Source organism: Gadus morhua, chromosome 22 (assembly GCF_902167405.1).
Source record: "Gadus morhua chromosome 22, gadMor3.0, whole genome shotgun sequence".
NCBI lineage: Eukaryota > Metazoa > Chordata > Actinopteri > Gadiformes > Gadidae > Gadus > Gadus morhua.
In genome coordinates this window covers 14,967,446-15,028,393 of record NC_044069.1, presented here as the reverse complement: position 1 = coordinate 15,028,393, position 60,948 = coordinate 14,967,446, and the positions used below count along the sequence as shown (strand labels likewise).

Below are 60,948 nucleotides of genomic sequence, written 5' to 3'. Positions count from 1 at the left end.
AGTCAGATCCGCCGCCTCCAATAACAACTTCCCTTCTCAGTCAGACCCATCAATCCATTAAGACCTGTAAATCCAGGTTAAACTACTTTCTACTCATTGACGTTTGGATCTACTTTATGGGTAGAGGTGTGCGTGTGTGTGTGTGTGTGTGTGTGTGTGTGTGTGTGTGTGTGTGTGTGTGTGTGTGTGTGTGTGTGTGTGGGTGTGTGTGTGTGTGTGTGTGTGTGTGTGTGTGTGTATGTGTGTGTGTGTGTGTGTGTGTGGGTGGGTGTGTATAAACTTGTTGTTACCCTGTTTTTACTGATATATTCTCTTATTCATTGTATCTGGTATGTTTTGTTCTTTCACTGTGTTTTTAAATGTGCTCTACAAATAAACTTTACTTGACAGGTGCATAATATGACAAGCACAATTCAAAAGTTCTGCTTTGAACATGGGCAAAGGATGTTGTGAAGTGTCAGGGTGTAACAACCACAACAACACAAAAAGTGTCATTTCCTTCATAAATTAGAATTGTGTAGATACCGCCTAAATTGCAAATAAACGTTTGTAGATGCACATTCAGATAGATGTTATTCCAGAACAAACGTACAAATCAAATGTTGGCCTAAATTAAACGGAATTGACATTACAAACCCTCATGGGTGCCAGTGTCATACGTGGTTGGATTGTTAATTTGGCTCCATTGAAACCACCAATGCGAAACGCAAAACAATATGATCCCAACGCATGATCATAAACAATATGCTCTATTAAGTGTTGATGATGGCTTTTAGAAATGTCGTCACGGTAGTGTAATGTCATCTGGTCATCATCCATATTCGAGATGGATTTTTCCGACGTCACCGTGACGCTGGAAAGCAGGCGCCTCCCCAACAACATTTCCCCACAGCCGACGAAAACTCTGCCACATTGAAGAAGAAATAGGCGACCTGGCATCACATTTTCTCTCACTCCACTTTCTCCGGGGATTGTCACGGGATTTCAATGTTGAACCTGCTCTTTGTAAGTGGAAACTGAAGCTAAAACAAACGTATATAACTTGTGTGTGATGTTAACTGGTGACTGTTTCTTCTGTAAAAAAAAAAGCCCCACTATAGATATACGACATGTAAAAGTTAACGAGCTAACAGCTAACTAATGAAGCGCAACACAAGGCAACGCATAGAGGCTAAGGAGATGGCTAACAACAAGCTAACATGCTAACGTAGCCATGTTCACATGTAGGAAAAAACCTGCATATGACGCATTGTCATATATATTTTAAAGAGGCACATTAATGTAGGGGTGCTTCTTATCCATAATGTGTGTGGGTTCTCCAATCGATGAACCTAATAAAGAGTGTTGTTAGCGGAGCTAGCGGGCTATCGGTTCACCACGTTAGGGGGCTGTCATTTCCTGGAAGAATTATAGTAGTGGCATTAATCGGCATGGTATCATTGATGCATCGATTTCCACTTTATAACCTTGGGACATGTGTGTCGGGCTGTGTTCCGTGTTGGAATGTATTCAATGTTTTAAAACAACTGATGTCTTAACGATGAAGCGCCGTTGACAACAGCAGTGGCAACACCTAGCTAGCCGAGCCTATTGGCTAGCGTTAGCCCAGGGGCTCACTCGTTGTAGAGCACAGCCGTGTATAATGCATTCGGCTGATAATGCATTTAGGTGGGAAGAAACTCAAATGTAATCCATGTCTACGAGGAAATGCATACGATGCACATTATGTTGGATTATATGTGTGTTAACGTTTTGTCGACAGCTGTCCGCCTTCCGCCCTTTGTGTGAATCCTTTGACCCAACGCGTGGCTGACACATTTAGTTCAAAGCATTATGCTATATCACAGTCACGATCACGATAAGACGGCGTTTTCCTCCCTGTACACCCAAGTATGTAACACGCACTCTGAAGTTCCCACTGACCATGGGATGAATGGAAGCTAACATGTTGAAAACGCCATTGCCTTTGTTGTTGGCATCTGCTATATTCTTTCTCCAACTGATTCAGTCGGTCTTAAAGTCAACCCTGCAAAGTTTTCTCTGTAATTTAGTCTCTTGGTTTCCAAAAACAGAATACCCGTGCATTTAGTCTTGTGGGCTCAATTGAAATTGAGGAAATGCACTATGGGAGGAAGTTGACCAGAACAGCTGCGGCTGTGGAGTCCACGGTGCGTTCCCATGCCTCTGTTTGGTTTAATGACCCTCCAATGATGGTTTCAATTTGATCATTTTATAGTAGCGGTATTTGTAATTTATATGGTTGCCACTCCCACTGTGGTATCAGAATGAGACAACAAGTAACCGGTTAGGTAGTGTTGCATTCCAACGGATGAGCTACGTTTGGAGCCTTGGACATATTTGCTTTGGCGCTAGGCCGATCAATCAAAGTATTGATGGATCTGTATAAGCATGTGGTTGTCGTTCTTAAATAACATCCTCCATGATTTTAAACATGATACAATGAGCAGTGGCTTCAAACTTTTGTGTACTCCTTTTTGCAATCATCTTCATAGGTGCATAATGCAGCCTAGTCAATAGATTTAGTGTGGGTTAACTTGTATCTGGAAGTAGGTCATCCATGCCGGTGACCTGCTTCTTCATTGAAGCTGTTTAATACGCAATCTTTGGGCCTACTTTAGAAATTGCTATTCTCCAGTCTCCACAAAACTAACTCAACACAGCCTAAAGCCTTTAGCTAGGGAAGACAGACGCAACGAAAAACCTATAATTGTATCCGATTTGAATAAGTTGTTGCTTATGCATGCTTTGTGAATCTGGTGAAGGCCATTATTTGCATCTGATTGTTTGTTTATGGTTATAAACTCAATCATATTTTTTTTGCTCTGACTGTTATTATTGCTTTACTCACCCAGAAAAATAATCAATATTAAACGTCACAAAATATCTGTGTGTCATTGGTCATCAGATACAAACGCTAGCGTCACCGTTTCCAAAACATTGGTTAAACCACAGCATATTTGACTGTAAGGAAAGCACCGTGCACATGCAGGGTTTGTTTATCTCCCCTGCCTCTGGGTCCCTTGACAAAGCTGTTTGGCGAAGTGTACAGAGTCCTCTGCACATGCTAGTTAAGTTCTGAAGACCAACACAAGCAATAGGCAGCTCAGTGAACTGTTATTGACAACTACCAATGTCTACAGCACTGAAGCAGAAGTATTTGCCTCTTGCTGGAGGGATGCTGCAGATGTTAGCACATTGTCATTGTAGGTCCCTCTAAAGGTGGTAATCTGTATAAAATAAAGTAGAATTGATCTCTTAACCAGGAGACCTAATGTTGCAACAGTAGACCTAAATTAATCTGGCTGGGCATTTGACCTTTTTAAGTTCAACAAGTGACCAGTTTCGCTCTTTATGAACGCAATAAATAACAGCAAAGAACAAGTTCTCATCCTTGGTTACGGTAACTGTGAAAAATGAGCCTGGTTCATGGCAACATGATTACAAAGAGGTTTGGTTGGTGGGGGTGAGCTCCGTTGTAGTTCTCTGCCAGTTAGCCCATGCAAGCCACGGGGTTCCCCTGAGTGTTTTTAAAGGTAGGGCCATAGGGCTTGTTTCTCGGCAACTAAAGACGCATTCTATTTTCATTATGTGTTTTGTGCCTCTGGGTATCTGCTCATGGGGCCAATGGAGAACAACTTTGCTCGACCTAAGACTGCTAAACAGAAACATTAAGGACTATATCTAAATTCTGGAAATATAATTAGTTTTTTAAAAGATACAATTATAAATATTCAGTCATTTTTATATAAAACTGGTTTATAGATTGTGTGCATTGATTTCAAGATGGGCAAAGTCAGATATATGGCCATTGGAACTTGACATGTCCCCACTTTTCTGGGCCTTCACATGCTGGTTATGGTTCCTATAGTTCAGGTGTGGGCCATTTTTATTTCACAGAGGGCATTACTGACATAGAAAAGTAAGCAAAGGGCCCCATATTGCACAATTCAATTGAAACCTGAAACCCATAGTGCTTAATTATGTAAAATTACAGGAACTTTGTAGACCTGTCGAATTACTGTGTTGGATACGTCACCAGTAGGCAAGGCAACTTTATTTATTTAGCACTTTTCATATACGAGGCAGACTCAAAGTGCTTCAAATAGAAACATTGTCTTACTATAAAATAATGGATAAGTTAAAGAAAATGTATCTATTATTTCTCTACAATGCAAAAAAATGCATTGTATAGTAATACAATCAAAATGTATGCGTAGAAAATAAAGGCAAAGTAAAAAAAGCATTTTAGAAATTGCAATGTATTTAAGATTTAGCAGAAAGCTAAAGCAAACATAAAAGTCTTTAGTCTTGTTTTGAAAGTGGTCAGAGTTGGGGCAAGTCTTAAATCCTCAGAGTTGTAAGCAAAGTATTAGCATTTTATTCATGTCCCTACCATCATTTTGATATTATTCTTGTTAGATGTTGTGGCAAGCAAGCAAGGGAAAAACGCTTTTTAACAATTATTGTTTGGGGGGGAAAGGGACATATGCACTACGATTTATTATTTATTTCAGTGATGGGCTTTGTTAGAAATAACATTAATTATGAACTAAATAATATTCATAGCTCTGTAGTATGTCGTAATAATCATATGGTTTAATAAATTATAAGATTTAAGACATTTATAAGACGGGAGGTTAAAACACCTTTTGATTTCACAACTTGGAACTCACCCAACTTAACGATAGATGGATCCTTTAATAATCCTTTACAGGAAATTACAGTGTCACGATGACTGCTACTGTCTGCTTTACCAACAGTTACTCGGCTACAAACTAATTGACACCATGTCAAATTAGTCGGTGTGGGAGCATTTGGTCAAAAAGGACAGTATGGGCACTCGGTAGGCATAAGTTAAAAAAATGTCATGTTGTCTGCGATGCTCCATCAACTTTCATGTTTAAGCCCGATGGGCTTTTAGCACGAACGATCAGACCTTGCACCATGGCACACATCACAGCGTCATCCATTGGGACTCATTAAATTAAACCTAAAATCAAACCTCCGACTTGTTGTCTATCTACTATGCGACGCTGCCCGGCGTGGCCCTCCATGGCTCGTCTGGTGTGTCACCTGCTTTACATTAAAGCACTGCTGTAGAAGTCAAACTCGGTGGATCAGGTAGCAATGTTGTTTCCTTTTTATGGCAATCCATCACCCACAACAGCGCTTCTGTGTGACTTCTCTCTTTGGGGAATGGCGGTAGTCCTGGCCTGCATTTCATCAAAGCTTTGCACAAGTGTTCAAACCACGTATTTGTACTTTCATACCATGAAGAACATGTGTCCTTTGAAACTTTAAGGCTTCACTGAAGATCCGCCATAACCGAGTTTTGACTTGGACTGATGAGAGATCCGAAAGCCACTGACGTCCACGCAGCCATCCTACGAGATATCGTAGTTTTCCTTTTTGCTTTATTAAAATAACACTTTTTTTTACGAATTGCACCGCTTTAGAAATTAAAAAGGGAAAAAACGTTCAGTGGATTATTGAGGCGATTATGCAGCAGTCGGCCCCACCGGCTCCGTTTAAGGCAGGGAAAGATATACACTGTGACTGTCTTTTGTTGTTGATGATTTTTTCAATACGCTGTAACCGGTCTTACCGCTGGCTTTTCAGTATAACATCCCCTAATGGGAAAATGTTATTGAGCAGTACAGACTCAATGTCATCATCCGACACAGTAGTGCATTTTATAGATTTATTTTGGTTTTGCTTTCCTTTGAGGCCTTTGTGGCCCGGATTACGGCGGTCCGTGGGCCGGTTCCGTTCCTGTGGCCCTATGTTGCCCAGGTCTGTTTTGGAAGCTTCTTCTTTGAGGGGTTCCTGTTAGAAGATTGGGAAAGGTGTTTTTTTTCCCCAGTTTAATTTATTAATTAGCATTTTAGTACATTGTGTGAAATGACTGAACCACAAAATTGCACTAGGTGGCGGGGAAGCCTAAGGCCCCGTCCACACGAAGCCGATTTCATGGCGAAACCGCAAAGGTCTTGTACGGTTCGGCCTTCCGTCCACACGAAGCCGGCGAATCCGCTGACCGAAACCGCAAACTTCTAAAACAACCCTCGGAGGTGGTTTCAAATCTATCCGGCTTCGTTTTGGTTTCGTGTGGACGCCTGAAACCGACTGAAACCGCAAACCATGACGTCATCGCCCCACCCCTCGACCTCCTAGCCAATGGCTCTTAAGCCCGCGGAGTCTCAGAAATCACAACAAAAAAGATGATGGAGGACTACAAGCTTGTAATCGTTCTGCAGCATATCATGTCCCTTGTTGGGTTGCTAAGCCATTATTTATTGAGAATCTAGTTCGCCATCGTAGAAGAGCTGTTTGTTTGTGTTGTTAGTGGTTCGGGGGGCAGCCTTTATTCGCATGCTCGCCTCTTCTTCTTCTGGATTTGTGTACCAGAAGCAGCGCCTCTTATGGGCCTGGAATGTTTACTACAGCGTTTCTACAGATCTATCCGGTTTCGCTTGGCTTCGTCTTTACGGAGATACTTCGAAACCGGATAGATCGAAACCGTGACGGTTTCGCCCGTTTCGGCTTCGTGTGGACGGGGCCTAAGCCTCTCTCCGACGCCGCATTCAACAAATGCCCGTGCAGAGGGCTACACGTCCACATGCACCTTGCCTCTGGTGCCTTATTTCAGTAACTGTTATGAAATGGAAATGAGTACCAAATTGACGATCATATAAGAACAGAACATGGGTAAAAGCCAGCCACTTCCAATCACATTAAGCACGCCCGACTGATATACCTAGAAGCTGTCAAACAACATTTAAGAATTCATTACTCAAAAAGGTGGTTTTACTTCAACTTTCTGGAAATGGAATCTCTAACAGATGCAATGACATTGTTTGATATTTTCAGTTAGGGTTAGGAAAAGTGTAAATGGTCCATTTGTTTAAAGAAATGTTGATTACTTTTTTAGGCCAAACCGCTCAGCTCCATTAGAAGTTAAGCTGCTTCTGGTTTTTCTTATTGTTTACTAACAAAGCTACCATGTCTCGGATGTCATGTCACTACCTCAAAGTTAAATATACCTTCTATGAATACACATTATTCTTAGAATGCATTTGAATGTAGTAGACAATCTTAGTTGTTTTGGAGAATATGTAACCATGAGACCATGCACCCATTTTTATACAGTGAATTGGTCAATGAGTCACCATTTGGCACAGACTTTGTTGATGGTATATGCCACCATTCTGCAATTGAATAGCAAGCGCATGAGTTCGGCATCACTTGTAGTGCCTTTGGGATCGGCGTGTCTGCTAGATGCTGCTACAATGCTTGTCAGGTGGAACCATAGCAACTAGTAGTAATCAGATATCTCATTGTCACAACTGTTAACAGCAGACCGTAGAAGTTGTAGCCATAGGTAGGAAGTTAAAATCACAGGTTATTCAGCATCCATCCTCTTAACTGACAATTTAAGCTGGTCAACTTATTTAATTTTTTAATATCTTTTATGTTCGTTAAACATTCATGTATCTGGCACTGACAAACTCCTTCAGTACATAATGTCAAACTTGAAGGGTATGCTTGAGTTAAACAAGCTATAATATGTGTGTGCATGGGCGGTTGTAGCTCATAACCCAGACTCCTGAAATGTCACCTCCTGGTGTTTCTTCAGCTTGACTCTGTCAATATTATTACACGAGCGCCATGGCTTTCCCCCCTGATCATCTCATAAGGGACAATCACAGGCCCTGCAGGAAAACGTGTTGCTTCCCCAGAGATGTTCGTAGGTATGGCAACAGTTATTCCCCTGATGTTGTCAGATGGCAGAATCTCTGTCTCTGAAATGTCAGCGCGATTGATGCCTCTCAGCAGGTACTGGAGCAGACATTGTTCTGTTTACGGTCTCTACAGGAGCTGGCCGTCAGCCATCTATTATTGTTGGTTGCAGATATCGCTGCCATATATATTTCATATGGCTTTTTTGTACAGATATCATTGCTGAGATAGCCAAGCACAGCTAACCATATTACTCATAAGACGCTGAATTTGCGCATGGATAATGTCCAGTGTCTTGCAGACAAACTTGCTTAAAAGTCATCCACGAATAATCAGTTTACCCACAGGAACAACTTCAGAATATAGCGAGCAACAAAAGCAGTCAAATCGATGTTGTGAACGTTTTTATGAGTTATCTTTCACTCGATGTTCGTCTAATGGTGAAATGGGCAGGAGCTACGTTTAGATGGAGTCTACGTGGGCTCTGTTTGTAGATTAATATCGGATCTCTAGAATCTGCCCGTATGTGCATTTAGAGATTCTCTTTGAGCCAAATTTTCCCCCATTATCTCTGTTAAGAGCCACGACCTTCCATGGTTCTGACGCACACCATCCACATCGATGTTGACCATATACCTGGTCACCAAGACTTGGCTCTGCGCTCCATAAGAGGAGTTAACGTCATGGATATGATTTTGATCCAGATATCTAAGATAAGATAATAATGTTAAACAGAAGATAATACGGATTGGATACTGTAACTATATATTGTCGCACAAATCACAGACGCATACAAACTTTTAATGGTGAGCCGTTGGCAATGAAATATTACTTGGATTTCTTAAATATTTTAAATATAATGTTTACTCTTTTATAAATGTTGATCTACATATCCTCATAACTGTATGGCTTTAAGTTAACATTACTCTCCACACACCTATTCCCACCCCACCGGCGATCGGACCGTTTATTGGCAAAATAGAATGACGTTGATTGGACAATATGAAAATGGCAAATATCACCGAACTGTAGTTCTGATTAGGGTGAAGATTAGAGTGATACCCTATGGATCTCAACTCTATCTAATTATTAAAATCAAGTGTATACACTATACATAGTGTTCTCCATCCGAGGAGTTGGAAGAACGACCTGGAATAAGAGTTTGGTCACTGTGTAGGGCCTTTTGTACTCATCAAGCATTCCAATATGTTTTGTGAGATGAGCACAACTGGACACCTGCCAATCAAGATGGGACTGCAAAGAAATGCATCTATATCCGATTCAAAGAGGTCACTGAAGGGGCATTCTGGGGGCATAAGTGGCTGCATCGGTCTAAGTTCATCTGGAGATGTTTGTTGAGACAAGGAAGTAGTGTTTGTGGCTTGGCAATACAAATTGGAACAACAGTGCTTTACTTGGTTATGCAAATAAGGAATCTAAATCAGGACAATATTTAACTTCTCTGAGAATTCAATGACCTTCTCCCAAAGGCAATTGACAGACTCCAGTTGTCGATATCGATCCTTTGGGCTCACATTGACATTTACTAGGGAGAAATGAGTGAACTAAATGATGCCATTACAGAGTAAAGAGATGAGCAATAGGATCCTTTATTGACAGAATGCCGATCGGATTACATTCTAAGTCTGTATTATACAGATCTTTTTAGTTATTTATTTTTGTCCGCAAAAGGCACATTTTGGTCATTGGCTGATTGCTGCGTTGCATCTCCACTCAGTGATCCATTACAACCGGTGAGAATGTAATTCAAAAATGTGAATCATCCAACTCCTCCGGAATAGCTTGTGACACAACAATTATCTTGAGTCATCCTGCCTCTGCTGGATTTGATATGCAAATTCATGATTTTTTTTTTTTTATTTGATCAAATCACATTCTTTATCATTTCGAACGAAATCTGGCTTGAACCATTTGCCCATCACTAGTGTTATGGCGTCTGGTGTCTGCTGGAGCATTTTCTTTTTCAGGATTCTTTTATAACCTACTTGTTCCCACAGAATAGTTAGTTTGTGGTGGGGGGGACACAAAAGTCACTAGGGAAGTCCCTGGCATACCCTCAGATAATTCTGGAAGGACGTTAATATGGTGCAGTTTTTTCTGAATAATTAGGTGGAAAGACTTGTAAAGAAAGTTATGTTTCTAAACACAATTACACAATCTATTTATATGGTCGGTATCAAAACCAAAATTTGAAACATAATTGCATAGCCAAGTCTTTTATGTAGAAACACTGTCTTAAGGATTCTTCGCTCTGTTATTTACTTGAAGGACTTTTTTTTCAAATTCTAATCAAATATCAATGAGATATCTAACCTGTTTGGCTTGAACACTTTGACTCATTGAACAGAGTTTCTCGATTCTTACATCTGCCTTGCCTTTCTCCAGATATGGGCTTTCCTCCTCGTTCTCTCTTTTAAGCAACACAAGCCCGAATTCTCAGTCCTTTCCAGAAGATGACTGGCCCTTGTCACCCCTGGCCTCCCTGTAAGCGCTGCTCGAGGCATTTGATCGTCACACTCTTTATCTGTGCTCACACTGCACTGCAAAGCGGTGTGATAAGTGGGCTTTGCCATGTGCGTGTGCTGTCAAACTGCTGGGCGAAACACCTCAGGGATTGCTGTTTTTATCGCCGCCCTCTCCAGGCCCTCTTCGTGTTGATGAAAGCCAAACCTAAATAACCCAATGATCCCCTGTAGGCATGGTAGCCCTTAGTATGTGTTTTGTGTTGGAGAACAGTGAGGAGGTGAACCGGTTTCTGAGCATGTTGAGGACGCATGTCATTGCAGGCTTTACTTGCAAACACGGAAAACTCATGACGCATCCTGTTTTGTTGGATATATCTTGCACATATATCGGGTGTTTTATGTCTGGCACATAATAACTTTGCTATGTGTGCTGGAACAAGTAGGATGCGTTTATCGGCTGGATACTTTTTTACCATGATCCAAGGGAAGCCATCATTATGATAATACTATCGTTTGCTAACGATAAAACTCTTGTTTATTGGGAGCTGTGGAATGCTGACTGACAGGCCTCAGGAATTTAGTAAATGTGGATGTGCATATATTTGCTGTGGTATAAACTACAAGTCTAAGTTGAGAGCTAGAGAATTGGGCTGGTTTAACCACTAAACATATGTTTATCCCAGTTTTAGAAACGTATGTTAAAATATGATGCTAGTGTGTCAGCTTATTAGACCATGCTATATACGTTTTTTTTGCATGCCAATACTTTTTATAGATATTTATTTCATCCATATGAAATGTTTTGTTATGCCCCCATTGCGTTGCATAAACTTCATTCAATTAGCATTTGTAATTATTCTCTCTTGTAAAAGCAAATGGCCAGCGGCTTGTTAATGGATCATTTTGCTCAAACTCGAGGCTGAAAGTCCAGTTTGCCCATTCCCTTCTCCTTATTTCTAGCGGAGAGATCCATAGTTGATCTATTGCTTTTTTTGCGCTTCTACCTACACAGACTGGCTGTTTTTGTACGTCTTCAAGGACTTGGACAAATATACACGTCGAAACCAACGCTTTTATTATTTCACGGCAACGACCACATGGCTGAGTCAGACAGTCTGCCTACGGTTCCACCGTGTTGCAGGTAAACACAGACGGGAACTCTGTGAATTGCATCCAATTATGTGGGCTGCATGTTATATTTTTTTAGTGGAGCTCATTACAATCCCTCTTTTGTGTGTATGTATAGCAGAGTAACTTTGGTTCAAGTGGACTATCTCTCAGGCCATGCACATGGTTTCCCTAGCATGCTTGACAAATCTATTCTTTCCACCTTCTTTGAAAAGGGGATGAAGTCACACCTGTTCTCTGACTGTCTCACAATGAGCAGGACGCTTCTGAGAACTCCTTCAGCAGTTCCAGGAGCCGTTCCCAGTATCGCCTGCCTGCTTGGAATTTAGTAAACAAAGTGTAAAGGCACCTCCTCTGACTCAGAGAATCACATTCATCCCGAGGCGTGTGTGTGTATATGAGAAACAGCCTGGCTGAATGGGCATCTGCCTTGCGGCTCCCCGTTTGGGCTCCAGCCTGCTGTTCTAAACACTGGTCATGTCTGAACATGCCTTGGCTTGAAAGTGTCATTTTGTGGATGCATTGTGGATTGTATCCCAGGACTCGCTTTATTTTCTAAGGAGTAAACGCTCAGCGGCAGGGCCTTCTGAATTTGTAAGGGCATGTGTGACATGCTGTTCGCCGACAGCATTAGTCAGGGGCTTGTTGTGATCGCGCAAGCTCCTGGGTGTCTAGCCTGTTACATTCGGTAACCTTTTTGAGCATGTGAATATGTGCAACAAAACCTATCTGCTTTGTCCTATCTTCTGTGACGCTGCTGCTCCCGAGTCCTGTGTGGAAACCGTCAAGGGTCTAGGATTGAAAGGAGGGGGTTCCACGCTGCTTTGTGTCTTAGAACAATGACCACTCTTACAGGAGATCCAACCACCCGGCCCTGTAACAGCATTGACGTCACAGTGGGAAACCAGCTGGGCATTGGCGCAGGTATGCAGTGGCTTTATCTGAACTACTCTGCTCCCATGTCGTTTTTTTATTAGGGCCCTTTTCATAAGGGACTCTTTTTCAAAATAATGACCTTACCCCTGTTTAGAAACGCAAACGGTCATGTGTTGTTCACAAGTCACTGAGGCAGCATAGAAAAACAAAAAAAGAATAAAAAGATTGCAAATAGCTTCAAAAGTAGCATGTCCCCAATCTCTGAAAGGAATTCAAAGTGCCATATGGTTTTCATCGCCCTTTTCAGAAATCCATCCTTAGGTGTCAAACTTTGAAAAGCAACCCACGTTTTTGACATTGTTTCTGTGCTGCTTATGATGTGCGTTTTGGCAAGGTGTCTGGTGTTTCTTTGCTGTTTGTTTCTCTTTTAAATGGTGTTGCGTTTGTACATGTGGACAGGCTTCTCATTTCCTGTCCCTTACGGCAGTTTTCAAACTTAATTATTATCTGTTGGCTATTTAGTAGGGATTTACAGATTGTGAAGTTCTGGGCCGATACCGATGTTTAAAATAGGGATGCACCGAATTGAAAATTCTTGGCCACAACCAAATATATTGAAAGAGTTGGCCGAAAGCCGAAACCCAATACTGAATGTGGCTTTTGATGTTTTTCATTAATTTTGCTTAATTTTTCACCATTGCAAAAATCAAAAAATGATGTCCTTTATAAACTTTGCTTTTCAATAAAAAAAATCTGCAATTTAAAAAGATTTATTTAATGCTGATCGTTTTCTAACATCCCAGAAGACCTTATAGCAAGAATATAAGAAAAACATAACTTTAAATAAATGAGTAAAACAAAATATTTTTATTTACGCGCATTTCACATAAATGCCTGTCACTTGGGAGGCGAACCCCGCACGCAGAAACTCAAGACTGACACGCTACCTCCACTCTCACGGAGACACAATGCACAACGGTACCCATTGTCTGCATAAGGTCCAACAAGGACGATTAAATAGCGAATACCCTCTGAAAACCTGTATCACTCATCAAGAATATTCTCAGGCAATGGAAAGGGATCGGCTCCAAAAGAGCCGCTGTCGGAGAGACCCCTGTAAGTTAAGGGCTCTGAGGTCTACGGGAACTAGGGCCCGACCGATTTATCGGCCTGCCGATTTTAATCGGCCGATTATAGCCTTTTTGAAAAGCATCGGCCAAAAAGACGCCGATTACAACCGATTTTTTTTTAATTTTTTTTTTTTTATAAATGTTATTGCGCTTAGTATCCTGCAGATTGCGCTCCTACTCGCCTTGCTAACTAACAACTTTAGCTGGTGTAAAAAAGAGGAGATTGAATTTTACCGTACAACATAAAAGCACGCTCGCTCAGGCAGCTGCGCGCTCACCTCACCAATGTACACAAGACGCGTTGTTTGAGCATGTTGTGCCTGTTTTTCTTTAGGTCCCAGGCCATGTTAATTTGTTATACTGTAGACTCTAACGGTGAGACCATACTGCTCAGCACGCACGTGTTAGTCACTGCTCACGAGCGCAGCACATTGGGAGTTATTTATTTATTTTACATTTTACATTGCACTCATTTTTGACTTTAAATGTATTCTAAAACACCCAAAGGTTCTGCATTCAATTCACATATTCGTCAAAAGTGTTTAAAGTATATTTAAGGTATCAAAAACTGTTTTATCTGCTTTTTTTTTTGTTTTTTGTAATCGTAATTTTTCTCCGAAAATAATCGGCATCGGCACTCAAAAATCAATATCGGTCGGGCCCTAACGGAAACACCCAGTAATGGTGACGCCATTGTCAAAGGATGGGCTAAGAAGCTGCGCACGCCGATGTAACCCGATAGACTTGGCTGAAAACCTGTTCCCGACCAGGTTTAGTTGAGAGCATAAGTCACCATGGTGATACAGCGACCCTAAAAGAGATCGACTTTCGTGTCGCAGCTAACCTAGGCTTTGAGCGCAACATACCTCGCTAACCCACTAATCGAGGTTCGTAGTACAGGGCACGCATGTTGTCCGGGGTGTTTTGATTTCAGGTGATGGATCAAGCTTGATGTGCTGAAAGTCTTCGTAGATGTTCCCCCTCTAGAAAGTTCAGCAGAACAATGTCTGCAAACGGCCTTATTGGCTTCGTTTTCCAAAACTTTAAAATGCTTCCACACTGCCGACATGTTTGCTGAATTAAGTGTGCGCAGATTTTTTTCCTCTCTACTTGGTATTTAGTTAACAGGTGCACTCGGCTCTTTTTTCATCTCTGTGTATTGTCATTAAGTTGTTTACAAACTTGCGTGCGGCTCTTTTTAAATCTCTTTTGATGAGGCGCACCCGGCTCATTCCACACTGGTTGCTCCTTCAGCCGAAACCGTAAATTATGTTTTGGTCCATTTCCGGCCGAACATCTTCAGTGGCCGAATTTTCGGTGCATCCCTAGTTTAACATAACAATTTGGCCAATAGCCGATACCGATGTTTTTTTGTTATTAATTCCACCTTTTGTGCCAGGGAAACAAACCCTAACCCCCCACGCACGCACGCACGCACACAGACACGCACCCCGTATACACGCACACACAATGACACAGGGAGTTTTATGATTTGTGTGAAATCAATCTGTTGATTTCAACAACTGCGCCATCAAAATTATTTCAACGTGGGCTTAGGCAGATGGGCCTACATGCGCCGAAAAACAGATCTCTATTTATTTTACTGAACACAGACTGCATGACGGTGAACTAGACACGTCTTTCGCATATGGAAACTATGGCCAAAAAAATAACTTCACATGGTGTCTTTTTCAGTGTTTCCCCTATATGCACCTAGCAGCGGCGGTGCGCTTCATATCAGGTCAATTCACATACTTGTGAGTAAAGCATATAAACGGAGAGGAGAGCTCCTTATCTCTTTAAAAAAACTAATGTTATATTATTTTGCACTACGGACCTTTCATATATATTTAAACGGAGAGGAACTTCCGTAAAGTTGGAAATAAATTGGCAGATTCTGAGTTTGTTGTTCATTAGATCAGTGAAACATCGTTGCCACTCAATTGAGTGTAGTAACCTAGAGAACCAGCTACTACATTGTTTTCATCCAAACGAGCTGTCTTTAGTGAATGGTGAATTGTATTGGCTTTTATGAGCTGTCGGCTTTCATCCGCGAGCTTAGTGACCGTTTGCAAAGTGCAAAACTGAAAACGACCACAATGGTAAAATTCGCCATTATTGACTCTAGAGCCCCAAAACTCGTTCCATAGAGGCATGGCCTCTTTATGGTCCAACTACAACCTTCAGTTTTGAAAAATATGACTCTTATTTTTGATTTTTGATTTAGGAACAATTTCAGTAGCGTAGCCATTATTGACTCTAGAGCCCCAAAACTTGTTCAATAGAGGCATGGCCTCTTTATGGTCCTACTACAACCTAGTGATGGGGAGAGGGGAGGGAGTGGGAAGTTGCATTGGTTGGAGGTTTACTGTATAGGGTGGTTGTTGATATAATATATTTTTTGTTAAAAAATTGTTTTGAAGATTATACTTGTCATATGTTCACTCTATCCATATTTCCCCTGCTCATTACTGTGCACAAATGCACTCTATGTACACCCTACTGGTGCCGGCAGACACATAGAAACCTCCCGGCAGGGTGCGCTTTGCGAGCAGAAAAATAAATTGCGAGCACAAGAGGAAGCATTAAGCATGTAAACATCGGCCACTGCCATCGGTGAATGGCATTATCTTATACAAACTCTTGTAAGGGATGCAAACTGTCTAATGTGGTAGCCAACAGCTGTCATAGTGTCCTGGTTCCACATGATTTTGGTCACATTGGGTTTATTTCCGATCTTAACATGCACTGGTCATGTTAATAGAAACTAGGGATGGGCAACGGTCATCAAATAGTCGAATAGTAATGAATGTGACTATCGTTATTTATCACACGGCTTTTCCCCATGCTGTTGTACGTTCCGTTCACTTGCATGGGCCTTCACAACTTCTGGTTGTGAATAATGTCTTGATAATTCACCGTTGCTAATAGGGATGCAAATTATCGAGTAATTCATTAATCGATAGTTGTTTCATCTTATCAATCGATGATCGATTAATTGATAAGCAGCAATTCTTCTGAGAAGCTGAATTTCCTTCTGAATGTGACACATTTAGGTGGTAATTCAACAAAGTCGTTTAGTTGTTGTACTTTAAAATACTTCCACATATTGTGCATTTGGCGTCTTTGTCGTCATTAACCAACTAAAAGTGGCTCCATACTGCACTCCGTTTTGCCCTCTTCATCGCTGAATCCGAATACTTAGTGCATACTATTTCTGTTCAGTGTCTACTACTTGACGGTACTACACTTCACAGTGTAGTACGGTCTACAGCTATGCGTAGAACGCCTCCGAACACTTCCGAACATCGCCGAAACTCCACCGGATCTTTGGAGATGACGTATCTCCCCTCAGATGCCGGCAAAATTACCTTGATAAGTTACCTGTTTTCCGTCTTGTCATCGTTGCTATTAAATTAAAAATGTCTCTTTTTACTTAATTACTTACTCTACTATTTTACTCTTTTTTCTTTTCTTTTTTTTTTCTCTTTTTTTCGCCGCTTTCTAAAACGTCTTTCTGGTGGTGTCGGGTCAGCCATCTCTTCTTCGTTCGTTACCAGACTCCGGTTGCATTGTGGGATAGCGTAGTGAACTCCGTGGTTTACTTTGGCGGTAGTACGCATTCGGAAACGTCTTCCGTACTACACAATGCGTACTGAGCATTCGGACGCGCTATATTTTTGGCGTACTACAAAATGCATACTATATAGTAGTCAAGTATGAGTATTCAGATTCAGGTCCCGCTTTTCGTTTGTCTTGTCCTGCTTCGCTTGTGTTCCCGCTTGTGTTCCCGCGTGTGCGTCAAGTACGTCTGGCGTCAAGCGCGCCCTCACGTGGACGGGTGGGGAATTACGGGTTAAAAACGCGATTAATTTCAAGTAATTTATTTTAATCGAGTAATCTCTTAACGACAATTAATCGATAATCGATTAATTGTTTGCATCCCTAGTTGCTAAGCATATAATGACCGCTGTCAAGGAAAGTTTGTTATTTTTTTTCTATCGTATCACTCCGGAAGTAGTCCGGTAACTTATCAACCCCAGCATCCTCAGTTGCTAAGCGACGTCAACGTCTTTGGTGTACTATTTCTCTGCTGATGAACACTACGAATGCTGGTAACAAATAAATTGTAAAAAGACACACCGTGTGAAGTTATTTTTTCAGATTAATTTCATGCAAATCATAAAAGCCTCCCCTTGTCATTGTGTGTGCGTGCGTGCGTGGGGGGGTTCTTGATTGACCGATTTTCGAATATTATTCGAATACTTCTCATCGGATATCGAATAGTATTTTTGCCTGAAATACACATCCCTAATAGAAACCCTGGGTTTATATTAATGGCACTCTAGACCTGGACTAAGAACATGCTTAAGCTTCTACCTAACTTTTAATTATTATTATTTTTTACCCCTGGTTGCCCAACAGACCTGAAAGAAAATTAGCACATGCTTGCAATGAAAGGGAAGTTACATGGTTTGGTTAAGCTGTTATTCTGTCAACAGTTTTGTCATTTTTGGTCACTCATTGTCAAACTTTTGAGTTCTGAGGTTTGCAATGGAATTCAAAGTTTGAGCTGCTGAATTCATGTGGAAGCCACATGAAAAACGTTCAGGCTATTCAGTTTTGGATGGGCAATAGTAACAGTTTTGGGACTTTTGGAACGGTTTGTAACAAATTGTAATAGGCAGTTTTCTTCTTTAGGGTTGAGACGGCTTGTCTACTCCCCGATTGCAGCAATCACTTTGAAAGGGCAAGCCTTCACTGTGACTCATCTGTGTGTGTTGCCCACTTATTCTCAACTCTTATCACATGTTTGTATTTCTATGTCCTTTTTGTTCTGAGATGCCCCGATTACTTATCCTCCTCTAGTTCCGTTCCTCTGTTCTTTCACATCTCTCCTCTTCTAAGCCCCCTGACCTCTGATTTAAATGTTGTTAAAATATGTTGTTTACGTGTAGGCTCAAGAGCTCGTTGCCAAGTCCTGCAGCACTTTTTGAAGCTGCAATCAAAAACACTTGAATATCGTGCCCTACCATTTCAGTGCTCGACAATCTCTCAACAAATATAAAGGTGTTGCTTTGCAAGGGATGCAACATTTTATCGGCGGCATATCTTTATCAAGATGGCATTCGCCGATTGGCAATGTTTGTTTTCTCCATTTTGAAAATTGATGTTCCACAAAATATTTTTTTGTCATGTGAAGGAAGGATATATCTGCTTATTCATAGATGGTCTGAAGGTAGAAAGTCGGAAAGCCAAAGCTGTTCTTTTTTATAATTGTCTCTTTGTTACCCTGTCACAAAAAGGGAATAAATGACAACAGCAAAAATAAACTTCTGCTATTGGCCAGATTGTACACATTGGTATCGACAAAGAATTTCTCAATCGGTGCATCCCTACAAACTATGATTTTTAGTATTTATAATGGCATTACATATAAGGGGTGACATTGTTCAAGATCGGGCTATCCTAACTTCCATGTTCGTAAATACATGAAGGCGCTGGATGTGGAAGCCCCCGTGTGCGTGTGGTGCGTGTGCGTGTGTGTGTGTGTGTGACTTCTGTGAGAGGCCAGCTGATTGGGGCCCGCTCTCACGCCCCCACCCCCTCCACTCGCTGCTCTTGCAGCTCCTCGCCAGGGGAACACGTGACGAGAAGCAGGGCATCAGGGGAACTCTCCGGGCCGCTGCCGAGGCCTCCGCGTTCACTTATTGACCTTTCTCCCAGTTTAGAACACACACACGGCTTTATGCAGCTCAAGTTGTCGTTTCTTAGAATCTCAAGGGTACATCCAGTCGACTATCCTTGCCTGTGTTGGCGTACGTGGTGTTTCCCAGGGAGTTTCTCAAACGGCCTGTGTCTCTGTCTGTCTTGTCTGCGTGTGTGTGTGCGTGCCTGGTCAGTTTGTGGCGTGGCTTTTCATCCTGCTCATACGATGAGCAGTAGATGTATGACATGGGTGTGGAAAGTTACCATGAGTTTAATGTGTATTAGTGACTGTATTAGGCTGGACGTGAACATGTTGAAGGATGATACACTTTATTGAGTAACGTTATATTGAGTACATTGAAAGTAGTGTTCTCGGGTTCAAGGTAACATTGTGTTGAACACGCAACACACTGAAAGTACTGTACACAGACTTCACATGATCGGGTTACCACACTGAAGGCCACAGACTAGTGCAAGGCCTGTTGTGTGTTGCATTTCCTGTGTGACAGTCCATGCAATGTTATTGAATGTTCTTCAGCAAAGCAAATTGTTGTCTCCCCACGTACTGCCGTACAGTTTCATTCTGGTGTTATGATACTGCAGTGTCTGTTGGCCAATTTGCATGATTTGCGTTCCTGACGGCAAAGAAGGAAGTTGGATGCAGGCCCCAGCTGCCATTCACCACAGTTCAGCCGACTATGAGCCAATAGCAAGCCCCGGCCTGTGTCATGGTTCCCCTTTTCATCCGGCCACAATCTCTGCTCACTCGTTCTGCTGTGAAGATCAGTGTGAATAGCTAAGCACATACAACCTTTATGTAATTTGACACATTTGTTAAGCTATCAACTCGTCTAAATTTCCCAAAACGTTGGTTGGTTGAGCCACGGAGCAGACGCTTTTAGCAGGAGATACGAGGCCTTCAGACTGATGCGGTAATAGCAAGGCTTTTGTGCTGACTGCATGGTTAGTCATGCTAATACGGCTTATCCACAGGTGGGTGACGGGGCTGTCATCGGGCCGTTAGCATCCGCAAATGTGAACTGATGCATGTTCATGAAACCATTAGTAACCATAATGTGTTTTTGTCCCCTCCATTTAGCTCACACATTATCTTAGTTATTACTTGTCACTGGCTGTAGAAGGCCGGCTCCACCCCGGTTACCAAAGCTGACTTGTTGTTATCAGGTCGGCCAAACTGTCATTGTGGAGAGGCATCCTAGGATTGGCTTCTGGTGCTTTTGTTGTTACCGCACTATTTAGTGGTGTCTTCTGGTGACTGTTGGCACCTGTTGACACAGGCCAAGATAATGTATTTTTCAGCTATTTTGTGTGTGTGTCAGCCAGCCATCACAGACATGGTAATTAAAGGGGACCTCCTCGCGCCACTCAAGACATGAGCCGCTTGAGCCGGTGGCATGGACAGCTGCAGCTCTGCCACCATGAAAGACTGAGCGAGAGAGCAAAGAAAGCAGGGTTGAGTGGAGAGGGAGAGCGGGGTGGATTACCTTGCCAATTTGGAACCATGGTGACTAAGGGAGATGCCCTGCACAAAAGCTAGGGTTTTGTACTAGAGCATGGCACACAGTGACTAGGGGGGTTGATGTAAAAGTAAGAAGGCTGCTGTGTTAGAAGCCGAGCCCTGTTTGATCCAGCCTCGTCCAAGAATCTCATGGTGTTATGGCAACTAAATGAAAGAGAATCGTGTGTAAAGTCTAAGGGAAAATGGTGATTGAGTGAAGTTGAGATGGGATTGCTGGGGGAGTGGAGGGGGGGCACAGTTCGGAACGTTTCAAAGAGGTGAAAGTGTGGACCATGAGACTTTGAAATGCTTTGAAGCCATGCCCACCCTGTAATCCTCAACCTGTGACCGCTGGCTGTGACGCTGTGCTAAAGTCCAAGCCATTTCACTTCACTCATTCATTCCCCTTTACCTCCGTTCCCTTCTACTACCTTGCATGTGTTGTCCTAGTGAGAGCCAATCCTCTTCACCGCTCCCCATCACACGCCTCCCTCCCTCCCTCCCTCCCACCCACCCACCCACCCACCCACACACACCCACACACGCACGCACGTACGTCTGCTTGCTCTCCCTCCCTCCCGCTCTGCCTTGAGATGGTTCCAGCCAGTTTGCGGCGGCTGCGTTTAGACTGGCCCTCCTGGCACAGGCTGACTGACTGCTCTCCGGCTACTTTAGAGACCAGACATTACAGGATTTCTGAGGCCTGTTTGTGTGTCCTGTGAGGGATTTGTATTTATTTAGTTTTTGCTTGTCTCTGTATTTGGTGACAGGGGGTTCTTTGATGGGGTGATGTAACCTGGGGATTGTTGTCACGGCAGGGAATGCTCTCTAAGGGGTCACGTGTGACATTACTGTCTGTGATTTAAGCTTTGAAAAATAATAAAATAAAACACTACTTAGTTCGCCTAAACTCAATCTGCTTAAGACGAGGCATGTCTGTGTGACCGCTTATTCTGCAGCTGTAGGTGTGGTTATTTTGAACTCGATGTAGGCAATTCCTCAACTTTTTATGAGGTTTATTTACTAACTAATTAAACTGCTCCATTGTATAAACTTTTATTTTTGGTTTCGTTTAGATAGGACTTGGACTTTGTCCTAGTCATTTAGCTAATAATTGTCTCGGTGATCATTTGGATGGTGCCGATAAACTCCTGTTAAAAGAAAAAAAAAAAAAAAGCCTACCACTTTTCAAGGAAAAGCTTAATTAAGTAGAAATGTCAAATGAAAATGCTTGGAAATGTTATTTGTTGACTCAATCCTGTCTTTCTCCTTCTTTGCAGTGTTTCTGTGTTGATTTGGGCCGTACCTTTATGGCGTTTGTGAGTGTCAGCGGAGAATTCTGCCAGGCTCAGCACCTCTCCTTCGTGGACAAGTGAATCGGCCGCCCCCCAAGGGACTACGCTACCCAGAAGCCACCCTGAATACCAGCAGTGGGAAACCCTGACTCTTCCAAAGACCCACTGGGATACCGCGTAGTCCTTGGCCAGACTGCCCTGCTCTATCCCCGCCATAAAGAGAAATCTTTGAGTTCTGCTTTCTTCTCAAACAGCCAATCACAAACAACTCTCCTGAATGGGGTAAACTGATTGGATGACTCCTGGATAGTCTCCCCGTCTGTTTTTATTTATTTTTTATTTAAGTTTTTTTTTTCATTTTGTACAAGCAACACCCCATTGTGGACTAGGCCATCCATTTTGTCTCTACTGCCTTTGTACATCAACCATCCTGTAGTTGTGCACCTGTTGTCCTCCTCACCTCATTTTCCTCATTTTTTTTTCTAATTATTTTTTCTAAAAGAAACAAAAATACAGACACCTACTAGGAAGTCCTTGCTGACATCTGAGCCAAAAGTCACCTTCGTTTTTGTAAAGAGCATTGTATTGTAATTGTTTTTTAAGCCGTCTCGCCAACATGAATCGCCCCGCTGCAGTTGAGATCACGTACGAGTGCATGAAGTTCCTCATCACCCACAACCCCACCAACGCCACTCTCAACAAGTTCACAGAGGTACGGCCCCGCACCTCTCTGCCCGTCTCATTTGTGGGTTATGTCCCACATTTAGTATTGCACTGACCCGCTCGTCTCTGTCTCTCCTCGTGTCTTTCCCAGGAGCTGAAGAAGTTTGAGGTGAACACTCTGGTTAGAGTATGCGACGCCACCTATGACAAGGCTCCGGTAGAGAAGGAGGGGATCCAGGTCCTGGTAAGAACGGACATGTGTCCACTTTGTCCTTCCTGTCTATACTAGCGATCCCTCAAAATGTCCCATGAGCTCATACAACCCAGACCTCAATACATGGGTTTATGTGAAATGATCACGTCATTAGAAGTACCTAGATAAAATACCGTATTGATAATAAAAATGCAATACTACAGTATACATTCGTTAGCCGACCTTGTAGAAGACGTCAAACATTCTGACGAAACAGTGAGAAATCCTTTTGGATTCTTCAATTCCTTGTAATTTCAAGAATCTGTCAAAAGTACGATTTACTGGCGAGGAAACGGGTTGTCGAAATACAGACTAACAGACTGCCTCAGGGAGAGTCCTCAAGACAAGACACTCGCAGGTCACGGTTGAGGTAATGTTGTGACTTCCACTTACTTCAACCGTCCCACCGTTCATCCCAACGCAGGACTGGCCCTTTGACGATGGCGCGCCACCTCCCACCCAGATTGTCGACGACTGGCTCAACCTGCTAAAGACCAAGTTCCGCGAGGAGCCGGGCTGCTGCATCGCTGTACACTGTGTGGCCGGGCTTGGACGGTGAGTGGTGGGCCCACGCACGGGGTCCTCACCTGTCGGTGCCGCTCTGCGAGCCAATGACATGTATTCCTCAGTGCTCGTTTAGCGTTTAGTCGGGTCACCTTGCTTCAGACGGCACGTGGGCTTTGGCCCAAATGAGTCATCTTCCTCCACTCAAGTGATTTTCTAGAGGCTCATACATGAGGTGATTCATTTTTTTTTTTATTCAAGTATTCCCTGTATGATGTTCCCTTCAAGTTGAGTCATCCCAGCTCCAATGGCCGCCAAGGCAAAGTCCAGCGAGGACTATATACTTTGCATCGATCCATTTATTTGATAATCACCTGTAGGCGAATATTTTAATCCTTATCCTCAAGCTCACTAGCCAAATCCACCCCAACAACCACCTCCACTCCCCTTGGCTTGGATGCCCTGTCTGTGAGCTCAGACTAGTGTCTACGGGAAATGGCAGAGTGTGTGTCACCCTTGATTAGGGACAGGTGATTCATTCCTGCTCTCCGGGGATTAGACTTCTCCTATTCACCTGACTGTGCGCATGCCTCTTTCTTCCTATTGGGTCAACAGCCGGATTAGTCATCTTCTTCAAGGTTTGACCGGTTACTCTTGGATTTGAACAGAAGGCAAATTGTGCTGAACGCTTGTGTCACTTTCTGCTTACTTGTGACCAGGGGGAATTTGGGTTGTTTATCGTTCCAATTTTAGTTTTTCCAAATTGATGCACAAACTACTGCATTTACAGCAGACCTTGTCAAACATAAGCCATTTTCTCTTGATAAGTGGAAGAGTGAGCTTTTATTTTGGTTGGAACTTGAAACTATAGAAGATAAGCTTTTGAAGATTGATCATGCACATTAAGATTATATCCAGATTCGTCTACTTGAGAACTGATTTTCAATTCGGAATAACATTAGTAACCAAGGATACACAATACCAGCACAAACTGAAAAATCTTTTTGCGGTTACTTGCAACCAAAAATATTGTGCAGCCGTGTTGTGCACGGAGTTGTCTGTTCTGACGGACTCACAAAAGGCCCATCCCCCACCCCAAGCTATCTAACTCTCACATTCCATAAACGGGGTAATTCCAAATGCTGGTCAAACTGGGGCTGCTGCGTGATCTCTTCAACACGCATGCACACTCTTTCGCAACATGCAACACAAACTATCTTTACATGCAGAGTTGTTGCACGCCTTTCACCCCCGCACTAGCCTGCATTCTCTTTGGTTTTGAGCAGCGTTGGCTGTGCCTGCAGTTTCTTTCATTTGTTGTTGTTTTTCCACAATTTTCCGAATATTTCCCACGCCTTCCTTATTTTTTTTTTTTACACTCTTCATGGAAGACACCTTTCACACGCACTGACCCTCATGCATGCGCTTGGTTAAAAGATGTGTGCTCTGTCAGCACTTAGATGAGACCTGACCCATCTTCTTCTTTCTTCTCTCTCTTTCTACCTACTCCACCTCATTTTGGTGAGAACGTTTTCTTACTGTAACTTATCGCTCGTTCCCATGTGTGCGAGCGGGGCCCGGGGTGTGAGTTCAGCCGCTCAGCAGGGTAGCGGTGAACTGATGCACACCCCTGCTGATTTCCCAGGCTCATTTCCCAGGTTGATATACCTACCCTCCACCCCCTCTTACTCGCCCCCTCTCTCCTTATAACGACCATGTGAACACTGGCATTTGACTCTTCTACGACTCTTGCACTCTCACTCACTGTTGCCGCATTTTTTTCTCTTCACCCACTGCTACCCTCCTTAAGTTCTGCTGTTTGACCTACGTGTGTCTCTCTTTCAGAGCTCCAGTCTTGGTGGCCCTAGCCCTAATCGAGTGCGGGATGAAGTATGAGGATGCCGTGCAATTCATAAGGCTGTAAGTATAGTCTCTGCATACAAAATGGCCACCTCAGACACTAGCAGATTGTGTGCAGAATTGTGTAACCGGTGGTGCTTTTGATTGTGCTGGGCGATGCCATCGGTTGACGTTTTTCGCTCTCTCCCTCTCTCCCTTTAACTCTCCCTCTCAGGAAGAGACGTGGAGCCTTCAACTCCAAACAGCTTCTTTACCTCGAGAAATACAGGCCCAAGATGCGTCTGCGGTTCAAGGATGCCAACGGCCACAACTGCTGTGTGCAGTAGGCTCTTTACTGTCACGCGCAGCACTATGCGCACAGCTAGTGGGGGAAACGATTCCAACAAAGGGGAGATAAAATTTAAAGAGAAAGCTCTATTGGTAATTATTGTGATGATTTATTACTGAGTCTCATGGTTAATTGATCACGGAAGTGAGCGAGTGATCCATCGAATTGACGAATTCAAATGCAGAGATCCACCAGCCGAACCAACCAATGAATGAGTAGGTCAAAGGTCAAAGCACACAGATGGGCCCGCCTCCCAGTTCCTAGCGCTCAATCAGGGGCTACAATTTGTTAAACTATCACTCAGATTATCTTTTTGCATTATTTTTTAAGGTTTAATCATGGGATTTTTTTGATATTTTTGTGTTTATTGTAATTTTCTTCATAACTCTCACGTTCACAACTTTTACAATGGTGTTGTAAGAACATGTAAAATGATTTTTTTCAATCCCAACAACTGCGATGAATGGCCCAAGGGTATACACCTTCTTGAAATATTTTTAAACATTTAGCACAAAATATAACAGTTTGGTATTTGTGTTATTTCTGCACACAAAACAATATCAACTGACAATGCAGTAACGTTCTCCCCGGCCTCACTCGATCACTCAGTTTCAGTTTAGGGGTATTAGTTTTAAATGTGTCCACTGTATTTATTCACTGGCTTTGATTAGTATGGCAGACTAGAGTTTGACTGGGGTAAGGACACTCTGTTATTCATTGTATTTTTTTAATTTTATTTCTTTTTCCTCTAGAGCCATGTTTTATTTTTCACTTTTTAATCTCACGGGAGTGCAATAAACAGTCCACCTCAGAAAAGACAACCAGATGTCGGGCAGTCCTAGATGCATGCACACATACTCACAACCAACCAGTTGAACACACATGAAGAACCATGGCGATCATTACAACCGGTACTCCTCCCCCCCTGCCCCGCCCAGCACCACTTGCCCTCCCAACTGCTTGGGTTGCTTCTCCGTTAAATGGGTTTACAAAAGGACTTCCCTCGTCGTTGCAGGATTAAATAGAGGAGAGCCTACTTCCAACTGTTAACCCTTACTCTGAAGGAAAGAGGTGGTAAAGAAAGAAAATGGTCATTTTGTTTTATCTTTGTACCCATTTCGAAGACATCCCCAATTCATATTGGTTCTTAAAAGATAATAAATTGAAATAAAAAAATGTCCCAACATTGTTTTTATAACACACCTGACGGTTGGCCACCTTACTGGATCTATTGGTTTATTTTGGGAGTGTACGTTTGTTTTCGAAAGGGTGTGTATCATGCCAAAGCCTGTTTTTAGATGGGATAACCTGAAACGAAGACGAAGTTGCCACGTTAATATTGCTGAACTTTTATTTTACTAATGACTGTATGAATTAAATAATAGTAACTTTTAAAATAGTTACTATCTATACTGTCCAACCCAACTGCTCGTCCTACAATTCCAACAATTCTTCAATGTTTTGATAAAAGTTAAATATTATAATAGATACCTGTTGCTGGGAAATGGATGACATCTAAGAGCACCACAGTTTTCTATGACAAACATTGTGAAAATGTTAGCTTTGCTTTTTACTTTAAACGCAAAACTGACTTGCATTATAGGCCTACCTACAGGTAGTCTATATCTACAACCTGCGATGTATAGTGAACCATGGCCCTTGGTTTTATCTGGATATCGGGCGCCCTCTGCCGTATTTTCTTAGTATTTTTAATTTTCGAAGCACCTTCTTCAGTAATCCAAAAAAACTGTATTTCAGCTTGATGGTTCATGCTTCGTTAATTTTTTGTAATGGCAATTGCCGTTTTGTCATCAATGTTGAGATTCATAGGTACAACGAATGTACTTCCTCCCCCCTCGACCACTCGTCACACGTCTGCATTGCATCGTGCGTCCTCCCCGGAGTCCGGATGACGCCGAAGCACGCAGACATTACGAGGGACCCTAACCTCCCCTGCGCGTTCATCCCACGTGGGAGAATAACGGGAGATCAGCCAACCCAGCGAAGATGACTCACCGCCGGTACCATCACGAATCAAAGCTATGTCAAATGGGTGAATGTATGATCTGCTTACCATTCGGTAGGCTATCCATATCGACGCTCAGTTAGACTAAGGCAATATGAAAGCCTTGTGGAATGGGAAGGAGAGACGTTTGGCCTCATTGTACCGGTCATTGTGTAAGATACCGCCATGAATTCTGAGGACAAGGTTAAATGTCCTACATTAGTTATGAGTAAATGTTGAGGTCGAGGTAACATAGTGCTATTGAATAAATACATTTTATTCTGAATTGTTTGCTAGGTTTCTTAGTCAACATCCGAGATGCTAAATGATGTGATTGAGAAGATGCCTCCTACGGCGCCCCGCGATGTCCAATCTTCTGTCAACAAATGTATACGGTATTCTATGCAATGCTCCCAGCACAGGGGCTGCGCGTCGGCAGTAAAGGCACTTAAAATACTCTAGGTCGCGATAATAAGTTAAGATTAACATCTTGCCCCAAACCATCAAAGGTTTCGTAATTGTATCCATAAATAATACGATCTCAGCAGAATACTTTGCTGAATACATTTGCGTTTTCATGTCCACTGGAATGTCCGTCTGACCATTTATGTTTGCACCAAATTAAAGCAATTAAAACAGTATTAACTGATTTACTTTGGTTTCAAATAGCCTTAACATTTAAACTAAATCACACATTTTAGTGGTGGATGGGCAAGGTCTCCCGGGGCTGTCTTTATATCATTCTGGAATAAAAATGGTGCAAATAGGGATGCAACTGCATGTTGTAAATCTAAACTATGCACCAATCTCCTTATGAGAGCGGATACTTTTTAGGTGCAAAACAACTTGAGTAAGAAGCGAGTAATTGAATGTATGGACCATTGAATTTGGACGATAGGCCTATGATGTGTACAATTAGGAAAGCCGGTGTGTGTTCTCTTGTGTGACATTTACACAGAGAAACTATTTAATTATCAGCCAATAGCCAAGTGATGAATAGGCCAGAGTCCTTCAAAGCATTAAGCCTAAACTACTTCTGGCACATAGCAAATCTCTCCCTCACTCTCTCGGCCTCTGTGATGCGGTCAATTACCCACAATTTCTGACATCGATGAGATTTCATCATAGTAAAATTACTTATGGCAGCCAGCAATGAATATTCAAATCAATCCACAGTGATGTAGAATTGGCGACCTGTGGGTTTTTGTAAAAAAAAAAAATACCCATCCCATAGCTCAATCATAATAACAGTCATTATGTGATATGTATTGAGTTTCAAATGCATTGAGCCTATATGCCCATCCTCCTTGTTTATTACAGGCCATTGGTTATGTGCTGCTGTGTGAGTTTAATGTGCGGATTTGTAAATGAAAATGTCATGCTAATCATGTCTTTATAATTATTTTAAGTACTTTTGGACTTTTGTCTGATATGGATGAATACAGTGAAGTGAGGAAATAAAGCCACCAACGTCGCTGGCAAGCACCCATTTTGTCAGGATATCAATGACATCACTATATATGGGTATTGGCAAGGGTACATGGGGCAGGATAGTGTTGTGGCCAGGATGTGTGACTCGGAGGCAAAAAGGTGACTTGATCCCCATTTCCTGTAGGCATCCTTGAGAAACATGCCCTAACCTGTACCTGCCCGTAACCACATCATGAATCATAATTCCCTTTCCCATTTGCGTCACTTGCGTAAAAGTGTATGCTAAATGACAAAATATAAACCAAGTACTATAACCAAGGCTCTAAGACCGATTCAACCTGTTCTACTAGGATCTTCTAAACCACAGGGACTCAAAGTTGTGACGTGAAGAAGTTCAATCAAACATCAGTGGACTCTTGTTACTCACGAATGGGAGATTCTGATATGGCTTGTAATGCTTTACCAATGTCACATCTGGTGTGATACTAGTGAACATGTTAAACAGGGATTTTATAATGGGTGTGATTGGGATGTTGTTTGGGAGCTGATTTTCAGGTCAGGCCTTGGGTTAACACCAGTTTTGTTTCTTACATTCAGAGCTATGAGAAAGTGTGCTGTTTACACGTACTGTCGCGTTAAAGTCCTTTGTCACTGACGCTGGGTGCATGTGTTCCACACGCCCAGTGCCCTGAGGAAACGCAGGAGGCCGGCGGGAGGTTCTCATGTATTTCAACACAAGGTCTTGATCTGAACCAGAGGCTCACCGTCCTGCCTGCTCACGCTCTTATTACAGGCAGCTAAAGCAACGGGGCCGCTGCGAACCGCGACGCACGTTTTAAAAATGCAAGCTCGCTCTTGGCGCTGTATCTGTAATGAAGTGTGTCTGAAATATTTGATAGCCCCGCGCTCATTTGAAAAACAAACACATTTATTTTCATTAATATTTGATATGGAAATGAATATATGTAAAACACACACGATAATTAGTCTGTTTTGATCAATTGTCTCTGTCTAATGGCAACTGAGTATTTCCGCACAGAGAGTCCCCACAGGCTACACTAGTGCATATCGTTCACTGGTGCTTTGGAGCAAAGCTATTTCATTTCCGAAACAGGGTTAAGCATCTGTGGATGATGCTCTGCAGATGGAAAAAAAAACCAGGAGAAACTCTGATTGAAAGAATGCGGAGCCTCTACATGGCTTTAAAGTGTCATGGATGCATGATTTTGTTGATGTAAAAAATATGTGGATGCAAGTATACAGCAGCTTTATTGAGGATTGCAAAGTTGCAGTGTGTTTAAGGCGCTACACTATAAATATGCTACTATGCGTTGCTATGGACCTCCTAAGATATAGGAAGATAAAAGCTATCTTTCTATAATACTTATTTCTAGATCTTAATTTAGATGCCCACACTATCTTTTTGACAGATGTCCTAGTTTCAAACGGGTTCACAATATCAAATAGATTGAGGAGATATGTGTCCCCGCTAGCTTTTACTAATTTGCTCGTGATGCATAGCTGGCAGAAATGCTTTGATTCATTGAGTCATCAATGAATCCCCAATCATTTGTTTTATACAACCCGGCTCCCAACTAGAGGCCTAAGAAGTCTGTGCCTTGTTGGTTTCTGGGGTGGTATTACATTTGGAGCGATCTATAGATGCCATCAGTTGAACTCCTCTTAGATTCTGTTTAATATTATTGCAATTTATAACAATTATACTAATAATAATACTGTTACTATTCTTGGTTAAACAAGAGTCCATGTAGACCTAAAAATAACCGTAAATCCTCTAATGTAAGGCCTATAGCTTTAAATTCCAACTAGATATTTGTGTCCCTCATTTGTTTTTGTCAGGACACGAAGGAATTATTAGTGACAAATTCATCACATGAAGTTTGGGGATTCTCTGCTCGCATCCAAAGCAGCGAGGGACGCTAACTTTTTGTAAAAATCTAGGCCATTTCGCCTAGATTTAGTAGAGCAGTACACCCCATTACCACTAGAGGCCAGTACCAGCATATGATTGACTCGTATGCGGGCCCCGCGTACAAGATGCGCTTTGTGACGGATTCTCGCTGGCCACCATGGACAGCGCAAATCTGGTGAGTCATACTCTATGCCGTATGTTTTGGTCTCGGCACCAAATGCCATTCAGTAATTATGAACCACATCCGCTGAATAAAGATCTGACACGGTCTTATAATGTGCAAGATTATTTTGGGAGTTTCTAGACAATATTGAATCATGCCTTATCCAACTTATAGGACAAATATATTGGCATTATTTAAGGGGTGAACCTCGATATAAATACACCCTTATTGGTAATGTGGCTGTTTAATGACATGCCTAGTTGATTGCCTAGATTGTATATACTTTATTTTCTTTTTACAATAGATTGGAATATTAATCATTTGTCGTCTCATCTGACTAATACAAATTATTAAGGAAAGCGCTGAGGTTGAAAACAGAACATCATAACCTAATGCAGCCAACCTACTGCCCCAGAGCAGCGGGGTTATCTACCCAACTCCTATTACACAGACAGACAGACCCCCTCTTCAGCATCTTGATTGTGCAGGGCGCAGCATTGATTGGAAAGGATGAGAGCCACCAACCCCCCCCCCCCCCATCTTCATATATATATGGGGAACATGGAGCTCTTCATATTCAGTCCCTTTCTCTTATCTACCTGTAGGGACTCCTTAGTTTCCTTTACTCCCTTCTCTTCCTCACCTTATCCTATCCCTGTGCATGCCTTTTTTGTTTTTCTCCTTTGTGCCAAGTTATGGTTAGCCACCATCACAACACGCCTGCTTTCTCTGGGGTTTCACTTAGCATTAGCTCTGTAGCCCCCCCACTCTCTTTATTTACTCCTAATGCTTAACCAGACACCGCCCCTCTGTGCCGCTTAGCATACCGACGCAGCAGGTAAAGGGCAGTGCACCAAAGCAAAAAATAATCAATCGAACAACACGGGAATGTGTTTTTTGTCCTTTTTATATTTTTTGGTTTTTGCCCTCTTAAACCATCTGTCTTAATTTGTTTTCGCACTGAAAATAATCATGACAATCATGATTTGAATAAGGATAATTGCAAAATAATGGATCAGCAAACAATTCCACATAAGCAGAGAAGTGCTCGGTTTGAATCATGGCCCTGTCATCACTCGTAATGCACCTTAATAAGCCCGCGTGTCAGTAGGTTCAGAGCAGTACTGAAAGGCCAATCCATCTGGCACGGTTCGTGGCGTCGTGCGGTAAGTGACCGACTTAATGAGAACCTCGGCTAATTGGCTGTTTTGGCCCACTATTCATAAGCAGCCTGGGTCCCAAGCCCAGCAGGCAGGTAGGTGTCTGTCTGTCTGTCTGTGTCTGTCTGTCTAATGAGTCGCACCTTTCTTTCTTTCTTTCTTGGGCTTTGTACTCAAGCAGCCCAATTTTATCATCTTCACCGGCCAGTACCACTGTTGGCTCATACATGTCACTCACACACACTAACCAGTAACTCTTCCTCTGTGTTGCCTTGCCACGGGTATGAGTTGAGGCTGCTACATAAAAACAAAAGTGTGACCTGTATTCTCTCATTTTAAAAATTAAAGTCAGAGCAGAACGAAAGCAACTTTCCAAACACGTGCTACAATAACATAGGCAGCAAATCAAGCACATTAAAGACATGGCACGAGACAAACGTTTGTTCACGTTTCTTTCCAGTGCTTGCTAAACCGGCACACGATCCGGCGTGACGTGCACAACAAACAACGGGGGGCTCTCCACTTCTCCTCACCCGTCACCACCCGTCTGCTAATAGCAGGGTTTCAGGCTCGATTTTGTTTCTTTCCACCAGGAGTCGATCTCTAGGAGACAAACAATACGCCATAACCATTAACCGTTCCCCTCGCCGATGCGCTGTCTATAACCATGGGAACACTCCCGGCGGTCATCTGTCAACCCCCCCCCCCCCCCCAATCCCCCCGAGGCATGGTATCACTACCCTGGGTGCAATCCTTCAGGGTGCCGACAGCTCCTGCTGTACCGGGGTAAAGATGGCCGCCTACTCTTTAACTATGGAGCAGCGGGCGCCGGGGCGCTCCCCGATGGCTAGCAGTCAAGCCTCTGCGCATCCTCTTCCAGGGTCGCAGCATTCATCAAAACAGCCAAGGGCGTTGCCTTCGCGGCGCATTAGCTACGCACAACCCACCCTCCCTCCCAGCCGTGCTGTCTGTGAGCGGCGTACGAGAAAGGGAGCTTAATGTGAATTTCTCTGTCCAACATTGAACAAACCACGCCAGCGATGGTCCAAACATCCATCACTGAACCAACTACGCCATCCTGCAGTCCCACATTTGCCCCAACAAGTGATTCGTGGGCCTCCTTTTTGTTCTCACCATGGACTGTGCTGCGTCCAGTGCTCTCTCTCTCTCGCTCTCTCCCCTCTCCCCTCTCATGCTGGCAGAGGGATTTTTTTTTCTTCCAGCGAGTGGATGAGTGTGGGGGGGTTGAGAGGTGATCTCGTCATTATCCCTAAGCTACTCCCTCCATTGTGGGCAGATCAAAGTGGTATTTATTCAAGGCCCCTGGATACGTGCCACACAGTGCTGCTGCTGCTACAGCTACTGCTGCCGCTGCTGCAGAGACGGATGCACACACACACACACACACACACCGGCACATTACGGGGGGATGAAAGGAAGCGTTCTGCTGGTGGTCCGAGGGGGAGAGCTCAAATAGGCTCATCGGACCACTCCCCATCAAGGGAGGGGGGGGGGGGGGGTCGTATACATCAAAGTAGTTTTTAACTTGTTGACAGTTGGGCTAATCCTCTTAACACAAGGAGAAAATAGTGGAAAACACTATGTATCCACTTTAAGACTCCCCCCTCCTGCCTCTCTCACTTACTCGCTTGACAACCAAGCACAGGCCTACTGTGGGATGCGTCCCCCTGGCAACCGTTTGTCCGTGCGTGTAGGTGATTGTTGCCATGGTTTCTTCACCGCAGGAACACCACAGCAGGTTATTTGGCCGGGCAATGACGGACAAGGCACAGTGCAGGTGCTTCAGTGCTGGCAGTGATGAGTCACAGATGAAAAAGTACACAGGATAATGTATATGAATACCCACTAGGGCTACAGAAGTAATTATTAACCCCAAAAAAAGCATAATATCCCCCCTTTAATATCTGTATTGAAGCAACAAAGAAGGACTGCTGGTGTCTTGTAAATTAGGCTGCAAGTATAACAGCAGTAAATTATATCATATTTAGATTTTTCTATATATGAAATGCTCAGAATGGTAATTTCAAAACAAAATGCCATATTTAATTTCCTATATGTTCCGTCAGCCTCATAAAGAACTAAAAAAGTTAAGTCCAAATAAATACACAGACACCCAATGTTGATGAAACCTTGCCTCTCCTCTCAGGCTACATACATCGGAGCCATGGGTCAACCGTGGGTAAGCACAGCGTGCAGTAGAACATCCAATCCAAGCTGGGGAGCGCATGAGATGAGGGGGAAAGCCCGGGTGCAGCAGGTAGAAGCTCTGACTCTGATCATCGTTGACGGCATCCTCTTTCAAGATAAAAGCGCAGGCACCCATGTTTTCATTAAGTGACAGACAACAAGCACATCTGTTTCACACAGTCTTTGAACATCAAAAAGACGACAGCTGAAGTCTGACTGTCGAGCTCGGTGTTGGGTTCCCTTAAAGTAACTGAGATGTAGTCGACAACCAAGCAAACCTGCCAAAATACTTATTTTTTTCTGCTGTTTTTTTTCATTTGCAAGGTTATGTTGATGTTAGAATTCAACAGTAGAACATCTTCCTGATGCTTTACTGACGCATTCTTAGAAGCTCAAAAAAGAAAGTCAGGTTATTATTTTAATGATTTTCTTTTTCTTTTAATCCCTATGCTAACCCAACGTCAACTTCCGTTCATTTTTACTGTATCATGTATTATAAGCTGCTTAAGGGGTGTGGGTGTGACTACTATTAAGTGTATTTAAGTCAATGCATATGTGGAGCAATATTACCTTCTATTAACCATTTTTCTTTTTTCTAATTTTCTTCCCCCCCATTTGGTCATCAGTGCCTCATGAACCTACCGGCTCTGGCTGATTGTGGACGGCCAAAGCATTGGCTCAGAGCAAGGCTTTACATACGGCCCCCTGGGTGAAGAAGGCTTGAAGATTACAATCAGTGTCGAGGGGAGAACGCTGGGATTCGTATGAGCAAAAAACGTCCAGACTAAATAGGTGAGTTAAACGACAAACAAGATGGGGAGGAGGAGAAATGAGTGGGTCGCTCGCGCTCTCTCACTCGCGCTCTGGCTCTCTCTCTCTCTCTCTCTTTCCCACCTCTCGCTCTCTCTTTCCCCCCTCTCGCTCTCTGTATTTAGGATTATACTGATCCATGTATAATTTAGCCCTGCTCCTACAGCAGAACCCATACAGGAGGAGCAGTGTAAATACACATGAGGATGAACAGGCACTGTGTTTTGTTCGGTATTCTATCCAACATGAACTGTGCTAGCATGCCAGCCAGCATACCCCCCCCCCCCCCCCCCCCCCTCCCCAAATATACACAGACAGACAGACAGAGAGACAGACAGGACCCCTCTGTCACGCTACTGCTGGTAATGACATGAAAGGTGGAGAGGTTGGAGCGGGAGGTTGGAGCGCCTTTCGCCGCGCATGGGACGGCAGGAGTGCATGGCTCATGTTTATCGCCACACACAGGCTGCCTCCCAGGAGACAATGCAGCCTGAGCCCATGTGCATGTCTGCCCAACACACGCGCGCACACGCACGGACACACCCACTACACTACAATAAGCTTCCTTACATGGTGATTTTGAAGACGAGATCCCATCTGCCAGGTGTACAAAAACTCATCGTCTAGAGATCCATCAGTGGTCTGTATTATACCCACGACTTCATACCCCGTCCTCCATCACCCTGATGATGATGACAATGTCCTGATTTCAGACAAGAGAGAGGATGAATGGCTGTCGGGTTCCCTCAGGGGCGTGACGCGCGCACGCGTGTGTGCGCGCAAGTGTGTGTTTGTGCGCGCAAGTGTGTGTTTGTGCGCGTGTGCGCGTGCAACGCCGTAGCCTTGTTTCCTTCACCGGTCGGTCGTCACTGTGTCTGCCGTCCACACGGCCGCTGCGTGCATTCAGGTCGTGTTATTTCAGGATCTCTCCTCTGAAGCCACCCCCGCGCCCCGGAAACGGTGCGAGGAGGTGGAGGGGCTAAGCAGCCAACCAACGTCTTCGGGAATGCCTCCCATGGAGAGCTTTGGCCTCGTCGAGTGAAAAAACACATTTGACAGGCTGCCTGACAATAGATTTGGCAAACACATTGTCATTTTTTCTTTATTTTACTTGTTTCTCTTAATCGCACTGTTAAACATGATGCATAGGGCTTGTACATCAGAATGCTTCACATAATTTATTGTTGGCGATACTCCATATTGTAACCCAAATATACTCGCCTTATTGAGATGACCAAAGAGTTGCCGAACTTTTCCTTAATCAATGTAAATTTGCTTTAACCAAGGCTATTAAAGATGTTGTTGGTCCACGGCTCGCATGAGTGATGCTGTGGCATACACTGTGCAAAAGAAACCTTACTTGAAACATAACGTTAACGGCTAACGTTCCAATACTCCTATGCTCCCAAAATGGCGGCAGATGTTTTGGCAGAACCCTGAAGTCATGAGATGTAAGAGACAGCCAGGAGGGGGGATGAGAAAGCCAAGCTACCAGGCTACTCCTTAGTTAAACTGGGCTACCCTTTACAGCCAGACTTTGATTTTGTGAAATGTAATGTAGCGTTGTAGCATTTGGACATGCTATCCCGCTAATTGGTGGGAAAAGTAGCTTGTTACTGCAAAAGTGACATTTAAAAAAGGGCTGCTAAGCCACAACCATCCCCTTAGTTAAGATTGTGGGTCTCTTTGTATTGAATCTCTGACACTGGAATCTGTATTGAATGAATAGCTTTATAAAATTATTTAATAGAGTGAATTCAGCTCAGTCTGCACTAGAAGACTGGAACAATGTTTTCAAGATATTTAATTGCATGCTTTCGTCAGATTGCAATGGGTGGGAAAAAAATGAAAAAGAACGCAACGTGTGCCGCAAGGTCGCAACACACAATGCTATCTTTAGCCCCGTTTGTGTTCTCTTGGTCTCAACAAGATCAGTGCCATCTGTAAGTCATCCGTTTAGACTTGCACTAGATACAAGGACACGGGAAAGTTTTCCAATACTGCCTTATGCTACACCACTAACACCAGAAGCCACGTTCAGCTCTGGAAATTGATTAAATCTGGGACAATCTCTCCATTCCCCTTCCCCACCCTTCTTTATATCAAGACAGCTTCTAAATCCAAACTCGGGAAGCATTCAGCGCTATCTGATTCCCGCTGTCACGTTCCTTCACACACAAACACACATGCAAACGGACACACACACACACACACACACACACACACACACACACACACACACACACACACACACACACACACACACACACACACACACACACACACACACACACACCCCTAGCCAACTGGCACAGTAGGCTGACGTTGTTTTTCATAACTTGCCGTGTGACAGTGTGAGATATCCCTGCTGATATTATTGGTGTGCCGCACTGGCTGTCCCGCTTATCTGTGAGCGAGTGTTACAGCCTGGATCAATGTCCTGCCAGCGTGTTCGCCTCCAACCGACCTGAATGTATACACACCTAGCCAGCACCGCTGCAATTGACCGGTCAGGTGTTTGAGAGAGAGAGGGAGAGGAGAATAGAGGGAGAGAGCTCTACACAGGTGGTAGCTTATACAATATGCAGCTTCTTATTTTTCGTATAACGTATATGCGGCCTAATTTACAAAGACACCAGCAGAGTTTTTTTGTTGGTACAATCTAGAGATTAAAGGGTTGATAATATACTTTTTCGGGGGTTAATAATTTCAATTGGGGGTGCTACTAGAATTGGGTTTCATGCCTTGATGTAAAAAATACCCCTTATTATTAACACTGTTAATTTCTGCAAACCCCCATATCAGCATCTTTCAAAAACGCTCTTGTTTTGACTCATGTCGCTTTAAGGCCCTCCTCCCTTGTAGCCCGATATGCGATTGGTGATTGGTTAGCACGCCCACTCTGTTGTGATTGGTCAAACACTTTCTGTGTGTTTGTAAATTCACACCTCCAAGAAGTTGTCAACATTGCCGAAGTCAAAGGCTTAGATTCAGCAGTGTATCTCCGAGCCCGAGTCTGATACAGAATCAAGTTAGGCCGAACAATCGGAGCAATCGAAACATCGTCGCAACCAAGAGCGGGGAAGGATGTTTCACAAAGGTACATAGTTTTTCTGTGGCTATCTTATAACGCCCATGTTAACTTCAAACTTTCATTTGTGTACAACCAGGTAACAACCGTGTGTTCGTTGACTGAGAGAAATTTATATTTTATAACTAAATCGTATTACTTATTACATTACTAATTTTCTTGTTGTATCTTCGAAGCTAAGATTAAGGCTAACGTCACTCGTTTTTGGAAATAAAGCAGCCTCTGCTTCACATTGGGTTCCTGCTTCAATCTGTTGTGCTGGGTACATTCGCTGTACTTTACCCTTTCTGCTGTTTGTGATGTGATCTATTCCAACATCATTGTATTCTAACACATTTTGCTTCCTGGATATATAATATGCCCTATGCAACGATGTTGGCCCAGGAGTTATTTGCTTTATTAGAAAACACTTTTTGTTGTTCAGCACATATTTTTCTTTTTAGGTTGTAAGTGGAATGAAGAAGCTACACGCATGGTGTACCACCGGGCCCAGAGCCTAACTGCTTGAATCCACGCAGAACGTAAATAATATCCTTTAGCGCATACTATGAACCTTTTAGGAGAAGGACAGAAGAAGAGTACGTACAACAAACAGTAATGTTTCATTATACCATGTGAGCCAAATAACCGATGATGACATGACAAATGAATGTTTCTGCTTTTTCAGCTGGTGCTAGGGCTACTTGGGACATCGCGTCGTGTGTTGTTCTCTGGGTACACCAGGAGTTTCCTGATCCAGCTGGACAGTGTGTATTGTTCAGGCAGCCCCTTGATGAAGAGGGAGACATGGCGGGCAGCAACTTCCTCCGTCGGGGGTTCCTCATACTGGGATGACCGGTTGGTGGGATGGGGATCGCCTCCAAACAGATGGTGATGGGTCCTCATCAGGGACTAGACTCAGCAGGGCATCCCAATAGTCTGCAAAACAATGCCGTTTATTAGTCACTTTGTTTTGTAGTCATTTTCTTAATGCCATTTGCATATGTGCATTTGGCAATAATTATATCTAAATTATTTTTGTGTTTCCTTTGGTAATGAATAATAATAATAATAATAATCGTTCGGTTTTTTTACAGCGCTTTTCTTCATACTCAAGAAAGTATGTGGGATATGTTTTAATTTGCTTTGTAGAGTATTTCACCTTCCTGTACTTCAGATACACGACCTTGAAGACAGCTTGTTATGCAGATGTTGTAGCTTGCCATCAGCACTTTGATTGTAGTCTTATTAATGATCGCCAAGTATAACCTACAATCATAGAATGTCAAAAGTCAATTATCCATTTTGAAGCATGTTATTTGTTCATTGTTTAGTTATTCTCTGGTATTGAATATGTGCTGTGACGATGTACAAGGCCTTATAACCTAACTATAACATTACAGCTCGGACTTTGATTTTTTCTGCTTAGCAGAACTTAGACATGCGTAAAAAAGGCATAGAACACTCCAAAGCAAAGGGAAAAGCCGAAAAAGCATATCACCCCTTTAAGAGAGCAGATGTCTGAAGATTAATAATTACATGAAGATGCATCTGATTAGGACTTAAAAGCTTAAGTCCTCAAGTCTGAATGTGTTGGTTGCATTACAATCTGGCTCAAGTATTTAATTTAATTATTTATTTGAACTTTTCTTAAAATATCCAGTTCCTTAAGTAAGCACCGAGATGGAACAGGAACGGAAGGCCAAAGGGTGCAACTACACCTCATTGTGAAAGTACATTTCTTAAACTTAATTTTCGATGATTTAAATCAATACGCATCTTCAATGAGGCGTAGTTGAGACCCCTTTGCCCTTCCATAAGCAGGAGTGAGTGATTAAGTGAGTGTGCAACTTGTGCACACCAACAGAATTTTAAAACTCTTCAGTAAACGTGCCAGGTCAAAAGATGCATATACATAATGCATATACATTATTAATTGGCAATTCATTTATTTTAAATAAATATTTATCGCCATTTATACAACATGCAACTTCAGATTCTTTAATCTTACACTTTTTTTCTTCTGTGTTTTTGAATCCTGAATTCTGTTTCATCTATCAATCAGAGTGGGTGTACGTGTACCCTTGATGAAGAGGACTAATCAGTGGCCACGGCCCTTGCCATCAACCAACCCGAAATACTTTCCCTCAATCGAACGCTTCCATTGTCCGCCGACCTGACGCACACGCTGGCGGCGGCCTTTTGATTGCGCCGGGGCTTGATGATGTGTGAAGTTGTGGTGATGAGTCCAATCAGAACCCGCCATTTGCCGGGGGAAAGGCACTGTGAGCAGTGTGTGTGGGGGTGGGTTTGGCTGGACTCCTGACTCTCCGCACTCCTGAGTCAGCAGTGCTTGTAAAAATGTTTTAAATCAGTTAAAAACAATGCATAAAGCCCACAACAGACTAGTAGCGGTTAGTTTTAATGGTTTTATAGAAGAGGCTGTTTTGGACAACCGGCCCTTGTGTGTTCAGACTTCATTATGCTTACAGGTCAAAGCTTTTGTGTGTCTTTCTCTTACTTTGAAGATGAGCGGGGAGTGAGGCCCATTAATATCCTATTATTATCTTGTGACTGTGCCCGGCGAGGGCTGAGCACTGATTGGAAGGTCATGACATGTAGTTGTGACCGACGGCACGGTGTCAAGAGGAAACAAAGTACAATTATGTCTGATATGGTGAGCTTATCCTCAAGGAATACAAGGGTGATTTAGAGAGAATACGGCAACACAGGCAGGGAAATCCTACCTGAAACAATGTGCATGATGCTGAAATCATCCCCTGAACGACACACAGGAGGCATTTATAGCGAGCGAGCTGGCTGTTGCCTTGCGTGGTCGGCCTATGGATGTGCTTTGAGAGGCCATAGGACAGAAAGATGCTATATTTTCTCTCTGTCACAGCCAGACCAATCGGCGAGCTCATGTTTTATTTGCTTAAGTATATGCTTTGGGTCCCCCCTTCCGTTAAGACAGGCTTCACGCAGGTACGCCCCGGGTCAGTCCAATCACAACCATTTATCTAATATGGGGCGGGTTTAATACGATGTCAGTACAGAGGAGTGCCCTGTGGGAGCGCTGTTGAGGCATTTTCAGAAACAATAAAGATGGCTGCCGCTGATGTGTCACACTTTGATTGATTGTTGGTCTATCCAATTGCGTACAGAGGCATTTTGTCTGCGCCAGTTGATAACTCCCCTTGGAAATCTAACACAAAGTGTGAGGTTCCAGACTAATGCACATTTGCGAAATTTGTCAGGCCAGCTCACTATCAGGTTCACCTTTAACAACGGCCACCAGGGTATCCATGGCTCTCTATTATCATTCAATTGATTAGTCCTCGACTCACGAAGACTCTTTCTTGTGGCATTCAGTATCGACTTTCCACCCACGCCATGGCCGACTGCACACCCTTTAACAGTCGACTTCAGAGAAGTAACTAAGGGCACTCAATGCCTGGAGTTCATCGGCACAACAATGAGTCAGAATGCCCGATACAGACTTCTGTAACATTTGAAATTATTCCATAATTTTCCCGCTAATGCGTGACTAATGGCTTTCTCTCTCTCTCGCTTGCTCTCTCTCTGCCTTTCTGCCTCTCTCTCTCTCTCTCTCTCTCTCTCTCTCTCTCTCTCTCTCTCTCTCTCTCTCTGCCTCTGCCCCTACCCCTTCCGTTCCTTGCAGCTTATTGGTCTCTTATTTTCTAATAGGCCACTTTCCCGATATTTTGTTGCCGTGGCACTGGGAAAAAACATTGGGAACGTGAGGGATGAATTGCTGCTGCTTTGCCGCAAGAGGTTTTAATTGGGGCCTTTGGGGAAAGACAGAAGAGAAGAACTCACTTCCCGTCGTTGGCAGTGCACAGTTTTGACGAAGTTGCACAAAAAAAAACACAACAAAACCAAAATCGTTTAAAAGAAGAAAAGCCGATGGCGTTCAGCGGATAAACGGGATGTTGTTATGTTGACGAAGTATTCAAAGGGAGCGCATGGTTTCTTCCCCTCTTGCGTCAGAACATTAACAGCTATCATTCATATTTATAAAATCGAGTGGCCCCTGTTTCTCTCTGTGGAGCTCGCTCTCTCTTTCCAAGTCTCTATCTCTATGTCCTCCCCCCTTTCTAAACGTTCCAACGGCTCCGGGGGACAGTCGATGGTGTTTCACCGTCACTCAAGATTTCATCATACAGTCTCCGAGGGTCTCTGAGGAGGAGGAGGAGGAGGATGGAGTGGTGGATGGGTGGGGCTATCCGTGGAGTAACGCGCACTGCATGCAAATAGAAATTAAAAGACATAGGCATGAATAAAACATGGCTTCCAAAACAGTCAGACGACCAGAATAAAGACAGAAAGTTTTCAATGAGATCGCCTGAGAGAAGCAGCAATGTGTCCCCGATTTTTTCTCTCTATCCAATCCTCTGTCTCTCTCCCACCTTCTCTCTGTCCCACTCGCTCTTTCTCTCGCTCTCTCTTGCTCTCCCACCCTCCCTCTCTCCCACCCTCTCTCTCTCCCACCCTCTCTCTCTCCACTCTCTCTCTCTTTCTCTCTTTCTCTCCACTGTCTCCTCCATCCTCAGTTGCCACATTGGGCCAATCGAGTTTCTGTCCGAACGGCTGCCGCAGACTGCCAGCAATGTCGCCCTCCGAAGCTCTAAAGAAGTGTCCATCAAAGAAGAAACGCGCGGGCGGGCGGGAGGAACGCAACCAAACAACAATGGCGGCAAGAGTAACCGCCCCCCCGTCTCCCCCAACACTCTCACCCACACACACACACACACGACAGGCTGACATCACCAAGAGTAATTGCCTGTCATGTGCCATACGGTTTCACTCTCAGTAAAAGCAGCTCGCTCCCGCTCACCCTAACCTCGTGTTATTCATTTAAAGTTAAGCCTGAGACAGTCAAGGTCATCGCTAAATGTTCTGCGAAAAGATAAAAAAAAGCAGGCTTGGGGGTTTGGTAATTGAAGGCCACGCCTCCTTCCCTGGCCGCAGAGGGGGGATGGAGTGGGGAGGGGAGGGGGGGGGGGGAGTTAGAGGTGATTCAGGAAGGTTAGGAAGTTAAGCTCGTTAGCATTTGAACTGGAATGCTGCCTGTGGAATACACGTGGTTTTGCATAACTTTTATGTAAAATGCATGGGAGTGAAAACTTGTTCACCTCTCCCATCTTCTGCGAGTTGGGTTTACTCAAACTTTTCTTTTTTTGTTTTGCCCTCCACTCCTCCAATCCGCGGTGGTTCCATTGTTGATGGGCTCCGGCGGCCATTACTTTTCTTTATCCTCCCTGGGACATCTCTTGGATCTGGGCGTGGTGGGATATAGAGCCAGGAAAAGGCTTTGCTGGGAGGGTTGTAGGGGAAGGATCGTGTTCCACCGTTCCTCGCTATCTCCGTTTTCTTTTTCATCCCCTGCCACTCCGCTTCAGATACTCCTTCTCTCTCTCCCCCCTCCCTCCCTCCCTCCCTCCCTCAAACCTACACTCGGAAGAGATTACAGCCTTGATCTACACCTGCTGGTTGGGGATCCCCCCCTCTGCCTTCCCTTCCACTTTTCTCCCCTGTGTTTCTCTCTTCATCATCTCCATTCATCGTGCCCATTATCTGAGATTTATCTATTTTTTTCCTTATTTCGTTTCGTTTATTTATATATTTTTTGTGCTGAATAATTGATGTGGGTGCTGTATGGTGACCCTGGGGGTCCGCATGGACGTACGGACGGACGGATGGACGGACTAGAGAGCCAGCTGCTTGTGGGTAGAGAGACGATCGGGGCGGAGGAGGTGGAGGAGGTGGTGGGAGGAGGAGGAAGATGAGGAGGAGGTGCTGTTGTGTGGGGATGATGAAAGGCTGGGAGGGCGGCAGAGTGGGGGTCAGCCAGGGGCTCTGTATCCTGGCTGCTTCACCAGCCGTGTGTGTGTGTGTGTGTGTGTGTGTGTGTGTGTGTGTGTGTGTGTGTGTGTGTGTGTGTGTGTGTGTGTGTGTGTGTGTGTGTGTGTGTGTGTGTGTGTGAACCCGTGTGTGTGAGTGTATGTGTATATTGTGTGAGTGAGCCTTGATGTGTGTATGAGTGTCTTTGAGTGTGTGAGTGCATGTGTGTAAGTAAATATGTGTGTGAGTGCGTGTGTGCAAGTATGTGTTTTTGTGTGTGTGTGGGTGCGTAGGCAAAAAAAGATGGGGGGGGAGACGGGGGGAGTTGTTGGATAACCTGTAATGATTATGCCTTTAGATGTAAGCGTGTGTATTTATACCATTGTCATGTATTTCTTAATTTATGTACTGTAATCTAGGGATGTATTCTTAATCCCTAATTGATTCCCGGTCATGTTTCTTTCCCACTGTTATAGTGAGAATAATGTAGAGACTCTGACCTGCATGGCGGAGGCGCTAACTGTTCTCTGTGTGCTCTGTGTTTGGCGGTCTGAAAATGCCAAATGTTGCACATGGGCTTCTGCAGATAAGAGGCACTTTGTGTGTGTTTTTGGGGGGGGGAGTGTGTGTGGGAAAGAGAGAGAGAGTGTGTGTGTGTGTGTGTGTGTGTGTGTGTGTGTGTGTGTGAGAGAGAGAGTCTGCACATGTACTCTGCATATGTGTGTTCTTTTTTCGAGAGAAAGTGTGTGTGTGTGAGAGAGAGAGAAAGATGTCTGCATCCGTGTGCGTGTGTATGCCTGAGAGAGGGTGTGTGTCACAGGACCTACACACTTGGTGAGGGACGTTGCCAATGATTACGTTACCATGGCTCCTAGATGAAGTGGAACGTGGAACCGGGGGATGGAGGGAAGACATCTTCCTGCCCTGCCATACATTCATCAGCCCCCGCCCGCGTCTGTCATCTCCCCGCCAGTGTCTCTGTCAAAACAACACCTCTTGTCACATATTGGATTTCATCTATATCTCTCTATTATTCCCTCCTTCAGACCTGAAGGAGAGGTGGGTTCAGAGAGAGAGAGGGAGCAGAAGGGGGTTAAAACGAATGATCCATTTAAGAAGTCGACGTGATTTAGAAGGAGAGACAGATGCTTGTGTCTAAGGGAGCTGTGTGGGAGGTTGGGACACGAGGAAGGAATCTAACGTTTGTAGAGAAATTAATCCTTAGCCTGATGTCTTGCTAGTATTTCTTAAAAATGCCACATGAATCAAACCATGAAAAAGTGATGCAAGACCACAACTCCAACAAGCAAAAGTTCCCGACGCCCGGCGGTATATATAGCTGAGTAAACATGTTGATGTTGAAGGAGTTACGGCACATTTAAAGGAAACAGTCCCTTGTTGCCATGTGGATATTCTGACGGGGCTACGTGGTAGAGGATATGAGGAGGAAATGTAGTCCTGTTTTGAACAGATCCGGGGGGGGGGGGGTGTTTGCTGACACTGTGTAAAATCTGGATGTTTCAACATGTTCCTGGGATGTTTTTTCCCCCCACCACTTTTTTTAAAATCAGGATGATGATGATGTAAGTAAGGATGGGTGTGGGCGTGTGTGAGAGAGAGAGAGCGAGAGAGAGAGAGAGCGAGAGAGAGAGAGAGCGAGAGAGAGAGAGCGAGAGAGAGAGCGAGCGAGAGAGGGAGAGGGGGGGGGAGAGAGCGAGGGCGAGAAGCGAGAGAGAGAGAGCGAGAGAGGGAGCGAGAGAGAGAAGCGAGAGAGAGAGCGAGAGAGAGAAGCGAGAGAGAGAGAGCGAGAGCGAGAGAGAGAGCGAGAGAGAGCGAGAGAGAGAGAGAGAGAGCGAGCGAGAGAGAGAGAGAGAGAGAGCGAGAGAGAGAGAGAGAGAGAGCGAGAGATCTCTTTCTATGGTATGCCTTGCCATATCTTCTTTTGGTGTCCATGCCAACACACATACACACACAGTGGGGGTCCCCTTGTTGACATTGTTACGCTGGTCACTGTGAAATCAGTGTGGAGCTGTCACGTCTGTCAGCCCCTTACCACGGCTTGAAGCTGTGTGCATCCCCTCCCCACCCACCGTCAACCTGCCAACCCCCCCACCCCCCCTGACCCCATCCCCAAGCATTCTCCCCAGCTCCTCACTGAAGAGCCTCCGCCTTTGCCATCATTACAATCGCAGATGCTGAGAGCTTCACGATGGATGCCACATGGTGTGTGTTAAATTCTCCACTTCTCTTTTCTCGCTATCTTGCTATCTCGGAGTCTCGGTCTGTCTCGTTCTCTCTGTGTCCCTCTGTGTCCCCCTGGGTCTCTCTGGGTCTCCCTTGGTCTCTCTGGGTCTCTCTGGGTCTCATTCTCTCTGGGTCTCTCTGGTTCTCTCTGGGTCTGGTTCTCTCTGGGTCTCGTTCTCTCTGGGTCTCGGGTCTCGGCCTCTCTGGGTTTCTCTGGTTCTCTCTGGGTCACGGTTCGCTCTGGGTCTCTCTGGGTCTCTCTGGTTTTCTCTGGGTCTCTCTGGGTCTCTCTGGGTCACTCTGGGTCACTCTGAGTCTCTTTCTCTCTGGGTCTCGGGTCTCGGCCTCTCTGGGTTTCTCTGGGTCTTCCTGGGTCTCTCTGGGTCTCGCTCTCTCTCGGTCTCTCTGGGTCTAGTCTCGGTCTCGCTCTTTCGCCTTAGTGGGAGAATAACAGGGGAGAGGCGGGCAGAAAGAGATTAAGCATAATGACAGCAAAACAAAAATGGTAGAAAGGCAAAAAATTGTCAAAACCAACAACCAAAGCCCAAGAATACTTATGAGCTGAACAAACCATGTTAGGCCAACAGAGGATGAGGGGGGCGATGTATAATCACGTTCAGAGACGTACACTCAAGGGGATCACACAGACGTTTGTTCAATCGTCCTCGCTACATTAACTCTATATGGCAACCGGCACACTGCCTTCAATTGATTGCTTTTCTAGACACTAGACAGCTAGACCACCAATTTGTTCTGTTTTAGCATCTCCTATGAATTACCAATGGTGCCGGTATTATAATGTTATCACACCGAGAGGATGACGAATTCACTGACAAGGGAATATATTTCTTCTGCTGAGACCAGAATGGTCCGATAGACCCGGGGGGGATTCTGTTGCGCCAACGCACGCAGTGTGTGTGTGTGTGTGTGTGTGTGTGTGTGTGTGTGTGTGTGTGTGTGTGTGTGTGTGTGTGTGTGTGTGTGTGTGTGTGTGTGTGTGTGTGTGTGTGTGTGTGTGTGTGTGCTAGCCTCACATGTTTACATTAAGCACAAGAAACCAGGTCAATCGAGACCCCCATCCCTCTCTAAACCCACATCAGGTGTTTCTAGCTTCAGAACACTTCCTCCACCAACAAAGTAAAATACCTCCTGTGTTTTCCCCAACGCTGGATGATCTATGCGTCTCCCAATGTTTTTTTAATTGTTTACTTTCCCCCCCATTTTTGCTTTAGTCTGCGACTAGCTGCTGCGGTACGGGATGCGGTGCATTTATACACACAACCAAAGCGAAAGAAAAAGCGAAGGAGAGACGTCTTTGCCTTTGCATCTTACAAGTTTATGGGTTGTGCTTCTCTCTTTGAAACAGTGCTAGGATGCTGCCGAGGTGCCTCAGAGACTCTTCAGCGTGTGGAGAACCTTCCAGTGTGTGTGCGTGTGTGTGTGTGTGCGTGTGCACAGTGAAGCCATTAAATACTTTATCTGGAAACTAAGCAGCTTCCCCTGTAAGCATTCCCCGTGGGATGAACAGCGCAAAGCAAACAGGCTCCCTCGCAACATAAGGCTTGCAACACACACGCACACACACACGCGCGCGCGCGCATCTTTATGTTTGTATTTCTGTGTGTGTGTGTGTGTGTGTTCGTGTGTGTGTGTGCGTGTGTGTGTGTGCGTGCGTGCGTGCGCTCAGTCTTTCATCTTTTCCTTTATCACTGCATCAAAAGCCGTTTCAATGTAGGTAGCACAATAAGTAGACACATTAGTTTGACAGTACCAGCTGTAGTGTTTCCTTGGTAACCTAACTTTCCCTCTCCCTCACAAGAAAATAAATTGTGGGCAGGATAATTAGACCTTGTGAGATAGATGCTGAGCCCTGTTTCATTATGATTACTCTTCGAATTGATTTACAGCCCAAAAGCTGTCTCTGTGTGTGTGTGGTGTGTGTGTGTGTGTGCTTTTTTTTCCTTTGCTGTATTACACGGTCTGAAATTATACCCTTCCATTGATGATGAGCAGATAAATCCAGGTCTCTTGGCAATTTCACAGCAGCACATGCACAAACTTATGCCCACCACCCAACACTTTTGTGTGTGTGTGTGTGTGTGTGTGTGTGTCTGTGTACATTATGTATGTTTGCACCTCCATTCGCGAATTTGCACATGCACCATGCTTTGCCATTGCTCCCCGATGCCAAAAACAATAATGATTGAAGTGTTTGGCTACGCACGTGCAAATCATCTCTGTTCTGGTTTTGCCAAACCCACTTGGTAATCAAACCCCTCCTGTGATTATGCAGCTGGATCACATCAATAAAAGATAAATTCTTGTCACTAATTTACTGTTACACATGTCGCCACTCCTTTCATTTCAAGCAAAACAAAAACCCCTTCACTTCTACAATAAGTGAAACTTTGCAGATTTGCTCAGTGTTGCTTGCATGCCTCTGTAGCCTCGCTCTACTTCTCAGTCGTACAGTCTCTCTTTATCTCTCTCTCTCATATCGCAGTTCGGTGCCCCTTCCTCTCTCCCACTCTCTCCCTTCACGTTCATCATTAATTCATGGGGACTGGCGCAGTAGCGGCTTGGTGAGGGATGCACTTCAACCACGCAGCAAGCCTAAATATCTGCACTCAGTAGCCAGGATCTGCATCAGTTAAGATTGAGATGGCGTGGCACAAACCTACCCATGCATGCACACACGCACGCCGTCGCACGCACACACAAACACACACGCACTAATACACATAACAACCCATTAAAGCGAAAACACACACGAACGCAAACATAACCACACAAAGACACAAAACTATGCACTGAAACACACACACACACACACACACACACACACACACACACACACACACACACACACACACACACACACACACACACACACACACACACACACACACACATTGCCTGTTTTGCACTTTAATCTCTCAACACTTTGTGTGTATTATCTTATATTTCATTATTTGACCTTAAAAATATATACATTAATTACAGCAATGTGCGTATGTGTTTAAATTAATATATGTATTGAAATAGCCAGTAGTAATCAGAGGCATGGAGCTACTAGACTGGCCTTGATGTTGCACTACGGCTGCGCAACAGATAAGTGCTTCTGTTCTGGCCAATTCCTGGGCCCTCCCGTCCCTGTTCTAACCCAGGATAACTGTCGAAACTAAAGATATACTCTGAGTGCTCGTATTGACATGTATCTGGGTTACAACACAGCAGGTAGGAGCGCACAACTAGGAGGCAGAAAGAATTGACATTGGATAGACAACCGACACGATGGCAGAGATTTGTGGTGCCGTTAACAGCGCTAATCGCAAAATCCAGGGACAGAAAATGATTACCATACCAAGATTGGTTTGACTCCCTTTAATGAAAACAGCAGACAGACGGGATTGAAGACTTTAAAAGGGTGTGTTGGAGTCGTATTCTAAGGATTTGTATGCAGGTAGATTTTCATTTGTAGGGACACCAGGCTTTTCTTTCAGATAGGTGGAGGCTGTAATGTCCTATAACGGGCCATACAAAAGTTGGCCATTGGGACACGGCTATGAATATCCATTTATCTGCAGTAATAACATAAGGATCCGGCCATGGTTTCCCGTTAGTGAAAACTATTTTGTTTCTGTAAATGTAAATGACCTCACCTGCCAAATGTTGCCTCGTAGCCAACTCTTCCTGGTAGTATTATTACAGTGCATTAATGGATCTTACTGGCTCCAACGAGAGAAGGTTTGAAGTCAATGTCTGTTATTCCCGAACATTATCAGAAAATCTATAAATACAATAAGGAGGGGGTGGGATGTGACAAAAATAGGGGGGAATTTACTAAATATTTAATGTGACTGTGGTTACCTTTGTATAAAAGTTATAGGAAATACATTTTGAATGTCTCCTGTATGCCCTATATAAAATGCATTGAGTTAGTAAATGCTGTCTTCATCAATAGACAACATTACAATTGTCAAACTGCCTTAAAATAGCCAATGTTCATCATTGATATTGTCAAGAACTTACATGGACATTGCTCATAAAAAACAACTCTACTAAGGCAAATGTAGCTGTTTACAGATTGATGTCGATGCGATAGTCGCTAATGGTACCCAAGCAGTTAATGGTATCAAATCGTGTTTTTTCTGCACCCTGCGTTTGAGCTCAACTAACCATGTTTATAAACGGGATACCCATCTTTAAACAGCCAAGCAGAGTGCACCCTGCCAAACGGTAAGCCCGGCCTTCCCTCTCACACTGGGGTCTTTGTTCAGCGGGTGCTTTGGCTCTGTTCATCTCCATGTTCTTCTTTTTTCCCTTGTGTCTGTCTGCAGTACACTACATCTATACTAAACGCTAGCTATTCAGTCACTCTTTAGATAGTCTTATCTAAATTGCCTGTGAGCACAGATACAGGTCAGTGGAGGGTTGGGCTGGGATAAGGCACCACAGGAGGCCTACAAGTAGGCAGTAGACATTTGGGATCAAACGCTCCTTGCGACACCGTGTGAAAAGCGGTATATCCGGAAATATCAGCAGAAAGTTTGCCGAACAAACTCCGGCATAACGGCACTTTCTGCTGAGGTATTCTGATGTCATCAGAAGTTTATTATGCAGACCTGCATACAGCCGCATATGTCAGAATACAGATGTTAGACAGAGATTTTCCGGAATTCACCTGACCACAGTCGTTGGCTAAAGGCTTGGCTTGAGCGTATGTGTCTGTGTTTAATCTCTTTTCATAGCTGCTGTTTATTTATGTTTCTTTTGTCCTTTATTTCCACTGGTGTAGAGTCTCTCTGCATCTCTGTCTCTCTGTGTGTTTGTCCTCTTAAAAAGCATCCAAGAGGGCATTGTCTGGTTCACTGCAGATACCGACACGGGGACATTGATGTGAGGGGTGCGTGAGTCACCAGTGTCCCCAGTCCCCAGGACGGGCTAAATTTAAAGCCATGCCCGCAAAAAACATTAATATTTAACGGTGAATTTTCATAACATTAACTCCCACCCCCATCCAGATGCAAGCCCTGAACACAATCTTTGCAGAGCAAAATAAACTGTTTGTTGTTTACCTAGAGGTCGTATCACTTCTAAACCTAATCCAGCTGCCCTTGTTGCAGAAGTTGTGTTTTAGAAGTTGTGGTGTTCTTTGATTTCATCAACAGTTGTAGTTATTATTTTGGGGAATGTCGAACTGAAGTGCAGCACACACAAAACTATATCAGAGTTTAAAGAAATAGTTGTAAAGAACTTTCTAAATAGATGGCGGCTCTATGTTCTGTTGTTTTGGGAGCGTGATGATCACTAACAATGTAGAAACTGGAGAAAGTAGAAGCAGTTGTTTTTTTTTACTGGCAACTGTCATCTCTTGATGTGAGCACAGTCACTGTTGTCACAAAGTCATTAATTTGATTTTGGGCATTCACACGCATCAAAACCTCTCTGCTTAAAAAGTTTGATTAATTTTTTTTTCATTTCTTTGGAACTTCAGTAGTAGTTAAATTGGTTGATTTTGGCTGAATTTATTTGTCCAGAATTATGAATCAGTCTGTCTCTGAAGTATACAATCTGCCCCTTTTTTTACAGCCATTAACAATGTCATTCTCAACGTGTGATTGATAATGGCTACATATTTTCACAAGGCCAGGGAAGTTGTTGTTTATTATGAACACTATATTGATGAACTCAATGTCTTGACCTTTTAAAGAACACATCCTATCAAGGTTATTGCAGAGGTTTAGAGAGTTTAGTTGAGTAGTTTATGGTCCTGTATCGTCTCTCCAACAAAGATCCTTCGGTGACCTTATGGTAAGGCCTGACTTCACCTCAATCAAAGCTGGCACAGTAAGGCCCAATCCCATTTCTACCCCTTACCCCTTCCTCTTACCCCTCCCCCTTGTTTTGAAGGGGTAAGGGGTAGAAATGGGATTGGGCCTAAAGCCCAGGGGTCTCATTTATAAAACTGTGCGTGGGATCGTTACTAAAAGTGTACGTACGCCCAAAAGCAAAGTTTTGCTTGCACCAAAAAATATTCAGACTTATAAAACCCTGCGTACGCACACCTCTAAGCAATCTTTGCTTCATGAATCACAGAGTGCCGACAAGTGTGCGCAGCTGAATCAGCTTCACATTCCGCCCTGTGCACGCCCCTTTTTAACCATAAATGGGCAATGCAAACGACCTCATGAATGTGATCGGCATATAAAACAGACTCAGATGCAAGTATTATTTCGTATCGGAAACAATGGCCGAAGGACTGAGAAAAGCAAAAAAGTGAAATTTCGCGGAGGTTGAATTCGAGACACTTGTGGGTGAGGTGGAGGCCCGAAAAGTAGTTTTGTTCGGCGGTCACGGGTTTGGGATCACTGAGAACAAAAAGCAGAGTGAGTGGCAACATGTTGCTGCAGCAGTGAACTCTGTCAGTGGCACGGAGCGCACAGTCCCAGAATTAAAAAGAAGTGGTCTGACATAAAGGTACATATTTTTATGTACCAATAAATCGTTATGGTCCCTGCCTCTCCCTCCGAATCCTGCCATTTGCATGGTCCTCCAGCAGTGGCAGCAGTGCCATGGTGCAGCATTACGCACAGAGCTCACCGCTTATAGGGTTACGGTAATAAGACTGACCGAGAACACCTTGGTTAATCGGTTTGTAATCACCCACGTAAAATGTTCTTGAACATAACCCCTTATTAATGCTTGATTTGTCATGAAAAGCATCAAGAGGAACGGACAATAATATTGTAACGATTGTGATGAGGAGAATGTGGCTTGGTTCTCCACACTTGGGATTTAATTGACGCATGATTATGTGTTTACAGTGTCACATAAAAATAATATGTTATTGACACATGTTGGACAGATGCTTTATTCCATACAGTCGCGCCGTCAATGGACAGTATGCATACTGTGACGGGATTAGATATAGAGACTAAATTTTCATTTAGATTCTAAGGAGATGTTTCTGGAGTTATAACTGAGTAATAACGCAGTTGACTTAAATTATTCTGATTACATAGATTCAACCGCATTATACGGGTTGAAATTAAATTTATGAAGGGCGATGATAAAACATAATCGTTCTTCTCACCCTACATTTCTTCAGTCTGACTTCAGTTCACCACCACACCGTCTGTGTCGCCAATTCTCCTTTCCCTCCAAACCATGCGTACGCATGGGTCAGAGTTTGCTTAGGGCTGCGCACATTCTCCCGTCAAGTTAGTTTTTTATAGATCACAACCGTGGCGTTCAAAGTCACGTACGCCACTTTCAGCCCCTTTTTGTGCGTACGCATTATAAATGAGACCCCAGATGTTGACTCAGAGTTGTGTCTAAGATGTGGCCATCTTCTACCTATTTTAATTAGATTGTTAATGGAATTAGCAATTTAAGAAAATAACAGTAAACTCCAATAATTAACAGCTCTAAGTGCAAGACTACGACCCCCCCCCCCCCCCCCCCCCTACCCCTTTGCCTCCCAATCACATATGTTTGAGCAAGCAATTTGCAGAATTGACTGAGTTTAAAACACAAACAACTCTATCCCCAGCATCTCAAAGGAGGGTCAATATGGAGCAGTGTTACCATCGGTTTTGTAATGGCTTTTGCTCCAAAGTTGAATGCCCAATCATCCAGTCTTCCTCTGCTCCTGGCTGAACCCTCCTCCGCAAGCAAGCTTCTTCTGTTCTGCTCTAACTCTGTGTTCAGGCACACTGGGAGCCTCTTCGCCACCTCTCCTCGCTCCGTCACACACACACCCACTCTGCCACACGCTGCATTACACTTGCAGAATAATCACAGCACACCAACAAAAATGCTAATAGGCAAAACGACAATCAGTGTGTGTGTGTGTGTGTGTGTGTGTGTGTGTGTGTGTGTGTGTGTGTGTGTGTGTGTGTGTGTGTGTGTGTGTGTGTGTGTGTGTGTGTGTGTGTGTGTGTGTGTGTGTGTGTGTGTGTGTGTGTGCGCGCGTTTGTTTGTCGCAAACTTTCTGTAATTTGCCCCAATCGAGCCCAGTGGGGCAAGATTTAATCATAATTGAACAAGATGGAAATAACGAATGAATATAAATGCATTAAAGATCACTCTGAAAAGACACTGTTTATTTATGTGTTCATTTGGAACGGCTTTATTAAAAAGGCAAAAAAAAAACCACATCTGAGGAAACTAAGTGGATATAATCAATATAAACTTTCTTGTGGAAGTTCTCAGCTGCCAACTAAACACTCTTCCGAGGACCACAACTCACTGACAACATCCACGTCCAGCTCCCTCTCGAAAAAAGGCTCATTCCTTGCTCGGCCTCCCCTCTTGTTGCTTTTCGGTGCGTGTACATCGAGAGAGAAAAGGATCCGTAATAGCCTGCCTCGTCGTCGTAGCCTAATTAGCCATACTAGGTGGAGAATGAATCGGCCTCTAATCATCCATATGCTGTTTTATGTGTTTTCGTTTCTGTGTTTCGCACACCCATGGTTCACACACACGTCATTAACGAGACAACTATTGATTGTTCCTTGTGTTGGTGATTGTTCCTTTGCGTGATATACAGGCAGGAGGTGACTCGACGCTTACGGGTTTGGTTTGGTCGTGTTGAACCCTATAACCGCTCTAATACGTTGGCATTAAACGCAAGTAGATTAGATTAGATTAGAAAAACTTTATTTATCCCAAAATGGGCAATTTCGTTCAAAGTTTCCAGTCTCACATAATAAATTACTGAATAAATAGCTAAAGAAGGTAGACAAAAACATATATCTAAGGCATTTGATACATCTATACACATTTAACTCACAATTCATTTCAGCCTGTCAGTAACCACCACCCTGCCCCCGGAAACACCCAGCAACACTGGTGTGGTCTCCACCTACTCCTGACTTTTGTCATCATTTAGTAACCTGATGGTTGCAGGGATAAAGAGTGGGAGTACCTCATTGTTCTTGTCCTGATTGAACAGTAGCGCCGCCCTGAGGGCATTAGTGTAAATTCCTTACTGAAGACATGGTCAGGCTGACTGATAATGCATAGATAATAATAATGCATAAATAGCTGACGGCTTTTTCTTTCATCTCGCCACTTCCAGGAAAATCCAATCAGCTCTGAAGATGTATGGACAGTGGTCCCTTATGTTTCTTACGATCATACAGTTTCTATTGTATGACTTATTAACTATTGGTGTATACCTTTGTAGACTAGGAAAGAGGACTGGCTGGATTTGTATGTGATTCAAAGATAGCAATTGGAGACAAAGTTGAATCGTTTCACTGCCAAACTGTTCCTCCTTTTCTCAGATTGTGCGACCATATCCCCTCCATCTCCAGCATTTCAAACCTCCATCCAGCCCGGGACCCCCTGCACCATGGGGGTTTCCCCCCCCCCCCTGGGAGAGCTCAGTGTATGCCCTCCAGGTCCTTCTAATGCCGACCAGCAGAAGCCCTGTTGTGATGCTCTGTGGCTCATGCTGCATCGACAACTGCACCACTTTGTGAGGTATTAGGCGGTATTAGCGGGGAAACCTCTTTAAAACAGACCTCATTGTGGAGCCAAGACTGCAGTGCCACCTTTTTAAATTTTTCGCAAACAAAATCACCCCCATTTACGTTCTCTATCCTCCAGAGTGCAACTTAGTCAGGCACAAAATAGTAAAAAACCAAAAGTACCTATATAAAGTGTAATTTGGGCAAATTGAATACAGTCTGAGCTTTAGATATTGGCCTTGGATGTTGCACATAGTGAGCATCATTGTCTATGCACACCATTTAAAGAACTACCACAGATCGAGGCCAAGATTGTGAAGAATCTTTCATGGCAGACGACCTCTTAACTCATCGGGAGGTTGTTGCATAGTCCCTCAATAATTCATAAAATACAAAGTCTTACGTTCTCTCTCTCTCTCTCTCTCTCTCTCTCTCTCTCTCTCTCTCTCTCTCTCTCTCTCTCTCTCTCTCTCTCTCTCTCTCTCTCTCTCTCTCTCTCTCTCTCTCTCTCTCTCTCTCTCTCTCTCTCTCTCTCTCTCTCTCTCTCTCTGCAGGCTATAGCAAGATCATCAGAAGTCCTACCATACGTTGAATCTCTGATAGAAGTATTTTATGTTCTTGGATCTTAAAAGGGGCTCCATTTCAAATAGATGCTAAAATCAGGAGGAGGAGAGAAAATGGTGTACACACAAGAATAAAAATATCATTTTTATAAAGTCTTACGGTTTAACTAGGGTGACTACAAAAGCCTGACAGTACAAAACAATTAATTCTCTAATACAAATCCAATTCCATACGCCGGTGACGGCGACGACAATATTGCAATATTTAAAAATCATAACATTGCGTGTCAACATGTGTCGGTGGCCCATTAATGCGTCGGAAATGTAATCCATGTTGATGTTTTTCATGAGCCCCGGCTGTTTGCGTAAGTCAGCTAAATGGAGCAGGAGAGCGGTCTGAACACGTGCTCATGAATAACCAAGAGGCTGCGATGCGGAGCGGCGTATAGGAGGGCTGAGCTACTGTACGGGGTGTGGGTATAGGTGTTCTACCTGAACATGAAAAGCCCTGGCTTACTCTGTCGTGGTATCTTGCTCTCGCTGTTATCTACCGACTCCAGCGAATGATGAAACAAATAATAATAATACAAATAATAGGGTTTTCTTTATTTATCGTATGCCCAGCTGGACTAATAAGTTCAGAATGCACTGTGTGTGTGTGTGTGTGTGTGTGTGTGTGTGTGTGTGTGTGTGTGTGTGTGTGTGTGTGTGTGTGTGTGTGTGTGTGTGTGTGTGTGTGTGTGTGTGTGTGTGTGGGGATGTGTGTGTGTATCAGTGAGTTTTTCTGTGTGTGTCTTCATGCCCCCTTTGGTGTGTCCACTTCAAGAATACTGCTGGGCACGGATAAATAAATGACAAATATCAAAGTTTTCTATTTATTGCATGCCTTGGCCTAATAAATCAAAATAATAAATGCATTGTACTTTGTGTCACACACAATACAATGCATTGGAAACTCTTGATTTATTAGGTGTGTGCATGTGTGTTTATTCACCCTTTGGTGCTCCTTGCTTCCCAGATACAGTCGGGCTCCGGTATGTGTGTTTGTGGCGAACACGTGTGTGTGTGCGGAATACAGTGTGGAATGAAAGTGCGGGGGAGCGCATGGAGAGGGTGAGAGCGAGGGGGGGGGGGGGGGGGGGGGAGGAGAGAGGAGAGAGGAAGAGAGAGAGAGAGAGAGAGAGAGAGGTATCTGTGTCTCAGGTGCACTCCAGGAAATGAAAAACTGAAATGAATAAGGGGGGTAAAAATGGAACTAGAGGAGGTACTTGTCACAGGCGGCAGCTGCCATCCCTGACGGGAAATTAATAATGTATTTTTGCAAATTCGCCGTGTTATTTGGGCATAAGGCCAGGCGAAGCCCCGCCACGGATTGGGACGTGAGGGGAATTCTGATCAACCTGGCTGGAAAGGGGAGTAGGCCAATTGCTCTTACACCAACAACAACAGACTATACTATGGCACAGACACAGCAAGTATACACACCGACATACATGAGTTGGCCTCTGCGTACATAATATACGTGTGTTCCTGTAAACACTTGGCATTGACAATTACTAGGCCCCTTGTAATAGCAGGTTTATATTGTGGCTGATTAGAGTCGATAGAAAAACATTGATTTGCTAAGTGCAGCAGATCTGCGCAGGCAGGTGAAGTTATTTAGAGTAATTGCCGGTGGAAAAACAAAGAGAAATTGATTGATACTGCTGTTTTCATCCTTTCCCATTTATTTGAAACGCTGCATATCGCAACCAGTATAAACCAGAGCCATCAATCCACAATCTCATGGTAATTGGGTTTTTATTTTTGTCAGTGTATGGATGATTGACAAATTGCCGTCCGAATTATTCAAATTATGATATACTATACATAGGTTACCAAATACACACACACCAAAGAGAAATGTAAGCAAATACAGAATTATATCAAGGCAAGGCAAACCCGATGAAGACTGCCGCATGTGCGTTTTCCCGACAAGAATAGGCCATGAAATGAACATGTGTTGTCATGTGAATTCGGTCAGATGAGGAACTGCTGAGGAAATCATACTTTTTTTTGGCCTGGTGTTTTGCATTGTGCTCTGGGGTTGGTGAGCTGTTGTCTTCCTTAGAACGACAGAAGGGCCTCATTGGCCAAGGTCTTATGAGGCCCTTCAAGGCCTTATTAACATATCCAGGACCTCCATCCACCTATTTGCTCTCTCTCCAATCCAGGGGGGACATTTCTCAACCTGCTTCGTTTGCAATTCTGATGACGACCTTCTCAGTGCTGATGGGCTCGTTTGCTTACAGACTCACCGTGTTGGACCCTAAACAAACACCTGGACATGCTCACCAACTCTGCTGCCTCCAAGGAACCTTGGACCCTCTCTTCGCTTGCTTCATCTCAAAAAGCAGTGTACGTTGCTTTATATATATATATATATATATATATATATATATATATATATATATATATATATATTTGGTCAGGACAGGGAAGAGGAACAATAATTGGCTCAAAGTAGAGGGGGAATTATATGAAGCACTGGACCGTGGATGGGAGTCAAACCTTGGTTGCTTGTACTTGGTTGCTTGTACTTAGTTTTTTACAGTGTGCATAGTTAGCGTGCTAGCCGGCGGACCCACCGAGCCACTTGCTGTCTACGTTCTTTTCGCCCTCGCTAACACCCGTACTCCCCTTTTCCTCCACAGAGAGAACAAATGGGACTTTGTTCTCTTCCTCCCGTCCCTTTCTTCGGATGACGCTCACGTAGACGCTCTCCGGCGTCCGACGGGTCGCGTCAAAAGACGCCGCAGCCGTAGTCGGGGACAACCGACACTCCTGGCTGATCAATTCGAGGGTGAAGGGTTAGTGGAGGAGGAAGCAGGGATGAAAGACTAAATTACACGTTTTTATCTGAGCCACGTTTTATGTCTGATTTCCTCAAGAGAGACGTATTCACTTTGTCTTGGGGCTGTTACTGTCAGAGCTTAAGAATCAGAGCGCAGGACACAGTCAGGACACGTATGTAGAAAGAACCAGGTTTAATTAATGAATAGGGGGCTACGGTCAGCAAGGCAGGCAGGGCAAACAGGATAGGCAGGCAGGGTTGGAAGGCAGAAACCGCAAAGTGGTGTATAAACAGTAAGACACCCGGAAAAACGACCAATATGTCAACACTACCACGCATTGCGAGAGCGAGGAGAAAGACATGTTAAGAGGACAAACGTCCTGCCGATGAGTGGACGTGAGCGAGGGGTTTAAACCCTGCAAGGGGAATTGCAGGCGTGGAGACCGGAGGAGGTGGAGTGGATGATGGCTTGAGGCGGGACCATGCCCACACAAACACACAGACACAGGGGGGGGGTATGAGGACAGAGCCAGCAGCACTGATTGCGTCTCGCACAGTTTAGAGATTTACCCAAAATTAAGAACAAAATCAACCCTTCTAGGTGTTTCTGGACAGTGCTATTGCTCAATCCATTGCTCGGTCAGTCAAGCTCAAGGTTCATGCCTGGCTGCGTTCATAAAGTGTTTGAAAGATGCGCTGACAAAAAATAATATTGACCGCCGCATAACCAAGTCGAAAGTCAGAAAAAACTTAAAAGTATTTACGTTGACTGGAATCCTTAATGCAACCTCAGTTAAAAAATGAGTAAGAGTGATGTGATTCATCTTCTTGGTGGTTAAAAACATGGTAGAAAGTGAAGGATGCGGGGGGGTCAGATGGAAGCAGGGTTAACCTAAGAACACAGGCTGTTGGAGATAAAAGGTATCACATTAACGCCAGTTCTCCGGATCGTACTTAATGGCTCCATTAGCCCCATGTGAATCCATTGACTTCATTCCACCTCTCACTGGGACTCGGCGCACGGTCGTCCGTGACGTTCGCCCTTGAAATGTAGAGCAGCTCAGGTTGAGAGTGCAGTATGTGGATACGCGAGAAGATGAAGGCGATGCCTTTTTGTGGGTGAATGGTTTGTTATCTTTTGCTAATAACACATGTCCTAACGACATACAGATTTGAGAACGTCATGAGTCATTGGCTGTAATTGCATGGCTGGAGATGCAACTTACATCTGTTCCCAACCCCATTAGCCTCCGATGCCCTTTCTCTCTTTCCCTCGCTCTTTTTTTGGCTCCTAGGAGACAGTCATAGACACTGGGACTTTTTTTATGGTTGGGTAGCGTAGGTAAAGACCTTCAGTTAAAGACCTTTAATGCCCCCTTCTTTACGGGTTTTATCACATAAACCCTTGGTCCCGAGCGGTGGTTTAAAATACATTGATGTCATCACTAAAAGCTCAACATGACTGAGGCTGCACAGAGTGGGAAGATAGATATGTTCCCCAGGAAACAAAAGACGATCGTTTGTATGGTATATTCTTCCATGAAGAATGTACTGTGAAAGGAAATTGTAAGGCAAATGGGTTTTTCTCTTAGCTTTTGATGAATATATTTGTGTGCCTGCACTACATTTTGGAGATGCTGTGTTCTTTTAGACTTTTCTTCAGTATATGGTA

General features: G+C 43.9%; 1 protein-coding gene across 1 annotated transcript; it reads left to right on the top strand.

Annotated features, from left to right (window-relative positions):
• The first annotated feature begins 851 nt into the window (after positions 1-851).
• On the top strand, positions 852-26,714 carry ptp4a2b (protein tyrosine phosphatase 4A2b). The gene is made up of 7 exons (XM_030347514.1): positions 852-1,005; positions 21,890-22,186; positions 22,508-22,616; positions 22,719-22,811; positions 23,245-23,375; positions 25,170-25,244; positions 25,399-26,714. Exons 2-7 carry the CDS (start codon positions 22,182-22,184, stop codon positions 25,508-25,510), a joined length of 525 nt encoding a protein of 174 aa, XP_030203374.1. The 5' UTR covers positions 852-1,005; positions 21,890-22,181; the 3' UTR covers positions 25,511-26,714.
• The last annotated feature ends 34,234 nt before the right edge of the window (positions 26,715-60,948 follow it).

Bases quoted from the DNA above. Each gene is read 5' to 3' on its own strand.
- ptp4a2b (XM_030347514.1), top strand. The intron at 22,617-22,718 runs GTACGGCCCCGC...TGTCTTTCCCAG, and splicing joins CTCTCAACAAGTTCACAGAG to GAGCTGAAGAAGTTTGAGGT. The intron at 22,812-23,244 runs GTAAGAACGGAC...ATCCCAACGCAG, and splicing joins AGGAGGGGATCCAGGTCCTG to GACTGGCCCTTTGACGATGG.